The sequence below is a fragment of the Corylus avellana genome, chromosome 6 (assembly GCF_965113065.1).
Source record: "Corylus avellana chromosome 6, dhCorAvel1.hap1.2, whole genome shotgun sequence".
In the NCBI taxonomy this organism is placed as follows: Eukaryota; Viridiplantae; Streptophyta; class Magnoliopsida; order Fagales; family Betulaceae; genus Corylus; species Corylus avellana.
The window spans coordinates 9,239,859-9,311,490 of NC_142495.1; the positions used below are offsets into that span (position 1 = coordinate 9,239,859).

Here is a 71,632-nt window from a genome sequence, read left to right on the forward strand (position 1 = left end):
GAAACATAAGAAAAAAAATAAAAACGTTAAAACCGAAAGTTATTAACCCTAACGTTTATTCTTTCCACTTTGATGTTCTCCCTTTTTTAATTCAACTATAAAAATCAAACCCAAACAAAATAGAATGGTAAGAAAAAGAGTTAATTATTAAATAATGACACTGAAAAGATACTTCTTGTTATGAATGCATTCATGCATTTGGTGGATGACCATTCAGTTCTATCTCTTGAAATTCTATACATTGATGTCATCTTTTAGAATTCCTATAACATTCATATAATACATTGATATAGGATTTTGATTCATGTACTACCCTTTCATATTTCTTAACCTCCCATTATGATTCCATGTCTATAAAAATGAATATTGAGTAGTATGTAAAATATATAATAATAGATAAGAATCATACATAGTTCCTAAAGAATTAGTTTCACATATTACAATCTATTTATCTTGTTTTGTTATTTTCTTTAATTTTACAACACGTCATCAGCACGAAACTCTAGTCAATTGTTGTATTATTTTGATCTTCAACATCAGAAGTTATCTGTGAGGTATTCTCAATTTATTGTAAGTTTCTTTAACATTTAGTAATCTTATTATCTATTTTGTTAATTAATATTCTAACATATGCATATTATGATCCATGTGAGATTTATATGAACTAGAATGTTATCATATTAATGCTATAAATATTATGTCTTATAATTTTGGGAAAAATGCAGTTGACCCCCCTGAAGTTTCAGAAGTTTTTCAATTTTAACCCCAAAGTTCAAAAATTGGCAATCTACCCCCCTGAAGTTTAAAAAATTGGCAATTTAAACCATCCGTTTAATTTTTCCGTCTAAATGGATAGAAATCTGTGAAATTACATCACTACCCTCAGTCTTTTTTTAAAAAATTTCCGTCCAATTTAACGGAAAAATTAAACGGAAGGTTTAAATTGCCAATTTTTGAAACTTCAGGGGGGAAGATTGCCAATTTTTGAACTTTGGGGTTAAAATTGAAAAACCCCTGAAACTTCAGGGGGGTAAACTGCATTTTCCCCTATAATTTTATATGCTTAAAGTATATAAAAACTGAGTACCTTACGGTAAAGGATCTCTTGACCTTGTAGAATAATTTAAGGGAGAGATACGAGCACCAGAAGACAGTTATCCTCCCAAAAGCTCGTTATGATTGGATGCACCTGAGGTTGCAAGATTTTAAGAGTGTCAGTGACTTTAACTCTGAACTCTTTAAAATCAGCTTAGAATTAAAATTGTGTGGAGAAAAAGTCATTGACATGGATATGTTAAAAAAAACATATACCACATTTCATGCCTCGAATGTGCTCCTGTAGCAGTAATATCGAGAGTGTAATTTCACAAGATATTCTAAACTAATATTTTGTCTTCTAGTGGCTGAGCAAAACAACAAGCTATTAATGAAAAATCATCAATCTCGTCCAACGGGTTCTACACCATTTTCTACAATGAAACCTCATTTCATGGTAATAAAGGAAACCGTGGTCGTGGACGTAGATGTGGTAAAAAATAAAAAATAAAATAAAATTATAGAGGTCAAGGGAAATGTACTCATAATTCTTACAAAAGAAATGCTCCATACCACCAGAAGTGAAACCACACTGAGGCGAAACAAAATGAAAACCAAGGTTTACAGAATAAACCTACAAAGAACTATGAAGATAAATGTTACAAGTGTGGTATGAAAAGACATTGGTCTCGAACCTATCGTACGCCTAAACATTTGGTAGACCTATATCAAGCCTTAATAAAAGAAAAGTGGATTGAAATGAATTTTGTTAATCACAATAATCTTGAAGATTCTTCAATTTTTCTTGATGTTCTAAATGGAGAGAGTAACATTCATCTTGTTATTTCTGATTTCTTTGTAGACTCTAACACAAAAATTGATCTTTTGATTGGTGATGAATATATCTACAACAATTGATATGTTTTCATTATGTCTTAATAACAATATGTTTACATTGTCAAATTTAATTGTATATTGTTATTTTCTTTTTGATTAATGAAATTTGTTATATATTTTGTTTATATATATGGAGGCATGGATCATATTGTTGGAATGATTAATTTCAAGATGATTGGTGAAGATTTGTGTCTAGCAGACAGTTGTACAACGCACACAATTCTTAAAGATAAGAAATATTTTCAATACTTGATATTAAACAAAGCTAGTGTCAATACAATATCAAGTTCATAAAACCTAATCGAAGGCTTTGGAAGAGTGAATATCATATTGCCAAAAGGAACGGCAATGACGAATATCTTTATATTACTTCAATAATTTTAGGCTAAAAGCTCATATTGGAAAAATGCCTGCATTTTCTTCCAAGTTGTATTATACAACAATATGAACAATTAAATCACATGCTGTGATGCACCAGAAGTTTTCTAATCTAAAGATATTTATGCTTTGGCATAATTGTCTTGGACATCCGGGAACAATTATGATGCGTCGAATAATTGAGAACTCCCATAGGCATCTCTTAAAGAACCAGAAGATTCTTTTACCAAGTGATTATCCTTGTGCTGCATGTTCTCAAGATAAATTTGTTATCAAATCATCCCCTTCTAAGGAAATTGTTGAATCTCCATCATTTTTATAAAGAATTCAAGGGGATATATGTGAGCCGATTCATCCTCCATGTGGGCCATTTAGATATTTTATGGTTTTAATAGATGCATTATCTGGATGGTCACATGTTTGCTTGCTTTATACTTGTAATGTTGCATTTGCTAGACTTTTTGTTCAAATAATTAGATTACGAGCACAATTTCCTAATTATCCAATTCAATCTACTGGGATGGATAATGCGGATGAATTTACATCTCAAGCATTTTATGACTATTGCATGTCAATTGAAATTAATGTTGAACATCCCGTTGCTCATACTCATACTCGAAATGGCTTAACTTAATCGTTTATTAAACGATTTCAGTTAATTGCTCAACCTTTACTTATGAAAATAAAATTACATGTTTCTGCTTGGGGACATGCAATATTACATGATGTATCATTAGTTCGGATTAGACCAACAACTTACCAAAAATATTCCTCTTTGTAACTTGCATTTGGTCAACCACTAAATATTTTTCATTTTCGTATTTTTTGTTGTGCTGTATATGTTCCAATAGAATCACCTCAACGCACCAAGATGGAACCTCAACGTAGACTTGGAATTTATGTTGGTTTTGATTCTCCTTCTATTATTAGATACATTGAGCCTTTAACTAGTGATACTTTTAAAGCACATTTTGAAAATTGTCATTTTGATGAAAACAAATTCTCATCACTAGGGAAAGAAAGTCATTGCCAGAAGCATGGCAAGAAATCACTTGGAATAATTCAACGTTATCTCATTTTGATCCTCGTACAAATCAATGTGAACTAGAAGTTCAGATGATCATTCATTTGCAGAGTATTGCAAATCAATTGCCGGATGCATTTACTGACAACAATAAAATAATTATATTCTAGAGAAGATAGAAGTCCATGTAGGACAATCAATTAATACAGTAGTAAATGAGTTTAAGGCACACCTGAAGCGTGAAAAACCTATTTGTGCAAAGAATAAGATTTCCTGGAAGAGAAAAGCACAAAGAAATAAAATCAGCGCTCCTGAAGAGGCCTTACCCATAAAACAGGCAATGAAAATTGATCCATCCAAACTTTTTGTACAAAATTCTCCTGGAAAGGAATCCCCTGAAGAGGAACAGGTACCTGAAAATAATGAAATTTCAATAAATTATATAAGTACAAGAGAAATATTGGATAGAAACAAAATTGTTGTCGACAACATATTTTCATTTAAAGTTGCATTTGACATTACCAGAAGTATTAATGATATTGAACCACAAATCGTCGAAGAATGTTGACGTAGAAATGATTGGCCAATGTGGAAGGAAGCAATTCAAGTAGAATTAAACTCACTAGCAAAATGTGAAGTATTTGGACCTGTAGACCAAACACTTGAAGGTGTATCGCTTGTTGGATACAAGTGGGTATTTGTGCGAAAACGTAATGAGAAAAATGAAATTGTGAGATACGAAGCAAGACTTATTGCACAAGGTTTCCTGCAGAAACTTGGTATTAATTATGAAGAAACATATTCCCCTGTAGTGGATGCAATTACATATAGATTTTTTATTAGCTTGGTAGTTACAAAAAGTTTAGATATGCGTTTAATGGATGTGGTTACAACATATTTATATGGATTACTTAATAATGATATATATATATATGAAAATCCTTGAAGGATACAAAATGCCTGAAGCATATACTTCCAAATTACGAAGTATTTATTCTATTAAGCTACAAAGATCTTTATATGGGTTTAAGCAATCTGGACACATGTGGTATAATCGACTTAGTGAATATCTATAGAAGGAAGGATTTGAGAATAATCAAATTTGTCCATGCGTTTTCATTAAGAAATCATAATCTGGATTTGTTATCATTGCAATTTATGTAAATGATTTAAATCTTGTTGGGACTTCAGAATAGCTCATAAAAACTGCCACTTATTTAAAAAAAAATGAATTTGAGATGAAAGATTTTGGAAATACAAAAGTTTGCCTTGGCTTACAGATTGAACATTTTCTAAATGGAATTCTTGTTCATCAGTCAACATACACATAAAAAGTCATGAAGCACTTTTACAAGGATAAAGCTCATCATTTGAGTATTCCAATGGTTGTTCGATCATTAGAAGTAAAAAAAGACCATTTTCGCCATCGAAAAGATAATGAAGAAATTCTTGGTCCTGAAGTATCATATCTTAGTGCAATTGGTGCTTTGATGTATTTTGCAAATTGCACACGACCTGATATAGCATTTTCAGTTAATCTACTATCAATATACAGTTCTGCACCAACTCGAAGGCATTGGAATGGGGTCAAACATGTTCTATGTTATCTTCGTGGAACAACTGACATGTGATTATTTTATTCAAAATGTTTAAATTCACAATTAGTTTGATATGCAGATGTGGGTTTTCTTTCTGATCCACATAAAGGTATATCTTAAACAGGATATCTATTTACATGTGGAAGTACTGTTATTTCATGTAGATCTGTCAAGCAAACACTTGTTGCTACTTCTTCAAATCACTCGAAAATTATTGCAATTCATGAAGCAAGTCGGGAATGCATATGGCTAAGATTAGTAATTCAACACGTTTGAGAAAAGTGTGGCTTATCCACAATCAAAGATAGCCTGACAATATTATATGAAGATAATGTTGCTTGTATCACACAGATCAGATGATGATATATTAAAGGTGGTAGAACCAAATATATTTCACCGAAGTTCTTTTATACACATGAGCTCCAGAAGAGTGGTGATATTGATGTTAAGCAGATACGATCAAGCGACAATTTGTCAGATTTATTTACCAAAACATTACTAACTGCAACATTTAAGAAGTTGGTGAGTAACATTGGAATGCTCCGACTTAAGGATCTTTCATCATAAACAATTGAAGTTCTTCATGCTAATAAGAGGGGTAAAATGATTATGCTGATTGTACTATTTTTCTTTTGCTAAGGTTTTTTTCACTGGGCTTTCTTTTGCAAGGTTTTAACGCGGCAGTCCTAAAGCATACGAATGCACACAAGAATATTGTACTCTTTTTCCTTCGTCACAGGTTTTTTTCCCATTTGGTTTTCCTTGGCAAGGTTTTAATGAGGCATATTCTTAGCGTATGGTCATCCAAGGGGTGGTGTTATGAATGCATTCATGCATTTGGTGGACGACCATTTAGTTCCATCTCTTGGAATTCTACACATTGATGTCATCTTTTAAAATTCCTATAACATTCATGTAATACATTGATATCGCATTTTGATTCATGTACTACCCTTTTATATTCCTTAACCTCCTATTATGATTTCATGTCTATAAAAAAGAGTATTGAATAGTATGTAAAAGATATAATAATAGAGAATAATCATATATAGTTCCTGAAGAACTAGTTTCACATATTACAATCTATTTATCTTGTCTAGTTATTTTCTTTGATTTTACAACACTTTTCATTAATAATTCAACAATTTTCCTTGTAGATTTTTGGGCACCAACCAGAAATTACAATTGGTACTGGCTACAAAGACTGAAATACTAATCATCTTCAGCACCACCCGTGAAAATTGAGATTACATTTGACACATTCAAAAGTAAAATTATAGCAAAAATTACCACATTTATTACATTGAGGCAGGACGCCTTTGAACTCGTCAACAAAAGTAAGGGAATGTTCGTGTGTGCCAAACTTATAAGTCCTCCCAAATTTCATATATGGATTTTTTTCCAAGAATGCAATCCGGATGAGCAAGAAAATCGAGATCTGCATAATAGTAGAACCAATGTTTTGGATATCGTGGTTCTTTACAAATATCATAATAATACTCATCATCATATTCATCTTCAACTTTATAACAAAGTGCAAACGATTGTTTGTACAGTCCGTATTTTATGGTACGTGGCATTGTAGCGCATTTGAAATTCAGAGTAAATTCACAATGAGCACAACTAAAGATTATTCTATCATAATCACAAGAAGTGCACTTTACAGAATTTGATGTGTTGTAGAGAATAAGTCGGTGCTCATGACCTTCATGGTTAAAGACGTCAGACATCAAACTACACTAGGCATCAAGGTTGAAGTTGCATTTATCACAATGGTAGACGAAGCCATTACAATTGCGGTAACAAGCATTTCAAATAAATTACTTATCAACATAAGGTAGCCCTGGTAGGAGAATGAGGGGGTATCGATGAAGTGTGTATAACTTTTTTCGAGGTAATTCAACACAAGATTTGTGAAGAAATAATTTGTATGAAATACAAGTATAAAACGAATGATGATAGATAGGCCACATACACTCGTCACATTTTTCTTCATTCTCAAGTTCCTCATCAATAAACTTTAAGTCAATTTCATGACTAAAATGTTTGATTTTCATGGCTATTTCAACTTTGTCCTCTCCTAATTTGGATTTCTTGACAACATATAGATCTTCCCATTTTAGCGTACTTGTTGATTCAATGGACTCTATATTTTTAGATTCCGGCACAAATGTTTCATCCCACACACTACAAAAAAATAAGGATTTTGTAATGTTTAAATAGTATGGTTTTTTTTTCTAAACGTCACCTTAGGAGTGACGTGCGAAGAAAAAAAATGTCACCCCTTCTAAGTAGTGGCGAAGCCACATGTTGGCCAGAGGTGGCCGTGGCCCCTCCAAGAAGTTTTTTTTTGAAAAAAAAAATTAAATAGGATCCATCAAATTATTGAGATTTTTTTTTTGGGAAATTATATATAAAATCCTTAGGTAAACGCGCTTTTTTAAAAAACTCCCTGGGTATTTTTTTTTTTTTAAATTTAGTCCCTGGGTAACTCAAAACTACTAGAAAACTCCCTACCGTCAATTTTTGTTAACTTCCGTTAGTCTACTCAAAACTCACCGTTTTATCTGATTAAAATATTATTTTTTTATTAATTTAATTTAAAAAATTCAATCTTTAAAAAAAAAAAAAAAAAAATTTTGAAGGGTGCTAGGGGTGGCGGTGCCACCCCTGGCCATCCCCCCCAACCCCTATGGGGTGGCCGCAAGCCACCCCAGGGGTGGGCGAACCACCCCTTGGGTGGCTTGGGGTGGCTCGCGGCCACCCCATGGGTGGAGCGTGGCTTGCGGGCCACCCCTCCACCCATGGGGTGGCCGCGAGCCACCCCAAGCCACCCAAGGGGTGGCTCGAGCCACCCCAAGCCACCTGGGGTGGCTTGCGGCCACCCCATTAGGGGGGGGGGGGGGGTGGCCAGGGGTGGCGCCGCCACCCCTGGCCACCCTTCAATTTTATTTTTTTTTAAAAAAAATTAAATTAATAAAAAATAATATTTTAATCAGATAAAACGGTGAGTTTTGAGTAGACTAACGGAAGTTAACAAAAATTGACGGTAGGGAGTTTTCTAGTAGTTTCGAGTTACCCAGGGACTAAATTTTCAAAAAAAAAATACCCAGGGAGTTTTTTAAAAAAGCGCGTTTACCTAAGGATTTTAAATATAATTTCCCTTTTTTTTTCTTTCTAAATAGGGCCCCTCCATTCTCCCAAAAGTTTATTTGTTTTTTTCTAAATATAAATAGGGCCCCTCCATTCTCCCAAAAAAAAAAAAAAATTATATGAAGAATGCGCTGCAGTTGGCCCCTCAGTATTAAAAAAAAAAAGTTTATGTTTCTTTTGGCGACTGGTCTGATATTATTTATTAAAAAAAAATTGTTTTCCCCCATTTCTCAGAATCTCAATTTCACGCATCTTCCGAGTCTTCTCCCTCTCTCCCCCTCAGTCCCTCTCATTTCTCAAGTCTGCAGACTGTCTCAATCGCTCTCTCTCTCTCTCTCTCTCTCTCTCTCTCACTCTCAGTCTCTCACAGGCAGTAGACGCTTTGGAGATCAGGTGAGTTTTGCATTTTTTGTTCCTTGAAATTTATTTATGGTTAATTTTATACATTTAACCTTGATTTTTTTCCCCCTTAAGGCTTAATGGGTGTCATGTATTTTCAGGGCAGAAAATAGGTGGTCACTGGTCAGATTCACAAATTGGATTGGGTCCATTGGGAGCTTGGATTTTTACTAGAAACATTGAGATAGGTATCCCAAGAATCTGCTTAATTGTTTTTATTCTGATTCCTGAAAGTGTTATATTGCTGCTATGTTATGATATTATTTAGCCTCTTTGGTTCTTTAGGCTTTGATCAAATTAAGAGAAAAAAATTGAATAATACATGTTAGTGGTACCCATTAATCATTATAAATAAACATCAATTTGATGTAGAACAATTAAACAATGCGGCAAAAATTGTAGCATAACTGAAAGTCTGAAAGCTTGAAACTGAGCAAAAATTGTTGTTATGTTACTGTTTAGCCTCTTTAGGCTTTGATCAAATTAAGAGAATAAAACAAGTTAGTGGTACTACCCATCATAAATAGTTGCATTTGTTTTAATGTATATTGGTAATTCGATCGTCTATCTTACGGGGTTGTGATTTAACTTGAAAATTTTAGGTTCATGCATCATGTCAAAGTTTAAAACTATTGATTCGTTCTTTAAAATGAAAGAAGCCGACATTTTGAAAAGTAATACACCGTTGGATCTTAATGCCGGAACTTCAAATCCCGATGAGCATCATCTTAAATCTTCAAGAGTTGAAGATGAAGAACATCCTTGCGAAGAAGCTCTAATTGCGGAGACACAAGAGGTTCATTTTAAATTATCCACACTTAATGTTGATGAAGTTGATGTTTCTTCTATAGAACGAAATCCAGGATTACATCCTCCGATGTGGGACTATCCAGTCAATCAACGGGATGAAATAAGACGGGCTTATTTGAAACATGGTCCATATCAACTTATTCTTTGAAATGAACAATATCCTCTTTCTAGACTTAAAAATCACCCTCGTCGCTTTCAAGCTTCTTGGTTCACACAATTTTCAACTTGGCTTGAGTATTCTCGTTCTACAGATGCTGCATATTGTCTACCATGTTATCTTTTTTCTATGAAAGCACTTGGACGTCCTAGATGGGATGTATTTACTATAAAGGGATTTAGAAGTTGGAAAAAGGTTCATAATGGAAAAAATTGTGCCTTTTTGACTCATATTGGGGAGGATTCTTGTTCACCTCATAATAATGCTGTGAAATATTATGAGGATTTACGAAATCAAGCACAACATATTGATAAAGTATTGAATGCACAAAGTACCGAACAAATTCTAAATAATCAACTTCGTGTGAAAACTTCTATTGATGTTGCTCGGTGGCTTGCATTTCAAGGATGTGCTTTTAAAGGTCATGATGAGACTCTTGATTCAATAAATTGAAGTAATTTTCTTGAGATGATTCAAATTTTGGTATCATATAATGAGAAAGTTACAAGTGTTGTTTTGGAAAATGCTCCACAATCTGCAAAGAATACTTCACATACAATTCAAAAGGAGATTTTGCATGTCATTACAAGTAAAGTGCGAGATAAAATTCGTGAAGATATTGGAAACTCTAAATTTTACATTATTGTTGATGAAGCACGAGATGAGTATAAGAGAGAGCAAATGACTATTGTTTTGAGATTTGTTGACAAAGATGGTTTTATACAAGAACGTTTATTTGATATAATTCATGTTAAAGACACATCGGCATAGACTCTAAAGAATGGAATATCTGATGTTCTCTCTTGTTATCGCCTTGATATTCAAAATATCCGTGGACAAGGATATGATGATGCTAGTAACATGCATGGTGAATAGAAAGGATTGCAAGCATTATTTCTTAATGATTGTCCTTGTGCATACTAAATTCATTGTTTTGCTCATCGATTACAATTAGCATTAGTTGTTGCATCTAGAGATGTGGATTATGTTCATGTGTTCTTCACAAATTTGAATTTTATTATCAATGTGGCCAGTGCTTTATGTAAACGTCATGATCTACTACAAGCTATTCATGCAACACAAATTGCACATATGCAAGCTATTGGTGAGCTTGAAACTGGAAAAGGGGCTAACCAAATTGGCACTTTGAAAGGAGCTGGTGATTCTCGTTGGGGTTCTCATTTTAATTCTATTTGTAGCATAATAAGGATGTTTGATGCTACTTGTATAGTGCTTGAAGATGTTCAAAGAGAAGGAGGTACTTACTCTCAACGAGGAGATGCTAAGGCTGCTTATAAAATGCTTATATCCTTCGAGTTCATATTTATTTTACATTTAATGAATGAACTCATGGGCATTACTGATGTTCTTTGTCAAGTTTTGCAGCAAAAATCTCTAGACATTTTGAATGCTATTCATTCAGTTTCTATTGCGAAAAAATTTATCCAAGAGTTGAGAGATGATGGTTGGAATAATTTGCTTGAGAACATTGTCTCTTTCTGCAAGAAATCTGAAATTAACATTCCGGATTTAAGTGTTCGTTATATTGAAGGTCGATGTCGTAATCAAAAGAATCACATTACAGTGGAGCATCATTATCATTTTGACATATTCAATACTACTATCGACTTTCAATTGCAAGAGCTTGATAGTAGGTTTGGTGAAAAGATGATGGAACTTTTGATATTTAGCTTTGCTTTGGATACAAAAGATGCTTATAAATCCTTCAAAATTGACGATATATGTATCCTTGTGGATAAGTATTATCCTCTTGATTTTTCTGAACAAGAGAAAATTAATTTGAGATATTAATTGAGGTATTTTGAATTTGATGTCCTTACCAATCCGACATTACAAAATTTGTCTTCCATTGTAAAATTATGCCAAGGATTGGCAAAGACAGAAAAATCAAAGACATACTATCTTATTGATAAATTAATTCGTCTTATTTTGACTCTTCTAGTGTCTACAGCAACTACCGAACGAGTATTTGCAGCAATGAAAATTGTTAAAACATGACTACACAACAAAATGGATGATGATTTTCTTGCAAATAGTTTAGTTCTTTATATTGAAAGGAAAATTGCTGAGAGCTTCGATTTAGATTCGATACTTGATGATTTTGTACTTCTAAAAGACCGTAAAATGCAGTTCTAGACACTTTTTAGTATTTCTATCTTTTTGATATAGTGCCGACATATTATATTTCTAATATATTAATTTGAGCACATATTTATGAACTTTTATAGATATTTTTTTGTAATGCCATATATTATGTGAATTACCAAATTTTCAATGTAAAAAAAATTTTTAGGACATGAAATTTTTTTTTTATGGTCCCTACATTCTAAAACGCCTGGCTCCGCCACTGCTTCTAAGGGTGACGTTTTACACGTGACACGTCGTCCTAGGGGTGACATGTGGAAAGTGGGTCACACGTCACCCCTAGGACAACGTGTGGCCTACTTTCCACGTCACCCCTAGAGGGCGACGTGCGGAAAATGGGTCACACGTCCCCCCTAGGGGCGACGTGTGCCATGGATCACACGTCACCTCCAGGGGTGATGTGTGAACACATCGTCCACACCTAGGGGGCGACGCGTGTTTACACATCACCCTTGGAGGTGACGTGTGAACCATGCCACACATCACATCCCCCGTGCACGCATGGGCATGCGCTCCCCCCACCATCTGCAAACCTGCTTCTTCTCTCCTTTCTTTTGTTCTTTCTCCTTCTTCGATCTTCTCTTCTTCTTTTCTTCCTCTCATCTCCGTCACTCCTCTCTCCGGCTAGCAAACTACTCGTCCCTCGGCCGACGTACAACTACACATACCTAGGTAAGAATTTAATTTTAATATTGTATTTTATTTATTTGCATATATTTGTCCATATATATTAATTAATTTCTTTGTTTTTTTTTAAATTAATTCAAAATCTAAGAATAATAATTTCTTAGATTTTAGAGTTCATGAACATGGAATGCTAGCAATATATATTATTAGATTTTTTTTTTTTTGCATGCATATATATTATTGTTTTTTTAAAATTCATGTTTAAATTGGTAATTTTTAATATATAGTTGTTAGATTGATTTTTTCATTTTGGTGTTTAGATTTTAGATTAATTGTTGGTTGTGTTTGTAAATATTTAGAATACGTTCTGTCATATAGAGGATTCTAAAGTTTTAGCCTCTGCTACATTTCGGCCAGCAAGTTCTAGTTGGCCGAATTTTTTTATTTTTCTTGGCCTTTTTATTTTTATTTATTTTTTTTTTTTTCTTTCTCTTTGCTTGCTGGCTTATTAAATTTAATGGTCAATTCACAGTCAAGTTTGAATTTCATGGACAGATTTGGCAATTAAAAGATAATACTTTTTTATTTTTTTTATTTTTTTAAAACGAAGAAATTATATGTTATGTTAGATCCCCTAATTAATTATGGTACAATTTTAGATCCCCTAATTGTGTTATAGAAAACGGGAAACAAGCCACTTCATTATACAAAATGTGTAGGTTTAAATTTAGATGCAATTTCTATATATGTTTAACTTTAGTGAAAATGTCTAGGTTTAAATGTAGACGAAATGAGTACGTAGGTGGAAAATTGCTTTATATGAATGTATGCATGCATATTGAGTTTTTAATTGTGTTTAATTTGTACTTGATTCTGTAATTATAAAAACACTCTTAAATATACTTAAGAATGTTATAATGTCATGAGATTGCTGGTTAATCATATATATATATATATATATATATATATATAAAAGCCGAGTTTTGACGTAGAGAGTGCTTAGAATTGCGACACGTGTTCATATCAGAATTGCGACACGAGTCCATATTTATTAAAAATCTTAAATTTTATTTTCTATGATTAATTTATTAAAAGATTTGTCGTGTCCATATTTTTTAACTGCTGTTTTATTTTGTATCATTAATTTATTAAAAGATTTGCGACATTAATTTATTAAAAGATTTGCAGGTTCAAAATTTTATTTATTTTGTTTTGTATCATTAATTTATTAAAGGATTTGCAGCCGAGTTTTCACGTAGAGAGTGCTTAGAATTGCGACACATGTCCATATCAGAATTGCGACACGTGTCCATATTTATTAAAAATCTTAAATTTTATTTTGTATGATTAATTTATTAAAAGATTTGCCGTGTCCATATTTTTTAATTGCTGTTTTATTTTGTATCATTAATTTATTAAAAGATTTGCGACATTAATTTATTAAAAGATTTGCAGGTTCAAAATTTTATTTATTTTATTTTGTATCATTAATTTATTAAAAGATTTGCAGGTTCAAAATTTTGTTTTTTTTGTTCAGTATGTATGAACCGGAAATTTATTAAAAGATTTGCAGGTTCAAAATTGTATTTATTTTATTTTGTATCATTAATTTATTAAAAGATTTGCGGATTCAAAATTTTGTTTTTTTTTTGTTCAGTATGTATGAACCGGAACCGGTTAAAAAAATTGAACCGGTTCAGTTTGACGTTTTTTCTTCCTTCTCTCTAACGACGGAAACAACGTTCTCTCTAAGGCATGCTCTCTGTTTTTCTCTTCTTCCAATGAGATTGAAAGTTTATTTGATCAGTTTTATGAAAATATATGTGACTCTGAACTATGATTTAAGGTATGAGATATAAGATATTTAAGATGAATGTATATTTGTGCTTTTATGTATAAATTTTTAGCAATTGTGAATTGATGATCTTTAGTTTGTTTATTGAGAATTTTTTTTGTAACAAACACCGTTTTAAATTAGAGATTAGGTAGAATATGTTTCCATTTTGTTTTGTGAATTTTTTTTTTTTTTTTTAATTTATTTTTTTATGGGGATTCAACTATTCTTCATTTGAATGTTTTATAGGGTTTTGTTTTTTTTTTTTTTCATTTGCTTTTTTGAATGTTCAGAATTATGAGTTTTATTTGTATTAAAATATAATAGGTATTACACCAAAAATATTAAAATTTTATGCTAATTTTATATTAATACTTTGATAATCAAAATTCATGGTTTCTTGCCCCCCCCCCCCCCCCCCCCCCTTTTTTTTTAATGCTTTTCATTTTAAACTACACATATGGGGACGAATTTAGGTTGTTTTAATTTATTTTTTAGATTAAGGGAAGATTGAAATGATTTATTTGATTGAATTAAATATTGAGTGAAAGATTTTGTTATTTTTGTATCCATAAAAAAAAAAAAAAAGATTTGTTATTTTGCTTTGAATTATTTTTTAAATGTCCAGAATTTTATGAGTTTTATTTGTTTTGAAATATAATATGTATTACACAAAAACCTATTGGGTTTAGGGTTACTCTCAGTTTTGCTACTATTCTCAATATATTGTTATAGGGTTTAGGGTTACTCTTTCCTTATTTTTTGTTCTAATTTATATATTATTTTTCATTCAAATTTCTTATTGTTCTTTTGTAAATTTAATTAACTTTGTTGTTCATCATGTTTTTTTGTGTTTCAATATTCCTTCTACGATTTTTTATCTCTTTCTTTGATGAAATAAATAAAACTACTCCTATGAGAATAAATATTTTAATATGTTTTATGGGTCTTATGATTTAAGGGTCTTACGTTTTAACCCATTCAAACTAGTTTTAAATTACACATATGGAAATTTTTTAATATGTTTTAATTTATATGGATTAAAACTAAAATTATATATGGTTCTTATGATAGTATATTTTTATGTGATTTATATATTTATGCAAACTTCTGTGTAATTGTGTCACTATGTTCAACAATATGCTGTTGAATAACCTTTTGTATTTTTTATTTTTTTTTATATTGAAATAGGCATGATAGATTTGACCTATAATAAAAAATACAATGGAGATGTGTTTTAAGTTTTAAAATCGAATTATTCTTTTTATATTCATTTACTTATCAAAAAGTTTTAAAATCAAATTATAATGAATAATCCCGCGCATAGCGCGGGTTCTAAACTAGTTTATATAATGTTTGGGTTGGATGAATTGATTATCATTTATGATATGGGATATAATAAACATCTTCGACATTTGTAATATAGTCATGCTATGAGCAAGAGTTGGATGACAAAGTTTAGGACTTCGAAGGAATACATGAATGACGCTAAGTCGTTCGTAAACTTCGCAGTTAGGAACACCATAAACCCTAAGTTAATTTAGTGCCCATGTAAAAAATGTCGCTTAAACAAGAAATTGTCGCCACGTCACCCCTGGAGGTGACGTGTGACCCATGCCACACGTCGCCCCTAGGGGTGACGTGTGACCCATTTTCAACACGTTGCCCTCTAGGGGAGACGTGGAAAGCAGGTCACACGTCGCCCCTAGAGGCAACGTGTGACACTATGCAGACGTCACCCAAAGGGGTGACGTGAAAAATGGGTCATATGTACAGGGTGACGTGTGAAAAGTGGGTCGCACGTTACCCCTAAGACGACGTGTCATTTGTAAAACATCACGCTTAGAAGGGGTGACTTTTTTTTCATCGCACGTCACTCATAGGGTGACGTTTGAAAAAAAACCTTACTATTTAAACGTCACAAAATTCTTTTGTAGTGAGAGGAGAAAATAGTCTATAGAAATAAAAAACCAAAACCATTTTACGCTAATTAAAAGATTTTTTTTTTATGATCAATTAAAAATAATTTCGATTTACTCAAAAAAAAAAAAAAAATTATCATACCAAACACCAATACGTTAATATTCAAAACCGCTATCCTGTATAAGTTATAAGCATATATAATCCTTTGAGGAATCTACCTGAACCAGGCACCGACAGAAGTTGGTATATCCGTATATGTAAAATCTGATGAACATTTGGGACATGAAATAAATGCTTTGAAATTTTGACTTAAAAGCAATACAAGTAAATAGTATTCAACACTCAGCAGTTGAGCTACCACCTTGGCGGTGCTGCATACGCCATAACCGTTGCATTACCAATCCCACCAACATCACCTATAATTTCTACTAAATCATCTTTATTTATTTATTTATTAATTAATTATTATTTGTAAGATTTATATTTTGTCAACCATTTTGAGGGAAAATAAAAAATAAAAAATTATAAGAGTGCCTCCCAACTCCTCTTTGTTTAAGAACTTGACAGCCATGCATTATCGGTTGTTGATTGGATCTGATAAGTGTAAAATATGTACGGGGAATCCATTAATAAACTAATTAATTTCAACAAATCCCCATTTTTCTTCTTAAGAGATCATGGCAATTGGTAAATAGTACTCAATTTTGTCCCTTAATAAATTATGTTCTTTACTTTTTCGGTAAAGTCCACTTAACCTCGTCAAACTACTACCTTAATGACAATCTACCCTCCAAACTATCAATTACGATAATTACCCACAAAACTACCAAAACAATGACAATGTACTCCCATTTTTAACAAAATAACAAAATTACCCGTGCTAAAATAAAAACAAAATACTATTTTTTTTTTTTTTCAAAATTTTAAGGGTATTTTTATCTTATTGAAAATTTATTGGGGAGTACATCATCATTGTTTTGGTAGTTTGGTTAATAAATTGTCGTATTTGATAGTTTGATGGTAGATTGTCATTAAATTAATAGTTTGAAGGGAATAAGTGAACTTTATCTTTACTTTTTCTACCATCCAAAAGTACATAAAAAGTTATAAAAGTAAAAAATATTTTTCCCTTTTAATTCCTTATATCATTTTATTTATATTTTGAAATAACCAATGATTTTAACATTGATAGCATAATTTAATTTTTATTTAAGTTAAATATTTTACATGTTGAGTTTTACCGAACAAGAGTTTAAGCTTATACATTTTATGAGGGTGATCGTTACAATTTTGATTATTTTTTTTTAAAAAAAAATGCACATTTTAGTTCATGTGATTTACTTGATTTGCAATTAACTCTATATGATATCAAAATGAACGCACATGTCCATGAAGTATGCCAAAAAGATAATGTAATCCTTATAATCAAATTCCGTTCACTAAAGTAATAGATTATGATAACGTGTTATAATTGTCATATTTAAGTCAGTGTCACACTAAATAAATCTGTTAAATTAATAGACAAAAATTGACTGTAGAAACTAAATTATTTTTTTTGACATACCTCAAGACCTTTGAGTTTAATTTGATGCCACATAGAGCTAATTGTAAATAAGATAAACCATAAATAAGGATTAATTTTGTATTTTTTCTTAATTTTTTTTTTGTTATTTCCTATTAGTTTAAAATTTTAGATTAAACAATAATTTTGAAACTAATGAGAAAAACGACAAGATCCGTTAGCAATCTTCAAAACACAGCTCATGACACGACAGCCGACAGGATCTGTTAAAAGGAAAAAACCTGTTTGAAAATTGTTAAAAGTAACGCTAATCACGTCTAAAGTTGTACTAGAGAATTTGGCTGGATCCTTCTAAATATATTTAATCATTTTTTTTTTTTTTAATTTGTTTAGTGAAATTCTTCTATATGGGTTTAAAATTAGTCATAATTCGTCTCTGGAAAATTGATTCAATCCTTAAATTGGATTTTTTTTTTTTTTTTACAAAAAAAAAACCTTTTATAATGACCATCTTGATAAACGCCTATTTTACAACCTCCAATCAATAATTGAAACACAAGCAAAAATATAAAAAATACACAAAAATAAGTTAGACCAAAATACATTAGATTTTAGGGTGATAAAATCCTTAAAGTGTAGAGGTGTCAAAAATAACGGGAAAACCGGAACCGGGACCGGAAAACTGGGAAACCAGAAACTGGGAAACCGGGGACAGGTTTCGGTTCCGGTTGCCAAAAAAAAAAAAAACCGGGACCCCGGTTCCGGTCCTGGTTTTTGGCACCCGGTAAAAACCGGGAAAACCGGAACCGGGTCTTATTTTATTAAATAATATATATATATACATATATATATATATATATATATATATATATATATATATTTTAATTCTTTTAGTCTTTTACGCAGCTTTTAGGACCTTAGGCAATTAGGTTTTTCACTTTTCCGGTTTTGAAGGTTTTAAAATGATTTTTAGGGTATTTTTAAAAATTTGAATTTTTATTTCTAAGGCTCATATAGGCAAAAACATTGATTTTTTAGGATTTTTAGGCTTTTTTATGTTTATTTTTTAATTATTTGGAACAATCACAATAAAGCCTCTTTAATTTAGACAAAAAGATTAATAGCTTTTTCTTAAATGAGCTAACTTATGAAAAAAATAATAATTGGCTTATATTAGGCCAAATACCTAAAATAAGCCTTAAACACTAATTTTTTTTCAAAAACCGGTTACCGGACTGGGTAAAACCGGAACCGGCCTGGAACCGGGACCCCGGTTTCCGGTTCCGGTTTCCCAAAACCGAGAACCGGGGTACTCCGGTTCCGGTTCCGGTTTTGGCCAAAAATCGGGAAACCGGACCGGGTTGATACTCCTATTAAAGTGTTAACTTTCTATCTCTAAGTTTTAGTTTTGAATCTAAAAATAAGTTTTGAGGCATTAAAAAGGGGTTTTGGGGTATTAAAAACGAGTTTTGAGGCATTAAAAATGGGTTTTGAGGTGGGTCACGGCCGGCAGAGTTTGAGGTGTTCACTGCTGGCGAGACCCACGCCGGGTACGGGTTTTTTTTCTTCTCTGATTTAGTGTGATTGTTCTCGTTTTTATTTTTTGTATTTTTCTTAAATTAATAATGTGTTACATAGTAATTGGAGGCTACAAAAAAGGTGTTATCCGGATGAAGGAGCCTTTTTTTTTTTTTTTGGGGCACACTAATTCTAATGTCATTTTAATAATAATAATAATAAGATAAAGTATCAATTGATTTGTTATTTAATGAGCTGTCTGAGTATGGGATCTATAGGATTTAAGGTGGTTGTTCAACCACTAGTAAAAAAATTAAATAAAAAATGAATTTTCATAAATAGATTCGTTTACATTATTTATCCACAATAAACTAGTTTTTACAAATGCAATAGTATAGAGATTCTTTATTCAATTGCTAACTAAACAAGTTGACTTGAATTTACTTGTGGAGATTTGACTTAGAGTTTATTTGAGATTGCGTTTGAGAGACTTAAAAATGCTTTTAACACTCAAAAAGTGCTTTTAATACTCAAAAAGTTTGTTTGAAGAAAAAAATATTCGTTTGGTAAAAAAAATTAAAAGTGCTTTTAAGGGTTCAAAAAGCCTAAAAATGACCAAAAAAAACATTTTTGGCAAAAACTTAAAAATGAAGTTTTTTTTTCTAAAGCTCTTTTTGACTTAAAAGCTCTATTTCTCAAATGCAATCTCAAACAAGTTCTAAAAAAAAAAAAAAATTAAAAGAGATTTAAAAATAAAAGATTAATTAACAGTTTTAGATTTAATTTTATACTCTTTCTTTCTCATTGAAAACTTAAAATTAAATTTAAACCGTTAAAAATCTACAAAAAGTCTTCACCTAAGCCAAATCCTATGATACATCCATAATATACCGATGTATTATATCAACGGTCCCTACATAAAAGAGTAATATTACATATACTTTTTTTTTTTTAACTAATTTAAGTGATTTTTAAAATTATTATTGAATTTAAAATAGATTACTCTGCATAACAATGCAACTAATCAATCAATAATTTAAGCCTTTAGTCTCTAAAGGTAGATCAATCAGTTGGGAATCATGCCTCATAAAACAGATGTTACTAGTTTGAATCTTCCTCTCCGTGTGGACATGTAAAATAATAATAATAATAATAATTTAAGCCTTTAAAAGTAATAAAAAGAAAAAAAATTGACGATAGTTTTCACATATGTCACCTCCCCATTAATAATATCGATTCGCTTCCCACCTAAAATTTGACCTAATCACACTTTTCCTACAATTTTTTTAATCTACCTTACCAATCTCACAAACTAGTCACACTTTTCCTACAATTTTTTTAATCTACCTTACCAATCTCACAAACTAATCACACTTTTCCTACAATTTTTTTAATCTACATTATCAATTATAATAATCTAGCTTAAAAAGAAAGAATATGTGGGTATGATCCTTTAACATTGTACTCCACTCCATTTTTTATTTCTCTAATTGAAGACGAAAAATAATAATAAGGAGGATATGTGCACACCACACAATTGATAACCAAATGTTGCTCCTAAGGGCTTTGGGTGTATAGGCGGCTGCTCCACCTTAAGCCGTTAGCAATTTTAAAATAACCTCCAGTTAGCGGTTATTGAAACTCATAACCGCACCACATAACCGCTTTCTAGAAATAAGCATTTTGGGCCAATTTTGGTGTTTTGGGACTTCCTTGAACCTCTTTTTAGGGTAAAGTTCAATAATAATAATATTTTTTTTTTTAATGAATAAAACTCAAAAACAAAAACCTATATCAAATGCACCAAAACGACTTTTTTTTTTTTTTTTTGTATATTATTATTCATTTTGTTTTTATATATAATATGTATAATATATATAAAGGTATACAGTTAGTGGTTATTAACCGCCTACCCCTAGAGCTGCTAATCGCATCACCCTTAGTGGTTAGCAATTTTTGATAACCACATACAAAAGTAATTATGCAGTTGGTGATTGTAAGTGGTTATTAGGCGTTATAACCGTCTTATTTGTACGCCATAGACTTTGTTGCAAACTCTCATTAAATAATATAGTTTTTTTTTTTTTTTCCTTTTCAGTCTTTTCTTTTTTTGGTTAAGTTTAATCAATTCTTAGTAACAACCATTATAAATTTTTCTAACAACTATACATTATGAAAAGTCACACTTTCTGCTGTGATTTCAAAATGTGTGATTTAAAAATAAAAATTTCAAAATGTCAAATTTGAAATATGATTTTAAAAAAATAATTTAAATCTAAAAATAGAAAAAAATTTATATTTACAAATCACAAATTTTTAAAAATGTTACTGAGGAATTAAAAGGTATGCTCAACAACCAGCAACAAATGCGACTGTGTTCAACACTGTTCCTTCTTCCTCATGTCTTAATGATGGCCACTGACATTTACCACAAGAAGTAATCTCTCTCTCACAAACACAAACACACAAAATGACGCCGTTTGAACCGGTCCATTCAGTCTATCCTTTTCATTCTCAGCGCTTTATTGCCCTCCTTTTCTTCCTCTATGTCCCCCCCCTCTCTCTCTCTCTCTCTCTCTTTCTCTCTAGGGTTTTGATATTGATTCTTCTAGACCCAGAAATCACGATTCACGAACACTCTTTCTCTCATTTTCCCTCAAATCACACACACGCGCTTTAGTCTATGATATGACTTCCACTTCCGTGAAGAACAACTTATTGCCTCCGGGCCTGGTTTCCAATCTTCAGGAAATCCTTAGCAAGAAGAACAATGAGGCTGACAAAGAAGGCGACCAATCCAAAGACAGCGCTGAATCCACCGAACCCTCGTCTTCCACCTCCGTTTCTGATGCTGCCGAGGCTGTAGACAGTTCCAAGCCCACTCTGCTCGTGACTAATGGCGACGGGATTGAGTCCCCTGGCCTTGTGTACCTTGTGGAAGCCCTGGTTCGTGAAGGGTTGTACAATGTCCATGTCTGCGCTCCGCAATCGTGGGTTCTCTCTTTGTCAACTTTTGGGTTTTTCTTGTGTTTCTTTGCTTCATTCCTGTTGGTGGTGTGCGGGTTATCTTTGATTAGAGCTTACGTTTTTCATTTTATTGCTTGTTTCCCCAATTTTTATCATCTGGGTGTGTAGCTTTTTCATTGCTTTTGATTGCTTATTCGTATGTTTTTGTGTTTTTTCGATTAGTTTTAATATGCGGCTATGTGGGCTTCTTTCATTTCAAGTATTATTATTTGAGTTTCTTTCGCATGTTTCTTTTAATTGACTCTTATGGGTATGAGGGTTTTTAAGTTATTTTTGGTTTCTTATTTGTATATTTTTCTATAGGTCTGTGGCTTCTTTCATTTGGAGTATTGTTTTTGAAGCTGGAATTGTATTTTGATCTCTTAGTTTATGATTCGGTTGCTTCAGGGACAAATCAGTGTCGGGTCATTCTGTGACTCTACAAGAAACGGTTGCTGTGAGTTCCGCTGAGATTAATGGTGCCACAGCTTTTGAAGTTTCAGGTATGACTGCAAGTCTTTGTTCCTACACTCTTATTTGCCCCAAGTTTTTTTCTTCAATGTATTGGGATCTGTAACTATTTTGTATTTGATGAATTTATCATTTCCTGTGTGTTGGTTTTCTTTTATGCGTTTAGAATTGGTTAAATATGATGTGGCTTTTATGATGGTCAATTTTCACTTTGAGGCAGATTCATCATATATATATGGAAAAGTTCAGTGATTTTTAGTTATTAATTGTAAATTTTTTTTTCCCTTGATTTTGGCATCAATGCACACCTGCAAATTTGATCTGGGTTTTGCGGTTTCATTGTGGTTACTGATAGTAATAGGCTTGGTCATGGTTCTTTTACTCAGGGACTCCTGTGGATTGTGTCTCATTATCATTATCCGGGGCATTGTTTTCTTGGTCAAAGCCTCTTCTGGTTAGCATTTATATGATGCCATCAATATGACTAAATATATATAGATTTTGCTATCCAGAAGATTCATGAATGATCTTATTTTCAGGTGATTAGTGGAATTAATCGGGGATCAAGCTGTGGCCATCACATGTAAGTTGCTAGTTTTATGCTTGTTTCTTATTCCATATTTATCGTGTTTTACTCAAGCAGGGTAAACTTTGGAGTTACCCATTTTATAAAGTTTATGTTTGTATATGTTTACTGTAGTTTTATCAGTTAAGTCTGTTTTTAATTTTTTCCCAGCGACTTTTAGCCCTTATTTGAAGACCTCTTCAAAGATATTTAATAACTGAAATGTCAATCAGGTTTTACTCAGGTGTTGTTGCTGGAGCTAGAGAGGCGCTAATATGTGGTGTACCGTCATTGTCAATATCACTGAACTGGTGACTTGACGACTCTTTGTCATAGGAATTCAATTTTTGTCTTCTGATTAATGTTGATAAGTAATTCTTTGGTGATATAATGTATTGTAGGAAGAAGGACGAAAGTCAAGAAACTGATTTTAAGGATGCAGTTGCTATTTGTTTACCTTTAATAAATGCAGCTATCAGGGATATTGAAAAAGGACTTTTCCCAAAAAGCTGCTCGCTGAATATAGAGATTCCTACTTCTCCTTTGACAAACAAGGTTTGCACCTTTAAAATATGCTAACTGAAAGTCTCTGGTACTGCACACTGAACTTTGAGCTGGTATTTAACAAAATATGGTATTGGACATAGATATTATTCTCATTTACCATTGTGTTGTTGTTTGTATTCAACACATATATTTAGGGTGTCTTTTGAACTCTTTTGAGGAAAGTTTCTTTTCTTCTGGGATTGGTGTTGAAGGTTATTAGGAGTCAGAACCTTGTCCTGGTGAAAGGGTGTGAATAAAGCTTCAAAGTTATTATTAACAGATGCTGTCTTTAATACGTACCCAGTCTGCAGGGAGAGTAAATAAAATTAGGGTGCATTTGGTTTTCCATTCTCAAATTCTGTATGAATTGAAAACCCACCTTTTTTAAATCTTTTCAAAATTTTCTGGCATATTAGTGTACTAATGAAGTGTTCTTGGTCATATTAGATGAGTTGGTGACTGAAGATGACATAAGCAGTGTCATTTTTGAAGTATTTATGTTAAAATGGCCTAATCTAATTCTTGGAGAAAAAGGAGGTAGCAGTAAATGGCCAGTGTAAAATAACAGTGATCAACAGGCACTCTGGAAATTTGCATCTTCTGTCAAGCATGTAGAAGTAGCCAAGATAGTTTTCACTTTTCAGTGGGAATGTAATAGTCTTATTCATAGAACCATTGCAACTCTTGGTGCATGTGAGGCATGTGGATCTAAGATTATTTTCTTTTGTTGTGTTTTACCTCTTAGCTGCATACCATAAAATATTGCTTGGTGTCTTTGCTCCTCAAATTTTTTTCCTGCTAACTTTATAGGATACCTCAACGAAGTGTGATAACAGTGATCACATTCTTGTCACTGTTGTGCTGGAGTTCTACAGTTATTGTGCTTTAGTATATAGGCCCTATTTGGCTCCATTGGGTCAAAAGTTTGAAAGAAATTTTAATTTAGTGGAGTCTAAGTATTACATGCTTAATTCTGTGCAAATGTGCGGCAAGCTGGCTGGTGGAAACATTTTTTCCTCCTTTCAATTTAAGCAACAAAATTGTTAGATGTTAGTGCTAAACCATCTTCAAGTTTGACCCTGGTCCCTGGCACAAGCCCCTGATTGACTTTATCAGCTGAGCTGTATAGTTGGTGTTTTCTACCCTTCTATTCATTTAGATCCTCTTATAGGAAGCTGGTCTGTGTTATCTGCCACATGCTGAGTTATTGACTTTATTCATTCACTTGTTTTTGTAAATCACTGTGGCTTTTGATTTAAACTCTTGCTTTCAGGATATTAAATTTTCTTGGGAATCATTCTTTATACTTCTCTCTTATACATGTGTGAAATCTTTTACTCGACAGGGTTTCAAATTGACCAAGCAAAGTATGTGGAGATCCACTTCTAACTGGCAAGCTGTTTCAACTAGCCGGTATCCTGCTGGACATTTCATGTCCAATCAACAAAGCCTTGGCATTCAGCTTGCACAGCTTGGCCGAGATGCCTCTGCTGCGGTCAGTAGCACTTACTGTCTTGGCATTTATATGTATATATTTTTTATAATTTCTAAATTGGAACTTTTAAAGGAAAAGTTTCTTATTAAAAATAGAAAAGAAAAAAAGAGTTAATTGGGGGTTTATACTTCATTTTTTCGATGTTCATTCTCGAATTTCTCTTCTTTCGTGTTTTCAGGGTGCAGCTCGCCGTTTGAACACACAAAGGAAGAATGTGGAGGTTGTTGAATCAATTGGAGCCGCTGGGAAAGCTGATTCCAACAGGGTGAAGAAGTATTTCCGGCTAGAGGTATTATATATATGTATAGCAAGTGGGGTTGCTTTTACAAGCGACATTATAAGTGATTTCTGATTGCTGTGAGAATACTTTTGATGGATTGCTATGGTTGAGAAATGGCAAAGGTGTTTAAACTTCTTTAAGAGAGCAGCTGCACTTGCTTCATTTACACTCCCTTCATCAATGAAGTTGCTTGAAATTGTTATATTGTTTGAAGATCTATGACATTTTGTAGTTCTATGGAAATGGTTGATATTGAAGTATGAGTCACTTTTCGTTTAAGTTGCTTCTAACAAATCTCTAAAAGTGTTACATACAGGGTGGACCTTAGCTTTAGTTCTGCAAATTGCAATTCTTCATTGGGTTGATGCTGATTGCCTTGCTGTTCTTGCCTTATATTTGCAGTTTCTGGATAAAGAGCAGGAAGAGACAGATGAGGATCTGGATTTCAGAGCACTTGAAAGTGGATTCGTAAGTAGTGTCTATGAAATTTTAAGATTCTTTTCTCATTATTGTGTCATTTGACCATATAAAAGTGGAACGACTAAATCTGGATTTTCAAGAGTATGTATCATTTGGGTGGGGTTAGCTTGGTTTTTCTCCTTTTTACTCTTCCCAATTTAAGGAATCGTAATAGATTACAGATAGGTCCCATATTAAAGAGTGGGTTCTGCTTGCCTGTATGATTGGTGACTATTGGAAAGGAATGAAAGAAAAAAGAAAAAGAAAAAGTTGGGCTCGTTTTCTGACGCCTTTTAGAGCAGTTTTTTGCTTTTTCGTAAAAAAGTCAAAAATATTAGCAAATAACTCAGCACATAAAACACTCAACCACTTTTATCTTTACCTCAAATCACAATTCTCCTGAGAGAGTTATGTTTCATGGAGCATGCGACATAGCACGTATGCATGCCATCATCTTTGAATGAATGGTACCGTTTTCATATTTGATTTTCTGGAAGATTTTTGGGTCCCAGTGTCATAATGAATTTCTGCAAGATTTATGAGTAAAAACGACGTATCAAGTTGACATGGTTGGACATCAAGCATGCCTTGTAGCATTTGCTTTTCTACGTAAATGAGATTCTTTTCTGCATGTCGTTTTCAATATTATTATTAGTTTACATGATTGCTGATCCCTGTGCCCCCCTGGAGCGACAGGTCGCAGTTACTCCTCTCTCTCTTTATCCACATGTTGAGATGGACATTCAAACAGCTGCTTCAGATTGGATCTCTGCTGCCCTTTCTGGAGAGCAATAAAAGCTTCTCCCCGTCCAGCCTCTGATTTAGTGTACATTTGGAATTTCTGATATATATATATAATTTTTATGGGTCTCCTGTTCTCGATAGTCTAATCTTTTTTCTCCATTGTTTCAGTTCTTTAGTCTCTTATTTGTGCTGTGGAGCAAATGCTTCTTGTAATCTTTTTGGCATGTTTTAAAAATGCCAGTTTGTTGTCTTGTTTTCTCTCTCTTTTTTTTTTTTTTTGGTTGGATTTTTTTTTTTCTTCAAAGAATTGTGGAGCAGTTTGTAATTGACGGGTACTTCTTTCATCTAATTTAAATTTAATATATAGGTTGACTGGGGATTTTGCCAGAACTTGTGTGTGTTCTATGACATTTAAACTTGATAATGCTTCTAAAAATTGGTTCAGATTTAATTGTAAATTGTAATAGAAAAAGATAATTTGATCCAAAATTCCCATTAAGCACCTATGGCAATCAGTTAAGCACAAATCTGAACCTTCATAGCTTTTGAATGTTGTTTTTTTAAAATAAATAATAAATCCCAAAGAAAGATAAAAAGGAAAATTCAAACTAACTAATTATACGCAGTTTTTGGTTGGTTCTTAACCAATGCACTAAAAGCCTCTCCATTCGATTAGCCATCAAAATGCCAAATGGGCATGAATCCATTCATTCTATTTTGGCCCTCTGAACTTCTAAATTTTTCATTTTGGACCACTGAACCTTCAATTACTCTCAATTAGAACTCTTTCGTTAATTTTAGCCGTTAAAAATACAAAAAAAAGTTCGTCGCTTTCAAATATATATAAATTTTGTCCCTCATGGAAAAAGATAAGGACGTGAATGTTTCAGTCTAAGATTGGATGAGCTTTGAAATATATAAGCTTCTATTAAGAAAGGGAAGCCATGCAGCAACCTTGTGTGGGATATAATGTGCAGGGGACTTTTAACTGTTGGAATGAATTTATGCCGTTTACTAAGGTTTGAATTGCTGTGATATTTCAATATTTGAATTGCTGTCAATGATGAGATTATAGATTGTATTTCTTTGACGTAAATCTTGTTAAAATACACAATGGGATTGTCGAGATTTCGGTAAGTGGAATTTAAGGAATTTGCAATGATAGTGAAGGATGGAGATATGATGTTGAAGCTACAAGCGCACTGTAGAGGCAAGTTGCGATCGATACGACTGGACTGGAAAGAAGCGGAATGGCTAATGAAGATTTTTGATGAGCTGATGGCCGTGGAAGACACAAGGGTCTTTAGGGATGAGTCCATTCGGAGTTTTCCACGTGTGTTAGTCCAGAAATGCTTCAATAGACACGGGAGTTTCCTGGTTTTAGAGGAGTATGATGGCAGAGTTAGACGAGGGAGAGTCTTCGTGCCTGAAGGAAGGAATAGGAAGGGCTGGGACCGGTTCCAGTCAGAGATTTGAATCACTGTTGATTATGTCCAGCCTTTCATTGGGGATGCAAAGAAGGTAACGACTGGGAAACAAAGACGAAGCTTTTCAGAGGTTTTGATGTCTACGTTGAAACAGGGAGAGGAACCGTTTGGGTCTTTCGCAGAACTGATTGCGAGAGTTCCCAAATGACTATTGGGTGGCTCTATTGAGAATGGTAAAACGTTGGGGCTGAGTTTCTCTGTAGATTTCCATGTCAAGGAAGTTGAACTTGGTCCAGAGGTTCAGAAGTCTGTTTTGACGATAGGTCCGGTGGAGAGGACTGCTCTGAACAGTGGTGTCAGGTTCGAGGCAGTGTTGAAGAAATTTTCAAGTTCTGAGGAGAAAGTTTCTGAAGCAGATATTTCTGGAGCGTGCTATCCCTGTTGCGTGTCTGCGGAAGGGAAGGAAAAGCTGAAGAAATCTCTGTTGAAGTTACAGGAGGAGATCAGGATCTGCCTCGAAAGGATCGATTCAATCTCTCGCCCCCCTTGTAGCTGTGGGGCTAGATCATTTGGGTCTACAAGAAACAGTGTCTTGGAGAACTCTAATGTGGGCCAATCCAAGAATTTGATTGTTAATCAGCCTAAGACCTAGCCCAAGGCCCATCCCAAGTTTTCGGTAGGCCAGAAGGATAAGGCTCCAGTTGTGGGTATTGGGCCCAGCAAGGTGTTGAAAATTTATAGCAGGAAGGCAGTGAAGTCAAACACTCCTGGGCCATCGGGCGCTTCATCTTCTTATACAGAGTCTTGCCCTCACTCGAGCTTGTCGAATCAAGCTTTGCTAGCCTCTTTTGCGCTGCCGGCAGAGGCATCGGTGAAGGAAGCGTCGATAGTGAAGGAGCCGAGGAAGGTGGTGTTGGCAAGGGAAGGCCATCGGAAAGTTGATGGGTCTCCTCCAGCGAGCGGTTCTGTGGCACCAGACGTGGATGAGCGACCCAGCATTGGGCATTTTGGGTAAGGCGCCGCAGTCCTCTCGGCATGTGATAGTAGGGAGGTCTCGACCAGTTTTGCTCTGCTGGCTCTCTCGGGGTCATCTGCCGGTGATCGTGCGAAGTTGAAGAAGCCGGCGTGTGGGAGGGGGATGGAAAAAGGGGAGGGAGGAGGTTCAAGCAAGCTAGTTTCTGTTAAGCCGGGGCTGCCGGTGCAGTTGCCTGGAAATGAGTTCGATATTCAGGGAGAGCTTTCTCCGGGGCTTGAGAAATGGGATTCACCAGGAACTAGACAAGAGATGATGGGGAAGGAACTGGGGGAGGGAAAAGCTTCCGGGCAGAAGCCGCTCGAGATGCAGGGGGAAATTCCACCGGGTCTTGAGAAGTGGGAGATGCCAGGCTCGGTCCACACTTTGAGGTGAATGGGGTTGTGGCTAGTGTCTGTGAGGAGAGTCCTTTGTCAGTATCAGACTCTTTAGCTTTGGTACCTTTTGCAGATTAGGAGCCGATTACGGTGGAGTTTGTAACTGAATTCAGCAAGCTTGTGGGCGTTTCTTGTGATTGAGAAGCTAGGAAGTTGTCGGAGGTCTTTGGGCTTATCATGGCTGATTCTGAGGACAATGGCAAGGAAGTGGGAGAGGCGGTGGAAGAGGGAGTGGCCTTGGAAGCACATACGGGTAAGAAAGGTAAGCGAGAGCTCAACAATCTTAATTTTTCCATTAATTATGAGGGGCACAGTGGAAGTTCTTTGAGGGGTAGAAATAAGGGGAGGGGTCATCAAGTTGTTCAATGAAGCCTAAGATTCTTTTCTGGAATGTGAGAGGCTTGAAGGAAAGGGGCAAAAGATAGGAAAATGTGGATTTTATCTCTAACAACTTTGTGAGGAGTGGGGATGCCCTTATGTTGAGTGGTGTTATGTCCCGTCTAGAGGGGCTTGGGGTGGAATTCTGGTTATGTGGGATAGAAGGGTAGTCATGAAGGTTGAGGTTGCTTTGGGCAACTTTGTGGCGGCATGCTCCTTTAAAAACGTAGATAACGGTTTTGTTTGAGCTTTTTTTGGGGGGGGGGGGGGGGTGTATGGTCCCAACAGAGACAACATTATGCGTTATCTTTGGGAGGAACTGGTGGGCCTTAGGAGTTGGTGGGATGTACCTTGGTGTATTGGTGGGGACTTCAGTGCCTCTCTTTTTACTAGTGAAAGGTCGAGGGGAGCTTATTCCTGGTCCGCAATGAGGGAATTTGCAGATTTTATTTCAAAGCAGGGTCTTATGGATCTCCCATTAGTTGGGGGGGGGGGGGGTCTCTACTTGGTCAAACAACCACTCTTGGTCACAGCTAGATCGATTCTTAGTTTCCCTAGATTGGGAAGTTCATGCTCCTATTGTTCTTGATTGTAACTGCTTTTTGGGAGGTAAGAGACTTTTCAAGTTTGAAAACATGTGGCTTAAAGCAGAGGGTTTTGCGGACAAAGTTAGGAGCTGTTGGGATTCATATCATTTTCTTGGCACTCCAAGTTTTATTTTGGCAAAAAAGATGCGAGCTCTCAAGGAGGACATTAAGAGATGGAATAGCCAGGAATTTGGCAATGTGGGAGGGCACATTAAGGCTCGAATGGATGATTTAAAGGCTCTTGATAGGGTGGAGGAAGAGAGAGGGTTATCCCTTGAAGATATTGAGAGGAAAAAGTCGCTAACCAGAGAGTTGGAGACTCTTCTCTTACAAGAGGAAATTAGCTGGAGGCAAAAATCTAGAATCCGTTGGTTGAAAAAGGGAGATAAATATACAAAATATTTCCATCGGATTGCTAATGCAAATAGAAGACATAATACTATCGAGACGTTGATTGTGGATGGCTCTACGACTTCAGACCAAAAGGTCATTAGTAATCATGTTACTCATTTTTACGAGTCTCTTTTCATAGAGAGTCTCAATTGGAGACCGAGGCTAGACGACCTTGATTTTGATATGTTGAATGTTGGTGAGGCCTCTAGGTTGGAAGCTCCTTTTGAGGAAAGAGAGGTATGAGAGGTGGTGAAAGGTATGGATAGGGACAAGGCTCCAGGTCCGGATGGCTTTTCTATGGCTTTTTTCCAGGATTGCTGGAATGTGATCAAGGGGGACATTATGGCGGTCTTTGCGGAGTTCCATGATCGAGGTAAATTTGAAAAAAGTCTTAATGCCACGTTTATCTCTCTTATTCCAAAGTCTCATGGAGCTACTGATATAAAGGATTTTCGTCCGATTAGCCTTGTGGGAGGGACATATAAGATTATTGCCAAGGTTTTAGCCAATAGAATGAAGAGAGTGATGAACAGGGTTATCTCTAAACCCCAGAATGCTTTTGTTAAAGGCAAGCAAATCTTGGACTCAGTTCTCATCGTCAATGAATGTTTGGACAGTCGAATCAGATCAAGGGAACCCGGTTTATTGTGCAAACTGGATATGGAAAAGGCCTATGATCATATGAATAGGAAGTCTCTTCTGTACTTACTGAGAATGTGCGGTTTTGGAGAGAAATGGTGTTCTTGGATTGAGCATTGCATCTCGTCTGTGAGATTCTCGGTTTTGATCAATGGATCTTCTTCCGGTTTCTTTGATAGTTCACGTGGAGTGAGGCAAGGAGACCCTCTCCCTCCCTTCCTGTTTGTCTTGGTCATGGAGGCTTTTAGTAGGTTGATCGATGCCTCGATAAATAGGGGACTCATCTCTGGTTTCACAGTGGGAGCTAGAGAGACGGATCAGGTTATCGTCTCTCACCTTCTCTTTGCTGACGATACTTTGGTCTTTTGTGGGGCAGATCCTACTCAAGTAAGAAATATTGGTACTTTACTTGTTTGCTTTGAAGTTGTTTTTGGGTTAAAGGTGAACTTGGCTAAATCCGTCTTGGTCCCTGTTGGTAGTATAGACACTGCGGGCATGCTGGCTGGCATTTTGGGTTGTGGAATAGCTTCTATGCCGTTGAAGTATTTGGGTCTCCCGTTGGGGGCCTCGTTCAAGGTCAAGGCTATTTGGGAGGACATGTTGGAGAAATATGCTAGAAGACAGGCTTCTTGGAAACGTTTGTATTTGTCCAATGAGGGGAGGATCACTCTCATAAAGAGCACCTTATCCAATCTCCTTACCTACTTTTTGCCTCTGTTTCCTATTCCGGCATCAGTGGCGAGGCGCATTGAGAAAATTCAACGTGATTTCTTATGGGGTGAGATTGATGAAGAGTTCAAATTCTATCTGGTCAGCTGGAATAAGGTCTGTTCTCCGATCTCTGAGGGAGGCTTAGGCATTCGAAATTTGCGTTTAATGAATCAAGCTTTGTTGGGAAAATGGCTGTGGAGATTTGCTCATGAGATGGCTTGGTGGAGAAAGATTCTGGTGGCAAAGTATGGTGTGGTACGGGGTGGTTGGTGCTCTAGGGTACCAAGAGGATCGCATGAGGTGGGGTTATGGAAGCACATATGCAGGGGGTGGAGGTTGTTCTGGTGCCACATTAGATTTGCCCTGGTCTTGGGTCCAATATCAGGTTTTGAGAGGATATCTAGTGTGGTGACATGTCTCTCAAGGAGGCTTTTCCTGGACTTTTCAATATTGCCACCAATAAGGATGCGTCTATTGTAGACAACATGGAATGCTTAAATGGCTCGGTTCAGTGGAATGTTTCTTTCATTCGCAGGGTACATGATTGGGAAGTGGAGGTTTTGGCCTCTTTTTACATGCTTTTGTATTCGCATCCGATAGGCGGGGAAGGGGAGGATAGAATAAGGTGGATCTATTCACGTAAAGGAAAATTCGAGGTAAGATCTTTTTATAGGATCCTTGCATCTAAAGGCCCCATTCCTTTCCCTTGGAAAAGTATTTGGCGCACTAAGGCTCCTTCGAGAGTGACTTTTTTTGTTTGGATGGCTGCGCTTGGAAAGACTTTAACCTTGGACAATGTTAGGAAGAGAGGTTTTGTGGTGATAAATCGTTGTTGCATGTGTGAATCAGATGGGGAGTTTGTTGATCATCTTTTTCTTCATTGAGGGGTGGCGCGTATCTTGTGGAATGCCGTTTTCATTCGGTTTGGCTTGTGTTGGGTTATGCCGGGTAACGTAAAGGAGTTGTTTGCTTCTTGGTGGGTGGGTGGCAAAACTCGAAGCGCGGTTGTGTGAAAGATGGTTCCTCTTTGCCTCATGTGGTGCATTTGGATTGAGAGAAATGCTAGATGTTTTGAGGACTCGACTAGGAATATTGAGGAACTCATTCATTTTTTCTTGTACACGCTTTTCACTTGGACTGCTGGTTGGCTAGTGCCTCTAGTGATCAGTTTTCAAGATTTTCTTTTTATGTTCTCTTCTTTTTTTTCTTCTTTTTAGTCGCTCTCTTGTATACTCCCGGTGTACTAGGGTTGCGCCCCTTCTGCGCTTTTGATTTATATATATCTTTACTTAACAAAAAAAAAAAAAAAAAAAAAGATCAAAATGTCATTGATTTTCATTTTTAAAAAAATAAAAAAAACGTTTTGGGAATTGAAATTTTATACAAAAGTCAGGCGTATAAACGTCATGTAACGTTTAAAATCTGACAGAGGGGTCCACATTAAGAGTAATTGAAAGTCCAGAGATCTAAAATGAGAGATTTGAAAGTTCAAGAGAAGTTTGTAAAATCGAGTAAAAGTTCATGAAGTCAAAGTGAAGTTTACCTTTTTGTTTTTTTTTTAAACAATCTCCTTCGTTTTTCATTTTTTTCTTCTTTTTCTCCAACGGAGCTTCACCATAGCTTGGAGCGGTTTTTTTTTTTTTTTTCATGGCTGACTTTCCTTTTTCTCTTTCTCTCTTTCGTGGCCCTTAAGGAGTGAGGTTTGGGTAGGAAGGTCCTCCTTTGTGTAATTGTGTGTACAACATTTACATGAAGCTGAGCTTCTTAAGTCAAAAGATTGGACTAAAACTGGTTGTTTTGGATGACAAATGGCGGAGACTATCCAGTTGAAGCTTTAGATTTGTAAAGAGTGTTTGGGGTTTCTTTCTTTCTAGGTGGAAATGGGTTTTGCATTTCTTGTTTGCAAAAGTGAGTTTTGATTATGCATTTCTTGTTTTTGGTGGAAATGGGATTTAAATTAAAATGAATAATAATAAAAAATCTAAAAAATGATTATTTTAAAAAAATACATAAAACGCATGTTTTGAAAAATGATTAGTTAAACTAAATAAAGAAAGTTTTGATTAACCATTTTGCACAAGAATACGAGTAATCCATTATCTTTTTAGGATTTCTCAGCAAAATATTATGAGTGCTCTCCATTATCTTTTTAGTTTTGTTGTTCAAAAAGAAATGCAAAACACTAAATACGAGATACGAGACAAAGCCCTAAACTCACAATCTTAAACTACTTCCTCTCTCGGATTGAAACTACTTTCTTCTCATACTTTGATTTCACCATCTGAAATTCTTACACAACCAAACACGGCCTTAATTTCTTCATGAAGCCCACCACACACGGCCCAATATGACGCCTAGTCAAAATTCCACATATACCCCCGCCCCTTTCTCTTTCTCTCTCTAGGGTTTAGCAGAAGCAATCACCATTTCTCGAAACCAAAAATGGCTTCCAAAACCCTGGTCCGAACCGGAGGTTCTCTTATGAACCGGTTCTTGTCCAACTCGTTTCTTCACCAGAAACCGAATCCGAATCACCAAATCGTGTCTCATGGCCTCGATATCACTCCAATGCTATTCCCGTCGCTCTCCAAGTTTCAGACGTCCCTCCATTTTCCGCAGCAAAACGACGCCGAATTGCTGAGAAAAGTAGACGTTGAAGGGTTCGTTTACCCCTGTGGCCTCCCTTCTCTCAGGTTCTTCTTACCGGACGGTACTCTCTCTCTCTCGCTCCCTCTACATATATTTATGTGCCAATGGACTAGGATTTTGTTAATGGAAATGGATAATAAATTAAAAATGCATTTTTAGATCCTAATGAGCGAAAAACTGACTAGCATGCGAATTTGTACATTTGACAAGCTTGTCAATGACATTTATTTGGGTTCTGTTTGGTTGCCGATAAAATTTAGGTAAAAGAGAATAATGTACCACTTGAATATTGTTATGCACTTCTATGTAATGGAAATGGTAGAAGATGGGGTATGAAAATTAAACTGAATTTGAATGAAAGAATTACAATATGCTATTCAAGGTGCCTGGGCCTCCACGTATACTGAATACAATCTGAATACTTTCTTCAATGCCTCACAATATGGTAATTGGACTTATTTTTAATAGCCCAAATCCCATGTTTACAGCTCAGCCTATTTAGTTACTAAATAACTCATCTAGCTAAACTACCCAACAGAAAAGTCTAACCCAAATCCCCTTACAAATATATAATCCTGTAGAATTTAGATTGGAGAAGCCCAAGCCTCCCCTTGATTGAGCTTGTTTTGGTTACTTAATTGGTTTGATATTCCTTCTTTTGTTTCTTTGTTTTATGTTTTGGTTTTTAGTCACTGAATGCGGCAATCCAATTTGTATAGAAGTTTAGTGGTATTCAAATTTATTGGATAGAAATGAAAAACAAAGTAACTTAGTTGCTTTAGCAGCAACTGCCATAATTCTGACCTTGGGACTTGCATTTGGTAACTTTGACAATCTGATTCCTTGTTAGTCACTTGAACGTGCTCTTACAGTAATTTGTGCTTTGTCTTAATGGGGAGGTGTTTTACCCAAAGAGTTTCATTGTAGTAAGTATTTCTAGAAACCCATGTTGTGTTTTATGCCTTTTCTTGCTATTAACTAGTTATGATTGATAACCACTGGTTACAAATGATGATACCTCAATTCCTCATTGGCCTCTAAGCTTATAAATCTCCTAACTTTTATTAACCATAGCATATCAACAAAGTAATCTTCTCTTGTGTGCATATCATTGGGGACTTATGGGGGGTGATAATATTTGTTTCTAATAGACTTGTGATTAATTTAGAAAAAAATTACATTTAATTCAAAACATTCTTTTCTTTGGTGCCTCGAAGTAAAGGAGAACCTTAAACTTTTTTCTGTTTCCCTCTCTCTCCAAGAGCGTTGTCATTATAGAGGCTTTAGCTTGCTCATATGTCTAGTAACTCAACTTTTGTAATGAAGAAGACAGAAGTATTAAGTAAGTTAAGAGAGATCCACTCTCATGGAGGAGGTGAGTTGTAGGGAGAAATCTAGGGCTTTGTAGTTAATGGAGGTGACAAACACGAATTTTTTTTAGAAAGTGGCCAACTCCAATAGGAAGAAGAACTCCATTGACTCTTTGTTGATTGATGGCACACTCTACTAACTGGCTGGAGATCATCCAGCACATTGTCAGGTTTTATAAAAAGTTGTATACCGTGCAATTCAGTTGGTGGCCTTTGTTGGATGGCGTCTCCGATTCTATTGGTGAGGCTGAGGCTATATAGTTGGAGGGAGAGTTTGAGGAAAGAGAGGTCTTAGTGGTAGTCAAAGCAATGAATGGTGATAAGGCACTGTGCCTTGACGGTTACTCTATGGTGTTCTTCCAAGCTTGCGGGGATGTGATAAAAGAAGACATAGTGAGGTCTTTCGTGACATGCTAGAGGTAAGTTTGAAAAGAGCCTTAATGCTACATTTATTGCCCTCATTCTGTAGATTTCAAGGGTTGTTGATCCCAAAGACTTTCGCCCAATCAACCTTGTGAGTGGCATTTGCAAAATTATTGCTAAGATTTTAGCAAACAGGCTAAAGATAGTGTTGGAGAAGATTATTTCAAAATCGCAAAATGCTTGCATCTGGGGTAGGCAGATCCTAGATCTCGTTCATATTGCTAATAAATGCCTTGATAGTAGAATAATGCATGATCATGTTGGACTTAGAAAAAGCCTATGATCATGTTGATTGGGATTTTCTATTGTCCATGTTCAGGAGGTGTGGTTTTGGGGTGAAATGGTGCTCTTGGATAGCTTATTGTATTTCCATAGTGCGGTTCTCAGTTTTGGTGAATGGCACTACCACCAATGTTTTTAGTAGCTCTTGTGGCTTGAGACAAGGGACCTTTTACCCCTTTTGTTGTTTGTCATTGTGATGGAGGCTTTGGGTAGGGTGATTTTTGCTGTAGTGAGTAGGAGACTGTTATCTGGCTTCTTTGTGGGAACAGAGATTGATATCTCTAATCTTTTGTTTGCGGATGATGCTTCAATTTTCAATGGGGTTGACCCAGATCATCTAGGTCATTTGCGGTGCTTGTTTTTATGTTTTATAGCTATCGCGGGCTTGAAGGTTAGTTTGGCCAAGTCAGAATTGGTTTCTGTGGTTGATGTTGCTGATGAGGAAGTTGGCAGGTATTATAGGCTATGGGGTTTTTGCCTTGCCTTTGAAGTATCTTGGTCTTTTGTTGTGCACCCCCGGGGTTAGTCGGAGCGAAGCTCCAGATACTCGGTGCCAAATAATAATAAAAAAAGGCCAAATCTATTTGGAACGACGTTATTGAAAAGACAGAGTGTCGATTGGCTAGTTGAAAAAGAATGTATTTTTCTAAGAGTGGTAGGATTACATTTATTAATAGTACACTTTCCAATTTACCTATGTACTTAATGTCCCTTTTTTCTCTCCCTATGGGTGTTGCAAACTGTATTGACAAGCTTTAATGTGATTTCTTATGGGGTGGACTAGGTAAAGAGTTCAAATATCATCTAGTAAGATGATCCAAAGTTTGTTCTCTGATCTTTGAAGGAGGGTTGGGGTGGGTTGAAAAACTTGCTAATGTTCAATCGAGCTTTCTTAGGAAAATGACTATGGTGCTATGTACATGAGAAATAGGCTTGGTCAAGAATTGTGGTGGACTCTAAATTTGGCAGTTAGTGGTGTTCTAATAAGCCTCTTTAGACATATGGGTGGGTTTATGGAAGAATATTAGGAGGGGTTGGGGGAAGTTCTGTAGCCATACCAGATATGAGGTGGGAGATGACTTCAAGGCTAGTTTTTGGCATGATTTGTAGTGTGGGGATATGGGTACTTAAGGAAGCCTTTCTAGATTTATTTGACATTGATTGTGTGACAGATGCTTCTGTTGTGAATCACTTGGACCTCTCGGGTGGCTCCACTTAATGGAATGTTAGCTTTGCTAGAGCGGTTCATGATTGGGAGGTGCATGTCTTTGCCTCGTTTTTTCATGGGGTTGTATTTAGTTAAAGTGAGATGGGAAGGTGAGGACAAGCTTTGGTGGGTTCCCTCCAAAAGAGTTTTTTTTGTTGCTAGATCTACAATGTCTTGGTTTGCAATGATGGCTTTCGTTTCCTTGGGAAGAGTGTTTGACATACTAAGGTTTATTTGAGGGTGGCCTTTTTTACTTGGTCAGGGCCGTAGGAAAGATCCTTACCATGACCAATATGAAGAAACGACATGTCATTGTGGTTGATAAGTGCTGTATGTATAAAAGAAATGAGGAGAGCCCGTGGAACATTTTCTTCTCCATTGTGAGGTTGCCGGTGCCTTATGGGATTGTTTCTTTAGTTGATTTAGGCTGTGCTGGATTATGCCTAAACGAGTAAACAACTTATATTGCTGGTAATACTTAGAGTGCTGCTGTGTAGAAGATGATACTTTCATACCTTTTGTGGTGTCTATGAAGGGAAAAGAATGACAAAAGTTTTGAGGATCACGAGAGGACTTTGAAGGAGATTAAGGCTTTATTTTTCTATACTATGTATCTTTGGACAATTGCTGTTGTTTCTTTTTTGGTGATTAGTTATCATGATTTTCTTGTTATTTTTTATCCTTCTAGTTAGTTGTTTTCTCATGTATATTTCCTGTATACTTGGGGGTGCCTTACACATTTAATGATATATCGATTGTTTATATAAAAAAAGATTTGTCATCAGAAATATAGTGTCAATTACAGATTGCATCCTTGAAACTGTGGGAAATTTCGGCCAAATGCTCTATAAAACAATACTTATCAAGCATGCCATTTAGGTTGTGCTAATGGAGTGAAGAGTTGGTCAGGGGTGGGGGATAGAATGTGCATAATATCTACAGGCAAGAGAAAAAGGCGAGGATGCAGACAGCTGTTGGTCTCTTTTTACTTGTTGCGTGGCTTTGTGCTAGTAGACAGGAGTTATTTATTATACACTGGAATAAGTTAATATTCCTTTAACCTCAACACTCAAGAAGGTGGGCCAAAAAAAAAAAAAATGTTCTTATAGGGGGATCTCATGCTTTGAAGTTCCTGCTATAGAAGTAGGTATTACCTTGTTTTAGGTAACTCAGTCATGTGCTTCTGGTACTTCTCATGAATTTAAGTTGTTTAACATGATAAACGCCATAAGATCTCTTCTGTGGCTTAATGATATATGGGCATGCTGATGGTATATCCAGATAGCTAATAATTATGCTTGTTGATGAGAGATAACTTACGTAGCAGGCTTCAGAATTTAGGTGGTATTGCCATGCTGGTTTTATACATGTTGAGGTGATATCTTTCGATGTCAAGGTGCAGTAGAGGGGAGCTGATATTTTGACTTAATTGCTCACTTTGATTGATATGCAGAGGTTATGAGACATACGTCTGGATATAATATCTCTAGAATGATAAGCCCTGCCCTTGCTGGTGGAGGTTCTCCTATCTCTTGATATTGAAGGAATATATTGGCTAATAAGGGGACACATTTGCCTTGATATGAATCTTTAGTATAAAATTATACTCAAAAGTTCTGCCACAAACAATTGCTTCCATTACTAGTCAACGCAGATGCAGTTTTTCTTTGAATAAGCCCTCAAAAGGGGCCTGCATTACTAGAACATGGTGGTAACTGTTGCAATAAAAAATGGAAGCTTTTAATTTAAAAGGAATATCCGAAATATACTTTGGCTAGACTTTTCAGGGGTTGGTTCAACAGTTAAGTCATCAATACCATTTGCATCCCTTCCTTTTGGTTTAAGCATAACTGGTAATTGTTCTATTCTACAGGAGATGATTCTTCTTCAAACGAGCCAATGATTTTATTTCCCAAAAGGACTTTCCAACCTAGCCTCATCCGGCGGAAGAGGAACCATGGATTCTTTGCTCGGTACATCTCTCTTTCTCTCTCTCTCTCTCTCTCCCCCCAAAAAAAATCACAATAGAGAACTTATATAAGAAATAATTTGGATAATATGATGAAATCAGATGATCCACACAGGATAATCCATTAGCTTTTAACAGCATAGGTCTGTGGATCAAGTGTACTTCATGTTGGTCATAATTGGACTGCTTGGGACACCATTGAGCTTTTGTTACAGAATTAGTTCTATTGTTAGATCAGCTGATTCGAATGCTCATTTATGGTCGTTCTGTAAGTAAAGGCAGATATTGTTTGGAATTTATCCCACTTCACGGTCAACTAGAGCTGGCTTCTGACCTGTGTTAAGTGGCTTCTTAATTACTTAAAGAACTGTGAACAAAACCATGTAGGATTTGCATGTTGGCTAATGCACATTTTCACATGAACAGCAAGGCAACCAAAGGTGGGAGGAGAGTCATTGCTCGAAGAATAGCAAAGGGCCGTGCAAGAATTACTGCTTAGCATCTTTGCCTCTTGCTTTGACTGAAATCAAGTCTAAAGCTTTCCTTATTTCTTGGTAGGACTGCAAATTGGGAAGAATCTTTACCTTAAAGGTCTAGAAGGCCTTTGAATACGATTTGGATGACCACTTTTCTTTTATGGAACTTTGATATGTAAAATTCCAGAATCGTTTATTCTATAGATATGCTTCCCTGTTTTTCTTTTGTTACTCGAGTAAAATTTATAGTTTGTTTGCCTGTAAATTTCAGTTTCTTTACTTGCGATTCTGGTTTGATGTCTAGCTGTTGCTGCGTTGCAAAAGCATCAAGTGATGCATCTCTATCTGATTGTTTGAAGTAGGGGGCTGTAAATGAGGATGGAGATGTGTTAATTGGCAATATTCGCGTAATGCGATTATTACTTTTAGGTAACCGTATCCGTATCATCCTATTACTAATTGCTATTGGTGTGGATATTTTGGTAGTTGAATGCTGGTTATTCACTATATGCATATCAAGTAATAGGCCTTTGGAGCCTATTTTAGTCTGTTGGAGTTTTTTTTGGGTTTCTATTAAGGCCTATTTTAAACAATTTTGAAAATAGTTTGAGCCTGTTTTAATGTTTTAGATAAAATCTATGTTGTTGTGAGAGGAAGACGGTAGTTGCTTAGTGAGAGTGCAACGTCATGGCGTGAGTGAGTCAACAAGATATGAGATGAGAGACCAGGAAAAAAAAAAAAAATAAAAAAAATTAAACATAATCCCTATATATATATATATATATATATATATATATATAGGAATTATGTTTTGTAAGGGCCTATTCATTGGGAATGGTTATTCCGAAAGAATTACTAATTTTTTACACACAAAAATAGCTATTTCTCTTAAAAATGAGAGGAATAGCTATTTCTGAAAGAATTGACTACATTTTCTAAAATAATACAATTTTTTTTTTTTTTTTCAAACTTACAAAAGAAATAATTAAAAAAAAAAACTGAAAAATAAAGTGGGTGGCCAACCACCCATTGGGGTGGGTAGCCAACCACCTATATACTCTTTTATATATAGTATAAAAGAGTATATGTATAGTATGCAAATGCATATAGTCATTATAGTGGTTAGTTGTAGTTATATTTGCCTGCATGTACAACCTTATTTGGAAGGAGCTCAGGATGTCTGGTAACATCTGTTTGACGCACATGAAAAAGAAAAAGAAGAAACAAAGTCCAATTAATCTTTTTCTATCGAGAAATGCTATTTTTTTCATTTCTCATCCATTTCGATTCATATATATATATTTTTAAAAGAAATGATTAACGTCAATATTTTTTTTCATCTCATCCTACAAATTTAATAAATCAATCATTAAACTTGTTAATCTTTACTCAAATTTCATAATGAAAATAGTTGAAAAATGAATGATGTTTATCATTTCTAGCATTACTTGTCATGATCGAGAAAATGTTCATGTTCTGTTTAACTAGTTACCTTATATGAAATAAAAGAATTATATGCAGTTATCATAAATTATGATTATTTTTCCTGATGAAACCCTCAAACAGATTCAAAAATAAACACACTTAAACAATTTTTTTTTTTTTTTTTTTTTTTTTTTTTTTTTAAAAGGAGGTATTTTAGAATACCTCTTCAAGCTTTTCTCTTCCTAGCAATCTCTCTACCATCCTTAGAACCCTTGACCTGGTCAAGGTAACAAATGCCACCGACCAACGAGGTACAAGGAAGGTTGGTAACAAAAGTGTTGTCAATTTTTTACTTGTTTCTAAACAAAGGTAGGCAAATTAATTCACAACTTCAGATAAGCCGATCACGGACGCTGTAAACATGAAATTGAATATCTTGTTGTAATCCAAAATTGATAGAAATTGATAATTATAGGTTGAATGAATTGGGACTTGAAAAGCCTTCACAAAATCTTCCCAACTAGTGAAAGTTCTTCTTAGATGATCTGCATCCTGCTGGAACCACTCTAAGGCCTCTCCTTCCATTAAAAAAATGGATGCCATGAACAGTACCCTTTGATTGATTCATGAACACCCTTAATTAGCTGCTCTGTAACTTGGATGTGTGAGTTATGAAAATCTAGCTTTGATACCAAATGCATGTTACACGCTTGATTTTTCGTGCGTGTAATGGAAGATAATTCGATCTCCGAGTACATGCCTTTTATTAACATTATTGAGAGTCTTTAAATAGACTACAATGAGATATCACTCAAACTTATAAGAACTCTAATCTTAAAATATAATGAAAAAAAAAAATAGCAAAAAATTCTATTTCGTATTCCCTTATCCTTTCTCTTATCAGTCTCTGTTAACTAATTAAATAATGTAGCACGTCATCCTATTCCACCGGTAAAAGTATGATGTTCTTACAGGATTTGTTGACTTGAATATATAATTGATTTGAATTGCAATTTCTTTGGCCAATTACGTACGTCAATTAAGAGAATGCTTCAATTTTGGCGGCTAACATGCTACAAATCACTTGTCAAAACATCCAGAAAAACAATAATGTAGTTAAGTTGCGATTCTTGACTCTACACATCCAAAATTCTCAAGATTTTATTAAGGGATTGAAGGGATTTTTGTTAGAATGTATTTTCACACACACATATATATATATATATATATATATATACACACACACGATTGATTTATATTTCTACTTATATTTTTTAATATAGGTAGATTTAAGTTTACTTATATAGGTCGACTTATTCAATTATAAATAGGGACTTATATACTATAAGCAATAAGTCGATAAATATAATATAATTTTAGAGACCATTCAGAGTGGATGTAGCTAGGTGTTTAACACAACACCAAACCCCTACCCCTAATTCTGTCTTTTTATTTTCTTTATTTTTCTCTTGCTTTTGCTTTTATTATCAATACTTTATATTTTCTCAAAAAACTTTAACATAGTATTTCAACCCTTTCGTTAAGATTTGTATGAAAAAAAAAAACAAAAAACAAAAACAAAACAAAAGAAACAACGAAAATTCGATTGAGGTTAATTTGAAACAACGAAAGTGAACTACTTTCATTACTGTCATTTTACGTGAATACAGCTCAGCATCATATCATATGCCTCAAAATTCAAAGAAAGAGGCACGAGGCTGGATTGAAAATAAGGAATTATTATTATTATTATTATTATTATTATTATTATGTCTTTCTTAACTTTCCTCCTTAATCACATGATTATTATTCTGTACATGCTTTGAGTATTAATGATTACTAGTTTCGTACTACGTTAGCCGCCCGCAAGTATGGACTTCACGTGACTCTACCTATCACTTTATGTCCTAAAATTCCTACAAGTTGACTATTAATTTGTCCTTCGTCTTAATTTTTTTTTATTTATCTGGGAAAATTATACAAACAAAAAATTATTGGAAAATAATAATTAATTAATGAAAGCAGGAGCTATATAAATAAAGTACATGACGAGAGAAACAAGTGCATCATGATATACAAAAGCAACTCATATGACAAATATATATATTTCATAAAAAAAACCAACACATATAATATATATGTGTGAAACTTTCCACTTGTCTCTGGGTGGAAATGTGAAGAAATGAAGGCATTATAATATTTTAATTATAGCTCCATATATATTTATATATGTCTAAGGCTTCCACCTTGAAGGAAGATTAGGGTTTGTGACAAATTGACCGGTTGACAATGATGATGCTGATGAAGAAGACGATGATGTCAGGGATGACATGATGGCGTCAATGTACTCCATTTGATTGTTGGGCACGTGCAGTTCATGTGCATGGTTGGAACCAGATGGAAAACATGGGAGTCTAGAAAGAGGGTCAAAAGTTTCTTGTGAAGAAAATGAATATGGCATGCTGTATTCACAAAGTTTTGGCATAGGAGGAGGCAGTGTAAATAATGCAGGATCCTGAGATGGTGTGATGTTTGGATCAATAAGTTTATTATTATCTCCATTAATATAATGTATAGTTGCTCCTATGCTGAAATTTTGGTGCTCTAATGACCAGAGGGGGTCACAAGAGGAAGAAATTGGTATTGATGGAGGCATAAGAGGTGGAAAATGAAGCAAATTGTTGGTTTGTAAGGGTGAGGTTGAAGAAGGAAGCTGGTATAGCTGGTCTTGTAGTTGAGAGCTCAGGAGAAAATTAGGGTTTGCATTTAGAGAGAAGAAAGCTTCTTGTTCAGAATTATTACAATGGTAGCTGTGTGTATGATGATGATGATCAGCAGGAACTACAACCTCTTGGGAGATTATGAGCTTCTTCTTTATGCTTGAATTCCAAAAGTTTTTCACCTCATTATCTGTTCGTCCCGGTAGGTGCTTCGCTATCTGAGCCCATCTGCTCCCCCCCACCAAAAAAAAAATGTTTAAAAATTAATGAAAAAATTCATGCCCATGATGATGATGGAAATAATAAAGATTATATATATACCTGTTTCCTAGAATGCTATGGAGTTCAATTATGAGGGCTGCTTCTTCGGGGGAGAAGCTCCCACGTTTTAAGTCAGGTCTCAGGTAATTTATCCACCTTAGTCTGCAGCTCTTTCCACATCTCTGCAGGCCTGCACAACCAAATTAAACAACAAGATGGAGAAATTAAATAATAACAACAATTAATCAAAACTCGAGAAACAAATAGTGTATATATATATAGTAGAACATACATATGAGAGAGAGAAGATAAAGTTACCAGCAAGTTTAGGGACAGAGCTCCAGCAACCATGGCCATAGGTTGAAATGTAATTGATGAGTTTTTCATCTTCTTCAGGCGACCAAAGCCCCCTCTTCACCTTCTGCTTGTTGCAGCAAGAGTGATGTCCCATCCTTCTCTCTCTCTCTCTCTCACACACACAAAGGAAGTAGTGGAGTCAATGGCAGATCGAGGCAAGTATACTGGGGGAATGAGTTTGATATATAAAAAAAGATGAAATAGAGAGAGAGAAAGAGAGAGAGAGAGAGAGAGAGAGAAAGGCAACTCTAGGTAGCTCTTGCCCTAGGAGAGGTCAGAGAGAGAGAGAGAGAGAAAGAAGGTGAAAGGAAGAGAGAATAGAGGAAAGAGTGATATGGAAATCCGTAGAGTGAAGCGATGAATTTAATGGAAGAGCTGTACCATGGTGGCCCAGTTAGGGTTTGTAGAGGAAAAGGCTAAAACTTGCAGGATCCTCTGTGAGAGCTGTTTTGCTTATAATGGATCGATGGATGATATCCCTTCTTTCTTTCCTCTCAGATGGATTGCCCCTGCCTCTGCCTGCCTTGCTCTCGTGTCTTTCATGCAGGGCTAGCTGGAGGGTGTGGGGGGTCCACCTGTGTTGACATGCCCCCACTTTGGACCTATCTAGGATTCTTCATCAAGCAAACCTTTTCTTTTTTAATTTATTTTTTTTTTAATTTTTATAAATTTTTTGGTTTCAAATTGTGATCGTGGACCCTTCACCATCTAGATTGGACTTTTTTGAAGCTGGCAATAATTATAGATATGTTAGGGCAAGGTCAGCCGATCATCATCGGTTGTGATTAATGCATGCAATTGGTGGGTTTATTCCAGATCTTGATTGGATGTTTATAAACAAAGTAAATATTGCCAAACCTTTTTGTCGTTTGGTGAAAACCGGGCTTCAACCTCTCTTCTAATTGCCTCAAGCCTCAAGGCTAGGTAGCACCAAATTAGGTAAATCTCTCCTAACAAAGTATAAAAAGAAAAAGAAATTATAAGGATATATGGTTAAGTTTTTGGAATAATAGTGTCTCAATGTACATGTTATATTATGGATAGTTCACTAAAAGACTTTCCAAGATACGAGTATGGATAGAGATCCATGGAGTAATATTTAGCAAAGGTTCATAACACGTGCATAAACGAGACTCCTGAGAATTGGAGCAAAGGTCCATGCATATGCGCCAACAAACCCATATATATAACCCACAAGTGATCTTGGAGATGATCCTTAATATTGATAAAAAAATACTTCTATATTAAGGGGAATGTAACAAGGTGATAATGGATTCACATGTGAAGAGGATAGATTGTAATTGAATATACACTAATGAGTGTGAAAATATTTAAGTCCCACATTAGAAATATATAGTATAGTTGGACAAAAATTTATAGGTTTAAGCTTTTAGATTAAGTGATGTCTAGAAATGTTATATTATGGGCTCACTAAAAGACTCTAAATATATCAATTTCCAAACTTTTTTTTTTTTTTTTTGAAATTTTTATTTGGGTAAACTTCATTTTAGCCCTCTGAATTTCCACTCGATTTTACAAACCTCTCCTGAATTTTCAAATCTCTCATTTTAGACCCCTGAACTTTCAATTACTCTTAATGTGCACTCCTCCATCAGATTTTAAATGTTACATGACGTTTATATCCCTGACTTTTGTATAAAATTTCAACTTCCAAAACGTTTGTTTTATTTTAAAAAAAAAATGAAAATTAAGGACATTTTGGTCTTTTTTATATTTTTAATGGCTAAAATAGAAAGGTTCTAATTTAGAGTAATTGAAAGTTCAGGAATCCAAAATGAGAGATTTGAAAGTTCAGAGAGGGTTTGTTTATTTATTTATTTATTTTGAAGTAGAGGGTTTATAAAATTGAGTGAAAATTGAGGGGCCAAAATAAAGTTCTCCCTTTTAATTTATATCAACATATTCTCAACTCGATGCTTAAAAGCTTTTTTTTTAAGAAACCACAAGCAAAGGCAGTCAAAATCAGTGATATTTTGCTCCCCTGTTTTACACGTGTTCTCCTTTGGGGATCGGAGGAAGAATTGGGTGTAGCGCTACCCCTGTAAAGGCTGTGCCCTTCTTTCTTTGACAAGAAACTATTACTGCATAATATTAATGTATCTTGGCCGCGTCAATTAATTTGACAGTTTTAAAGGTTTAATGGTTAAAGTATTAATTAAATAATTTAATTGGTCATTAGTTAGTTTAATTTTTTGAAATAATTGATAATTTAATACGATATTAAAATTGGAGTTTTTTGAGTTCATATCTTAACTTCATTATTTACTCATAATTTTTAATTAAAATATGTCACGTGCGCGTTGTATAGTTCCACCCGCAAAAAAGAATGTTCAAGTATTAATTAAACAATTGTCAAAAAATAAATAAAAATTAAGCAATTAAATTTATAATTTTTTACCAACTTAACATGCTTAGTGATTTAATATTAATATGGATAATAGCTTCAACAATGCGCAAAAGTCAAGTACCTTTCGTAAAAAAAATAGTTATGAGTATGTACTTTTAATTTCCCTTTTCCCCTGCTCCCATATTGAATAGAAAAAAAAAAAAAGCGAATCTCTTTGAGGGGATACTAAATTAATCTCAATTCTATTCTTATCTTCTTAAGAGCATTTACAATAGTTTCTCTATATTTCTATCTAAATCAGCTAGTTAATTATTATTATTTTTTTATAGTTTAGTTAATGACGTTTTAAATATATTTCTTTCTCTATATCATTTAAATAGTCTTTATATATATATATATATATATATATATATATATATATATATATATATATACACTTGCTCTTTAATGAGAGAGAGAGAGAGAGATGAATAAAGAAGAGAATTTGAGAGAGCTAGAAAAGCATGAGTAAATTGCAATTTCGATCCATCCTTGTTATTGGGTTGAGGATGACAATCATGCTTCAATATTGTTTCTGGCAAAAACAGAATGAATTTTTATGTTGGTGATCATGGAAACCCACCTCCCATTCCAATGATTCCATAATGTTGCATTAATTTGAAGAAGAAAAAAAATCCATTTAATTTCCTTTTCTGCTAGAATTTTCATAGTATGAAGTTAGATATACAAGTTTTCATAATATTAATGTTGGCGTATTGTTAGAAGTTAAAGATAATTTGGCAAAGTATGTATGCATGTTATGATTAATTTATAGTGAGATTAATGAAGAACTCATTCATTAATCATGTAAATTTATGACATAATTAATATGGTGCTGTAAGTGTGACTTCTAAGTTTTCTCGTACTAATAATAATTAAAGTCTTCACAAGGATGGCGGTGAAGTGGACAAAGAAAAAGGATTGATAATGATGATTGATTATCAGCATCACATAAATGCATATGAGACAAGCTTTTAAATGGGAGCAACGTAGTATATCAATTACCATGCATTTAAGGGTTCTTGTTTTGAATTGAGAAACAATGTTAGTACCTTTTTAATCATGACAAACATTGCATAATAGTGATGAAAGTGACGGTGAGATAGAACAACATTGGTGGGTTGTTATTAAGCTCTAAATTGATTAGTCATTTTAGGATGACCGCATATGTGGCTAGCGTTTTTTCATGGGTTGTTACAAATGGTATTAAGGTCATGACCTAGTAGCGTAACGTCAGGCTTAAGAATGGGAGTTAGTAACACTCCAGTCCATAATTGGGAAGTTGAAGAGTAGCTCATATAGGGTTGGTGGCCGGTTTATAAAGACAGTCATAACTGTTAAATCCCACATTGTGAGCTAGTTACTAGGTGAAATTGAACTTAATTTATAAGAAATTATATAAAAGCTTCATATTGACTATTGCTTTTTCCTGATTATTACTATGTGATGCGTAGTTTCCCCCAAGATAAGTATTTTCTTACAAGCTAGACACTAGGAATGCAACATAGTGAATAAAGTAATTATAGTAGAGTTAGATAATTAAGCTTTCCAAGGTGGCACCAATCAAAAATAAGTAATCTTTTGATTAGATGTAAGTAATCACTTAAAGAGAAGCCATCCAAAGATTAGACAAAAGCAGCTATATATTATTCCTAGTAAAACACATTTACAAGGAACCTTTCAACAGAATGTAAAGGCATTTACTCTTTTTTTTTTTTTTTTTTTAATTTGGGGATTGCTTTTCATCGTTTCAAATTATATGGAGGCCCATACAAAGAAAGGTTGTGATTCTATTCTCCCCCTTGACCCCATTACTACCTTTAGTGAAGTGCTTTTGTCCGTGAAACATGTTTATAATTGTATGTGTCATCATTATTTATTTAAATAATGGTATTAATTACTTAACTATGCTTTGACACTGATTAAAAGCCTGTTTTCACCAATTTTTTTCAAATCCAAAAGAACCAAAAAGGAAAAACAAAAAACAAAAAAACCCAAAAAGGGGATCCGTCTGAATTAGTGCAACACTTAATAGTATCAACATATCCACATCATTAATTAGTTCTCATCGGTAAATGCAAGACTATACTCTAGGTTTAAATTGTGTAACTAAATGGACATGCTAGGAGATTTTCGGGTGGTTTGGCGGTAGAGCCATATTATGTTCACTATTGGGAATTTTCGTAAGGGTTACATTTTGCTCGATCTTATTGACTTGAATGTGTTTACAATACAAATAACCTTATTTATAGGGAAAAGGGGTAGGTGGAGTGAATTTTTATGGTAAATATTTTAATAATGAAAATCCCTCAAACTTAATATGGAAATATTCTAACGTCCCCCCTCAAACTCAATGTGGGCACTTGGAAAAAAAAAAACTATTTGACCTTTTTCTTAAAGACACATGGCTAGGCTAGCAAATCTTCGAGCATTGCTTGTGAGCGCGTGCGACTTTCGTTTGGGCTGATTTTGGTGGTGTTATGTAGATCGGTTTCCGAACTTTCGATTGATGTGCTCACATACTTGATGGAAGCATTACCAATAAGAATGGCTGAAAAAATGCGAAAGATGAAATTTACAAGAGATTAAATGGTTCTAATACCATGTAGAAATTTATAATAAAATATAAAATGGAAGAAAATAGCGGAAGTAAAAGAGAAAAATGAGACGAGATTTTGGGTTGATTCAGTATTAAAGGCCTACAACCACCATTGGAAATTGCCCTAAAAGCTAATTTTCCTGAATATATTTACAATACTTTAATTATAGGAGAAATGGGTAATCAAATCCCCTAGAACTTGATTGGTAAATATTTTAATAAAATAAATAAATCTCTCAAACCTAATATGAAAGCCCTACGTTCTAACAAAATGTTGTAGACTCATATATTACCGTTTTTTCATGTGGCTGCGAATGCATGTAGCTGTCGATGACGGGAAAGAAAAGTTTTCCCCCTTTTTTTTTTTTTTTTTTTTTTCGTTTTTTTGATTGAATAAACAGAAAGGAGTTTAGTTAGCTAATTAACTTCTCACTCAGCTCCATTTTGATGCCAAACAGAAAAAGGAAATAATACTACATGCAATTGCAAGGCTTTCTAGATTGCTAAAACTAACACTAAGTATACTAAAAAACCGGTCATTATAATCGTTTTTATTAGCGGCCTTTACAGAAAACTACGCTAATTCTTCATTTGACATCGTTTTTTTTTTTTCTAAAAAAAATGCCGTAAAACTATCGTCGTTTATCTGAATGTATGAATTATCTTTATTTTTACTAAACGACAATAAATATGTACTATTTAATATATTGTAATACCACTGTCATATAATTTGATGATGTGACAATGACTCAGTCCTTGGATCAACGTACATCTGTAACAAAAAAATTTAATGGGTTTAATTTTCATTGATACTCATCACAATTTTATGACAGCTATATATATATATATATATATATATATATATAAAAGATGGTTGTTAAAGGAGAGGGTAGTTGTTTTCTAAGAACTACTGGACCGACCTATAAAACTTTTTGCAGAGGGGCTTGTTACGTCTACTACTTCTCATTCTCATTCTCATTAAGGTATGACTTTGAAAAATCTTCATAACAAGAGGAAATTCAAGACAAAATATTATCTATTTTTGTTATATTGGTGAAGTGTCCAATATTCAAAGCCCTTATATATAGGTGGACTTTAGTGATTTCACCACTTAATTAGTTACGTGAGACAAAAAAAAAAAGAGGATATAGGGATTTCATATGAAGAATTTTACAGTACGATTAAAGAGATAATATAATTAAGATAAAGAAAAAACATACATCATGATGAAGAAAGTGAAGAATCCTCATAGCCTTATAGCAAAGTACGAAAAAATAATCACCGTTTCAACATTTACGTACGTCACATCAAAATAATATTGTAAGAAAAAAAAATACACTTCTAAATACTTTTTTATTTCATTGGATCAACGGTTTGAGTTGGCCTTGAATCTCAAAACAAATGCCAAATGAAGTTTCTAATGTAACATATTAAAGTAATTTTCAAGTGGTTGGGCAAGTGCTAGGGTGAGGTTCGACCCTTGCAATACGAATCTCCAAACTTGATTAGTATTAGTCGTCTTGGACTCACTGATGTCTTGATAAGACTGAGTCAATTTATGGCTCAATCAGATTTGAAGGAGCGCCTACCGCTTGTAATTTTCACCGTCTAAGTCCCTTTTGATCGTCACTTTTTGCTTTTTTAGAAACTGTTAAATTACCAATTATCCAAAAAGCTTAAGTTTATAGGAATAGGTAAACTTAATTACTTAATCATTACTTTAACACTCCTTCACGTATAGGCTCTAACTCCATTTTAATAGGTGGGACCCAACATGAGAAATATTTAATTTAAATGGAGTGATTTGAATGAGTTAAGATTTGATCACATGACATTTGGCTCTGATACCATGTTAAATTACCAATTATCCCAAAAGCTTATACTTTTATGACAAGTGGGGAGCTTCTATAGAATTCTTATAAAGCCAAATTTCACCTAGTAATCAGACAATGTGAGACTTAACACTCATGACTATCTTTATAAACCACTCACTCTATGTGAGCTATTCTTCATCTTTTCAATATAAAACCGATGTGTTATAGGTACATTGCAAAAATTGAAATATTACAAAGATGTTACAAATTACATACGGATAGTTCGAGAGGGGTAAGTGTAGTGTTTTCGTTATCTTCTTTTAAAGATTTCGTAGGCGTGTAGCATGTGTGTGGAAAATAGCACAATAAAATATATACATATGATCAGCAAACATGTAGCCCCCATATAGTGTCATATGAATGTAAAAACGTTTAACATATATTCTTTCTTACAGATTTGACAACAACTTGAAACCCAAACAAAGCACAGTAATTATAAAAACGAAAGAACATAAAAAAGCAATGCTTTCTTGTGGTGAAACAGGCTGCCAAGCACCTATGACTTCACATTATTTGTTGCTTCTGAAAGAAAAAGTAGGAGTTTGGAATGCTTATGATGGAAGAAATAGAACCCCAAAAAAAAAAAAAAGAAAAGAAAAGATTCTTGATTTATTGTTGCACATGCTACAATTAATAGCACCAGACTCTTTTGCTTTATTTGTTGAGCCATCATGGGACACTGGATGTAAGTGATGTTTGTTTTTTCCCAACTCATTGAGGGATCAAAAGAAGTACATGAAAGAATGGCCGGGCTATTTTCTTTGTCTTTTCTTGAACAAGATTGATTTTGGTATGGGTCCTTTTCATGTTCATTTTTTAAATTAATTTAGGGTTTTTTCTTTCTTTATTTTTCCCCTCTACTTCTGTTTCTTCTCCCCCCACCCCCCCTCAAAAAAAAAAAATCTAGCATCTTGCTTAAACCTAATTCCCTCAATCGTGACCGGTTGCATAATAATTGAAGAAATATTAAAATTCACGAGTTAAATAAAGATAAGTTTTAAGGGTACTAAATCTTTTATTAAATGATGTAGAGTTTATTCATCGTAGATTATCAAAATAATTAGTCAAAAGAAAATGCTACAAATACCAATAAACTAGCTAGCTCAACATCATTTTAGTATCTATCTTTATGGTAAAAAAATTAGCACTCATAGCCTGGTATATTATTTTCTTAATTACAACATGAACTAACTCAATATTGCACTAAAAAACAAGTTATTTCTTCTAAGGCTTGGTGTTTAATTTGCAACCTAATCTTTTTTTTTTTAAAAAAAAAGGAAAAAAAAAAAAGTTTCAAAAGAAAAGCCAAAGATCAGAACGGCTTACAAATGTTCTCTTTTTGCACTCCAAATGTGTGATTGAATTGAAAAGTTGATTTTTTCTTTTTCTTTTTTTTTTTTAATAAAAAAAAAGTGGATTCTAAAAGTTGATTTATTTGGTTAAGCAGCGAGTTTTTAGGGTCGGAATTACAGCATACATGGGTCTCTTCACTTCTAATAAATAGAAGTTCATGCTCCTTTTGTGTATGCACAAGCACATACACATGGAATCAGCTAGATTCTAGCTTCCTCACAAACCCTAATTTAATTAATTAATTATCTCAATGTCATTCAAATTAGAAAAAAAAGATCGACTATGACATGCCTTTTCATCAATTCACGTTGACTATTTAAAAAAAGAAAAGAAAAGCCCTTTAAATGACAGCAATAAAGGTGAAATAAACAAATTGAGTACTTCTTCATAAATCAATCATATAATTGTAAGCCACCAATAATATGAGAACATATTGACGCAATTCAAATGATGGGATGCAAAGAAAAACATGAAACTTACAATCCCTATAAAGTAATGTAAATAACCCTACAATATGTGCCATGCATTGAGACAAATTAAAGGAACATACAATGAAAAATAGCCACCCCCCTATGTGGCTATACCCTATAAGACCCCACCTCCCCCCCTACTCAGCCTTCCTTCTCTTCATGGCAACCCCACCATGAAAGAAACTTAACATATTTGCTCCAAATTGAAGAAAGCATCTCATTCCTTTTCTTTCCCATCAATTGACATCCAATTTTTTTTGAGCTTTTGGTGTCATCTTAATTTCTTGCCTTTGTTAGCTCATTTTCCCATGTGTAAACCCTATCATAATGAATTATTTAATTCATATTCTAATACTCTTCGATCTTTACGTGTAAGTTAGAGAGAAGTCAAACTTCGAACGGATCCATCGTGCTGTCCAAATTAACCACCTCAAAACATGTTCTAGCTCAGATTTGAAATTGACCCATGATCAACCGGTTCATGTTGTTGTCTATTTGGAGCTGCATAATTGCTAGCTTGATCTTCTCTTATAATGTCTTAGCTAGAGATGTCAATGAGATAAGGGTGATGGTGATGCATGTGGTCCTTTAAGCAAGCATGATGCCGGGACCCTAACAGATGCTACCCATAACCGCAACCACATCACTCATAAGCATACTAGAATGTTACTGCATGCATGCTACTCAATTATGTCGCTTAAGTGGGACTAAGATTAATGTCTACCCCACAGGTCAATCGTTGCTCCTTAATTGCATGATTGAAGAAAAGGGTTTAATTATTATGGGGTTTATAATTTTGAGATTAAAGTACTGGCCCCCCAGATGACTTAATATATATATTATAGCTTAATTAACCATATCTGTATCTGGGTTTTGGAGAGGATTCTAGAGCAAGATGATGAAAACTGATTAATTTTCATATTTATATATTTATGTTAAGATGCTTTTTGCTAATTTTGATTAAATCAAAATCTTTTCTGGGATAGTGATGGTGTATCTCTTTTGTGTGGGGGCACTGGGGATACGGTACGCACCTGTGGTCCTTGCCAAAGATCATAAATATATATTTCGCTACAGTTCGACCACTCAGCTAGCAAATAAGAGAGCTGCAGCCTTCAGTGTGGACATTATTGAGAAATCTTAATAATTATTATATTTTTATCTTACGTCTATCAATGTTAGTGCGTTAGTTTCGACAAATTTTTAAATAATCCTTACTAAAAAAAATCAATAATTGATTGAAAATTCAGAATAACATGATATTACAAAATAAGGCAAGAAAATGAAAAATATATTATAATTCTGTTTGCTGTCAAATAAAAGCAGCACATGTCTCAGTCATCTTGTACGTGTCGATCTTGTGAATACTTGATCCTTGACTAGATTATGTTTTTGTTGAAACAAAGAAAGCATATATAAGCATTGGATTTGGATGCAACAAATTCTTACTTAAAGGAAGAAGCCAATGTCTCTTGTCATAATCAATTTGAGCCAAAGAAGCCCACTCAAGCATTGTACTAATTAATAGTAGTACATATATTGCTTGAATGGGCAAAAGCCCATTCCAAGCTAGCATCTATCTCTGAACAAAATTCAGAATAACCGGAAGAAATCTTTTACATTCAAGTGTGATACCCAGGATAAATATAAAGACATTAAGAAAAATTTAGAGAACCCTAACTTCCCTAAAGAAAAATAAATTTTTTTGGGAAAATTTCACTTTGCCCCCCTGAACTTCCACTCGATTTTACAAACCCCCCCCCCCCCCCCCCTGAACTTCCAAATCTCTCATTTTGGATCCTTAAACTTTCAATTACTCTCAATGTGGACCATTCCGTTAGATTTTAAACATTACATGACATTTATACCCCTGAATTTTGTATAAAATTCCAACTTCCAAAACGTTTTTTTTTTTTATTTAAAAAAAAAAAATGAAAATCAATGACATTTTGGTTTTTTTTTGTATTTTTAACGGCAAAAATTAACAAAAGGATTCTAATTGAAAGTAATTAAAAGTTCAGGGGTCCAAAATGAGAGATTTAGAAGTTCAGGGGGGGTTTGTAAAATCGGGTCGAAGTTGAGGGGGCCAAAGTGAAGTTTCCCCAATTTTTTTAGAAATATATAGCAAGAAATAATTTACAGGTTTGCAAAGATAAAATGATGGATTTTGGGCTCGAGAACAACACCACAACGTGCACACTGAATAGAGCTTTTTGAATTGGGGTCATATGTGTAATTCACATACTCATAGCATAAATTACATCTAATTTAGTATCATGTGCAAAATAGTGCCACGTGTTAGCCTCATATTGTGCCATGTGTCATGCCCAGACTATGCCACTTGTCGACCCCAAATTGGGACACATGTCAATCCTAGTTTGCGTCACGTGTCAACCACATATCGTGTCATGTGTCTACTAGTAACTATGGTCCACATCGTGCACTGAATTAGCATATGTGCATGCCACGTCGGAGCAATCTGTCGGATCGTTCATGCCACATGTCAAGTAAGCATTATGCCAAGTGTTAGGTTAGCCTGGCGTCACATGCCAGGTTAGCATGACGCCACATGTTGGTAAAGGATAGCCCATCATCAACACATATCAACTTCTAGTGAGTGGAATGACATATCATCGACACGTGTCAGCTCATAGTGAATCAAATGTCGCATTATCATGCAACGTCTCAACTCTTGGTGAGTGGAATACCACATCATCGACACATGCAGAATGGGTGAAATTAGGGTCTTTGTGACCTTAAGCTACTTTGTTATTCGATAGGACCTTGTGTGTTTAGGATATATGCACCTTAGTACTTCACATAACGATAATCTATGGTTTGTTATTGAAGGGTTCTGAAATGTCAGGGTAATCAAGTGAGCGCGCGTGGTAAGTAAATACTTACGACTGCTTTCCTTAAAAAGATGTGATATGTCAGCTGACTGAGGATACTTATATTATGAGCATAATTACTTTTACGCAACTTGGTAATTGTCTTAATAATTGATTAATAGATATGCTTTGTATGATATGGTAGACCGGTACGTGCAGTATAATGGTCATGAGCTTACTATATATATATTTGATTCTATAGTCAAATGTGTGTGTTATATGGGCCTTAGATCCAATGGTTGTTTCGTGATCGGCGCAACCATGTTTGATTATAAGGTCACTGTAGGACATACATCATTAGTAGCGTGGGCCACTTGAGGTCGAACTCGATTAGGCTGCTAATGTTATGGACAAGCCGGGGCATCAATATTGTATTACAAGTTTATCGGGACAGCCTGCAGAGAAAGTGTAATATCTCGGATAAACGATACATGATAATTATGACCTATTAAGCATTAGCTTTCTACATTAAAATTTATAGGCGATTGTCGCTGGGATTATACCTACACATGTTTGAAACCAAAATTATATAACTGAGGCAACACCTTAATTACTTATGGAAATAAATACATGTCTATTACTACTTATAAATCGGAGCTCATTTCATACTCAACTGTGTAATTTACTTACTAAGTTGTTCAACATGTCAAATTATCTATTTTAAGTGAGCTTTTAAAGGAAAGAAGCATTGGGACTTTAGCCGGTTTGATTAGAATAACTGTATTTTGATTAGTAGTTTTTAGTCTGTGATTGATGATAGTACATGCTTGCCTTGTGATTATTTAGATATCTCAAATCTGTCATTTTCACTTTCCGCTAGATTTACTCTGAATATGCTTGATGGATGATTCCTTCAATTAGTTATTAGTTAACTGAACTAGAGACATTGCCAGTAATCCTATTAAAATGGCCAATGCCGCCAGTTTTGAGAGCGTTACACCGAATACTTCAACTACAGGACATTACTACAAGACAAGTAAGTAAATACTTATACCATCTGGAATGTTTTTTACATGTATTAAATCCTCTTACTTAGAGAAATATTAAATGTATTTTTACGTGCATAGTAAGTAAATATCTTTGCCAGCAGTGATACTTTTTGCATGCATTTATGTTTTCAAAAGAAATTTATGAAAAGTATATATGGTACAATTTTTAAAGGTTATTTTCAAGAAAAGTTTTATGAATAAAGAACAATATAAAGTTCATACTATGAAAGTTTACCCAAGGCAAAAAAAAAAAAAAAAAAAAAAAAAAAAACACAATTCAGGCAAAAACTTAATTCATTCGGGAATTATACGTTTGAAACCCGATGTTGCGGGGGTAGTATGCTCAACGTGACCAAATTGAATTGGATTAATCATTTGTTGTCTAGACTTTAGAAGGGTGGTACGCTCACAAATCTAATTTGTATGTGATTAATCTGCTAATCCTTAGTTGAACAGGTTCGCATGCTTGATTGACCCTTTAGGTTGAATGGGGAATGACATTCAACACCCTCTTGTCGAACAAGATAGGGAGTTCAACATAGGCTATGGGAAAGACTAGTTCAGTAACAATATCTATGTTTATATGTTTCATATTCAAAGGATTTTCTCGCTTTAACAAAAAGTTGTGCCTTTATATGAAGCATGAGAAAGGATTTATCAGGTTTGGGTTGTGATAGTATCTTTTGAATGTGTATATAGTTTTAGAAAGTGAAAAACGCTATGCCGACTCCAAAAACTTGTTTATCACAATTTATGCGGAATTAATATTATGAAGCAATAAACAATTCAATCACCCAAAATATATAAAGCAATAAAGAGGCAGACACAGATATTTTGGTGACGAAGAGGAAACCTTTTAGAAAACGTTCTAAAAGTAAAACCTCTCCGGGGCAGCCAAACCCAGGAAATCACTATCAAAAGATTATCTAGAGATTACAGACACTAGGAACACTTACAACCCTTTGCAAGACCTTGACTCTGTAAGATCGACAAGCCTCCAACTTGTCTCCACGCTCACAATCTTCTTCAACGTGATTCTCCTTTATCGAACCCTTCCGATAGACTTCAATTAAGCACACAATCAATACTAACAAAAATCCTCTAAGAGGAATCAATTTGGCTCACAAGAAAATAATCACTCAAGCACAGCCTCACACGAACTCTCTGGGGGTGAAAATTCGTACTTCTATCTTCTATAATGATGTATATATACCCCCGACAAAACCCTAGACTTAAACCACTTAAAATCACGTTTTTGGGCCTCAAACTTACGGGGTGTCCGGACATGTTAATGGGCTGTCCGGACACAGCTTTGCGGAGCAAAATTTGAGTTTCTGGAAATGAGGTCCGGACCCGGGGAAGGCATGTCCGGACATGGGTGAAACAGCATTCTGGAAATGCTGTCCAGTCTTGATCAACAGCCCCGATCGATGGGCGTTTGTGGTCCGATTGAGCTGAAATTTTGCAGGGACGTTCATAACACATGAATCTACATTATGAACGGTGGAGATTGGATTCTGAGCATTCTATATCAGTGTTTGAGCTCGTGAACAGTAACCTCTGCATTTTGAAACTGAATTAAGCCAACACAAGAACTAACAGAAAGTATGAACATAACTGTACAATAAGGTGAATAATATAAATGGGGGTTTTAGTTATACTATGATATTATTCTTACAATTATAGTTCAATTAAATTTTGCTACTATTTTTAAAGTTAAGTCATAAGAGTAGCTCTTCAAAGATTTTACAAATATTAATTAAAAAAAAAAGGGTATAAAGTTAGGGCATTCCATTAAGCACAAGACTGCACTTTTTAATATTCATTAAACCACCCAATACAAACTATATTCTAAACATGCATATTCAAAAACCTATCTTGGCTAGCTCTTCTTCTAGGGCTTGTTTATGTTCTCTAAGCATCATTCTTATACATGAAACCACAGTTACATATGACAACAAACAATATATATATAGTAATGCAATTTAGTAGACTGTCATATAACTAGGATGACTTGATTGTTAAAATTAGACATTAGTTTTTTTGTTTTACAAGTACCGATTTAATGTCTGATTTTCATTGCTACATCATCAAATTGTATGACAATTGTGTATATAGTCTACCATGCATATATATTTGGGTGATCAAAATAAACAATACTTAGAGCATGTTTGTGATTGTGTTTGAGAAATATAGCTTTTAAGTCAAAAAGTACTTTTTGGCAAAAGCTTCAATTTAAACTTTTGTCAAAAGTGCGTTTTGACTATTTTTTGGATTTTTAGACCATTAATAGCGCTTTCAATTATTTTTATCAAACGAGTACTTTTTTCTTCAAACGAACTTTTTGAATGTTAAACACACTTTTAAGCCTCTTAAACACACACCCAAACATGCCCTTAGATTCCGAGACAAGGCCATAATCCTTACTAAGCACCCTCATTTAAATATGGAAGTGGGCATAATTGAATTCTTTGAACACATCCACTCCTATATTCTTACTTTAAGTAGTACAACCAATTCTCCAGAAGAAAACATCTAAAGCATCATTCTGTACATGCCACACAATTACATACAACAACAAACAAACAGACCTTGTCTATGAAGAACTAAACACAAGATAATGCCATTCAATCTCCCTTGAACAACCACATTCTGTGTTTTCAACCAGTGTTTTCCTTTAATATGTTGGGTATTTCTCTTTAATCCTTTGATGTGAGCCTCTATTTACTCTTAGCAGCTTCAAAATCGCAAGGGGCAACAATTTGTTGAACTTATGGAACTTGGACATTTAATCTCCCTTAGTGTTGTCGATATATTACCCGGTTGTGTCTAACCAATGCAGCTGGTGGGTACAAATCTTTGTTCAAATCAACTGAAGGATTAGAACAAGCAATGCTCCTCGAATCTGCATTAGAAAATACCATTGGCTTTTTATGGCACACAAAATCCTCCATAAAAGGCCTCTGCAAACCATGAGGGAAGAACCCGCAAGCTCTTTGCTTAGCCCTAGTTGACTCTGTGAGATTCAAGTAGCTGGGAGTACGGAGATTGCTTTCTCCTATTGTTGGAGATGTGGATGTAGATGAAGTTGATGCACAACTCTCATCATATAGAGATTCAGAACTTGGGGCAGAAGATGAGCAACTGATTTGACCAACTGAAAGTGGTCTAGCTGAGATCCTGGATTTCACATAATCTAAAGAATGTGAAGGAAAATTGACAACATTTTCATCGCTTTTCCTAGACAATGGAGTAAGTTCTGAGGGGTCAGTCATCAATCTGCTTTCCCATGGCTTGACTGCCATCCAACGGTCTAACCAGCTCCATTCAGAGATGTTCTTATCTTGCCTATGATGCTTGGGAGAAGTCACTGGCTTGCTGGTTCTTGACCTGGGACTAGCAGACAATCTTGGTTGCTGAAAACAAGAAATTCAGCATCCTCGAACAACATTTATTGTACATATTCAACATAATCTATATGAATCATTTTCCAGACAGCTTTAACTAGGCGACATATTCAATTTCATTACCTGTTGAAAGCGGGAGTAGGCAATTGCTCTCTCCCTCTTGAGAGCTCCTTCTTGCCTCATTTGTAGCTTTGCTCTGACTTCATCTATGGTTCCTGGACTATCACACCATCCGTGCTGAGAATTTTCAAGATTGATAATATTGTTAACATTGTATATAGAACTGGCATCCTCATAATAAGAATACATAAAAGTAAAAGTAGGGCTGTAATGGAGCCGAGTCGAGCTTTAAAATTTTAAGATGGGCTCGTTTATGAAGATGCTTCTTCGAGCTGAGCTATGAAATGTGTGTTGAAGCTCGGCTCGTTTAAAATTCGGGTGAGCTCGAGCTAATGCTCGAGTTCGTTGAGAATGCTATTCGAGCCAAGTTGGGCCCAACTCGAGCTCGAGCTAAATTATTAAAATCTTTAATGTATGATCCGAGTAGAGTGTAAGCTCGAATTTTAAAACAACCTCTAAATATTTATCTATAGTATAAATATAAATATTAAGTAATTTATATTACATATATTACTTAATTACTAATATACATACTTAAATTTATATAACTAACTTTTTGTATTATATATATATAGAAGATATATGAATGAGTTAACGAGTTGGGCAAATGAACCGGTCGAACTTTAAACGAGCTGAGCTCACGAGCCCCTATTGAGTTCGAGTCAAGTTAAACTGAGCTGTGGAACATACTGGTTTATTTACAGCCCCACATAAAAGTATTGAAAAAACAAGAGCTTATGATATCGAACCTCAGCCTGCTTCATGGGATCAATAAGGTGTTCATCCAATAGCCCTTCTGAGGATGTCCTCACAGAATTTGCCCTTACTCGAGCCTGAACCCGAACAAGAGCCTGCATGCACCTCAGTGTAACAGCAGCTTGCTTCCGAACCTGCCTGCCTCGAAATATAGCTTGAAGCCTCACCACTGCTCTCAAAGCCCTCAAAGCCTGTCTTGCCTGCAATCATGTCATTAAGGCCACTGAGAAGAAGTGCATAAATAGTACTTCAAAAGCATATAAGAGGAATTAAGGAGCACATAGATGAGAAGATTATGGGCATTATTTTTCTACAATATAATTCAAACAAAAAGAAAACTTGAATGAAACATCAACCAAACATGTTGTCTAGCTCTGTTTGGTTAACTTACAAGAGGCAGAGTAGTTGTTCTTATTTACTTACATTGAACAACAAAGAAGGAAAAAGGAAAATACTTGAGCTGCTACTCTTTACATAAAACATGGGTTTTTGTCGGTGCAAGTCATGGGAGGAAAGGGCTGCTAAATATTATATTTTAGCCACAGTTTTTTGTTTCAATTTGTTTCGGTCCGATTAAGCCAAAGAAGAGAGATTAATTTACCAAGAAGCCTCGAAACACGGATTGGATCCGAATGGCAGCCCATTCTTGCTTGATCACCATGAAATCTTTAGGTTGTGCTCTCATTACAGTAGCAATGGCGGAATTGAAAGCATCAGAGGAAGAATCGGACGCCTTAGATGCAAAAATGTGGCCCCTATTCATGCCCTCTGATGAGCTCCTCCATAGCCTCCATTTCTTCTTGGTGTTATCCCCAACCTTTTCCTGAACAACAAGAACAGAAATAAGATAAACAATGAAAACATGAAAACCAGAGACAAAAACAGGGGAAGAAAAGCAAAGAGTTTGGTTAGAAATGTTTTGGCTTACCTGGTTGGTTGCGTGGGGCTTCTTTAGAGTGAATAGTGATTTTAGCCATTTTCCTGAGGCACCCATTTGAGTAATTAAAGTAGCTTGTTTCAGAAAGCAGAGCGGAGAGAGCAGGGTGTTTTCAGAAAAGAAAAGAAAAAATGTTTCTGGTGAACAAGAATTTCACACTAGAAGCTATAGCGAGAGCGAGCTAGAGAGACAAAGAAGGTGAAAAGAAGAGAGAATAGAGTGATATGGAAATGGAAGTCCGTAGAGTGAAGCAATGAAAGAGAGGACTGAGGAGAACGGGGGGTTTGGAGTGGAATTTGGAAGAAGAGAGCTCTGGCTTAAGAGTTAAGAGTTAATGCGAGAGAATTTGAATTTTGAAATTCGAAATGAAAAGTCAGAAATACGTAACGGATAGTGTAAGCACTTTTTTAGTGTATGCCGCTCCATGCAATCTTCTTAATTAAGCCAACGTTAAAATATTACAACTTTATTATTATTTTGGTTTTTCGTTTGAATTATTAAATTATTATAGATTTCTAATTGGGATGGTTTGCTTGGGTCCACTGGATGGGCTTAATTTTATATGATTATATCAAATAAATAGGTGTACCCTGTCAAATATAAAAACCATATATTTGGTTCATAATGTTTTCTTTTTCGCCGGAAGAAATTAGGAACGTAAAGAAAAGAAAATTTCACTTTTACCCATCCCAATAACAATATATATATATAAGTTATATAACTCCTTGCAAATTCATGACAAATTTGCCGAGAGAGAAGCATAACTTAAATAAATAATTCCCCCTCCCCTCCCCTCTAGAGCCCAGTGAAACCCTAAGCCCCCCCTCCAGAGCGCCGCCGCCGCCGCCTCAAGTGAGGAGAGATGCAGGCAACGGCATCCCTCCTCCCCTCAACCTCTCCACTTCGGGTGCTCGTATTTTACTTGATGTCCCTAGTCCCGGTACCCCCTCTCTTCCCCCTCATCCCACCTTTTGCAAGGGTTCCGTCGATCCGGCTGGGTTTGTTTTCGTTTCTCCCTGATTGTGCTTCTTTGCTTTCGTTCTTTGATTTTGCTTTTTTGCTTCCTGGTTTTCGTTTTTAGGCTCGTTTCTGTCTTTGGTGTTTTCTATTCTGTTATGCTTGTATTCTCTCTCGGTGGGTACTGTTTTTGGGGGTTTTCACTCAAACTCTCCACCTCCCTGTTTGTTTGTGTGTGCCACTAATCTTCTCTGCGCCCGCTTCGCCGCTCACCGCTCGCTGTCGGGTCTTTTCACGCACCCCTCCTGCGCCAAGCTTTTTGTGCCACCTTCCGCGGCGGTTTCCAGCCAGCTCGCGATCGGCTTCCTCTGGCTGCCGTGACCCGCTTTGTGTGTTTTTCGCGTTTATTTCCCTGTATTGTTGTTTTTTTCTGTAATTTCTTTTCCTGCATTTGTTTTACTGTTCCTTTTATTTCCCTGTATGGTTTTTTCTTTTTGCTTGTAATAAGGCTCTTTCCTCCTACTTTGTTGCGCCCGGTTGCTGTCCGTTATTACTAGTCCAAATCCTTGGGTTGTGGATGTGAACTTTATCCTGGCCTTCGGGTCGAGGAGGATGAGTATCGGCTTGGGGGTTTTGCTCTCAAGGTAGAGGAATAAGTATCGGCTTAGGAGTTTTGCTCTCAAGGCCGAGGAATAAGCGTTACCTATGCATTAGATTGTGTCTGTTTGATGCAGATCTGATTTTTAAACCTGATGATTAGTCATAGGTTAGTGGATGCTGTGTTATGGTTGATTTGGTCTGTTGTTGATGACTGTATCTTTAGCTTCGGCTATGATTTACTTCAGAACTTTTTGTTTTGTTTGTAAGAGCTTTAGGCTCGCAATTTTTATCAATGAATGAGTATGATACGTTTTAAAAAAAAAAAAAAAAAAAAACTTAAATAAATAATTAACGTAATTATTTTACAAGTAGCAATTAAAATCTAGAGAGAAAAAGCCTGTTCCCCCTCCCACCCTACTCCCATCTTCTTTCCAATCAGTTTTTTTTTTTTTTTTTGGTCTTCCGACCAATTCAATTGTTCCGGCCATCCCTTTGCTTATGCTATGTTGCCTCCGTTCGCCCTCTCGCCTTCCCAGAATCGGTTGAACTTTAGATTTTATTTTTCAATTCTAGATTTAGTCTTCTCAATTGGTTTCGTTCAGTCACATGCTGGCTTACTGTGCTCCCTGCCTCCTCAACTACTCATCAACGCAAAACGGCTCTATCTCATCCACCATGCGCCGGCCAGTGCGCTTTGCTTCCCGCACTGGCCAATGCGCAAAATTACACTTTGCCCACTTCAAACTAACACATAATTTGCATGTACAACCTATTAATTACCACTAATAAACTCCGGGGTCGTCTTACAACATAGAGAGAGAGAGAGAGAGAGAGAGAGAGAGAGAGAGAATGAGAATGTGGAAAATTTTATTCAAGTATTTTTCAATGATGGATACAAGAACAAATCTTATATGGAGGAAAGTCATCCAACCACAAAGAACAATGTTAAAAAGAAAAAAAGAACAATGTTAAAAGGAAAAAAAAAAAAAGAATTATATGGAGTTAAATAATCTTGCACCCAATGTCAACCAATTTGGGTAATTAGTCCCTTCCCATCACTTATTACTACTTTTTTCTGACCCTAATAGAGCTAGCTATAAATGCCACTAGCTAGCCATGTCCCTCATGACACATCCAAAAGAAGCCAAAAAAGATTCATCATTTTGTGTTGAATCTAATCAATTAGCAGTAGAAAGGTGCACTCTTGGGCTTGGAAGTCCCATACATGCAAGCCTTGGTGAGAGGTGGATTTTGGGACTAGGCCTTGGCGAAGGGATGGGAGCATTAATGCCTTGAAAGTGTCCTGGCTTTGTCCTAGGCGACAGATTCACTTGTTCAAGTGCCTGAAATTGGAGCTTTGCTGGGTAGTCTCTCACACACACTATACGAGCACCAGCTCCACTACTCCATTTACATGAAAAACGCTTGGCAAATTGGAATTCCTTTGCTTCCACATTGTTTCCAATTCCGTTCACACCATCATCATCATGACCAATTGACTCTGCCTTTTCTTCCTTACGTGTAACTTTCAATGGTGGGATATCGTCATCTACAGGATATTTCTGCAATACACCCATTAAGAAATTAACACCATTAATTAGTTGGTATATAAAGTAATCATTGAATTTGGGCCAACCATGTGAGAGAGGACTGAAGAAATTAATTACCTTAACGTCGGTCAAGCTTACATGGTGGTCTTCTAGGAAACTGATGAACTCCAGGAAGTTCTCTTCTGTCGGCTGATAATGACCACTATAGGGCCATATAGCCTGACAAATGTGAAAGGAAATGATAAATTATACTGATACCAAAAATGGTAAATTTAATCATTTTAATTAATATTATAAGAACATATTTGAAATCATGTTAGAAAATAGAGATTTTAAAACTAAAGAGTTTTTCAAAAAATTCTTCTTTTAAGCATTTTGTAAAAATATATTCTAACCATTTTTAAAGTAAAGAAGCCAAACAAGTACCGAGTATTTTTACCAAACAAACAAGCTTTTTGTTTGCCACGTATTTTTAGGTACTAAAAGCGCATTTTAAGCTTTATAACATAAATCCAAACAGGCTCTAACACTCCTCGTATGAGTTCAAACTCTAAATGAAAAATGAATGACAAAGATAAAGGTTAAGCTTATAATTTTTATGCTCTAATATCATGTTAAATCTTCGCATAAAAAACCTAGTATAAATTTAAGGAATGTATGCATGTGAAGTCCATGTTTGTATCCATATATGCATGCATCTCAGTATATATTTGTATATAAAAGATACCTCAAGAACCCCATTATGGGCCACCAATCTTCCAGCAGCGGTGGTGGCACCACCAGCTAGAAAACTAGAGTGCTGAAACTGGCCTTTCTTCTTCTCCCCAACATACAAGTTCCTCGTTGTGCTGAGAACAAATATCCACTTTGTGCCATCATCAGTGTTCACAGGAGCTCCACTTTGTCTGTAAACAAGCCTCCCACTCTCTACAATCACTTCATATGCTTCTCTCTCTTTCTGCCATGAGCAACTTAAATGTTATTAATCACAATTAATATGCCTACATTTTGGTGAATCCTAAAGCCCTTTTCTGCAATAAAAAATTAACTCATCTACTTACTGGTCGAAGGTATATGATGCATTGACGTTGCAGATTGGTCCTCGGGCACTTCTCAACATTTACCTCTTTGCCATCTCCGACATCCAACCTTCAATTTCAACGAACAAGGATTTAGAAAGAACAAGTCTATATATATATAATATATAAGCATGTCTAGCTTTCAGGTTGTTGCAGGTTTATTTACCAATAGAAGAAGGGTTGGGAGCTGCCGCTGTCAAACCAAACATTGTAGTACAAGTGCAGATTGTGCCCATATCTATGCCTTGGATCAATCTGTGCAAATGCAAAGCAAAGAGAAAAGTTAACATGCCTTTTATCTCTTCTTTTGTCATGCAACGTCATTTTAACTGTGTAACAGTCATATACTGAGGCGCGGCAGATATAAAAGAGGCAAGCGGGGCACCCGCCCAATCCAAAAATTTTTGAAATTTTTTTTCTTTCTAAAGGTAATTTTTTTTTGTCTTAGGTTTTTTTGACTCAAACCCTTACTCCTCTTTCTTCTGCCCCTCCAAAATTTTTTTAAAATTTATTATTTTAGTTCCGCCCCTCCTAATTCGAATTCTTAGATCCACCATTGGTCGTATATCAGTCTAATAAATAGCGTTACTTTTTCTTAAGTGATCTTTTATTTATGTTAATGATCAAGTTGAGTCAAAGTTGAGTCAACTGCCAAAAGACTATTCCAACAACCTATGTAAAATATGTGGAATGTACATAGAATGTGGACTTACAGCTTCAAGCCAGTGTCTTAGAGCCAATTTCTGAGCTTTCTCGTTTTTTGATAGACCTTTACCAACCTACAATCAACCACACAGCATTATACAAAGGAATTCTTGCAAGATGTTTGAATTTGTCACCAATCCCATCACAGTCAAACACTTTAATAGACAGAGAAAACCAATGTTGGAAATTTTCAAGGTAATGAATTTTGTTTGAACCACGGCCAAAAACTTTTTGAATTTAATTAATGAAGAAAGAAAGAAAGAAAGAAACCTTTGCAGCCCTAGTCCTTGCCCGTGCCCATCTGGAAACAGCAGTTTCTGATCTATCAGGCTCAAAAAATGATATGGAACACCGCTTTAGAGCTGCAAAATCTAATGCCTTCCACCTACAACAATTATATATATATATACATATATAAGAAGCAAAACTTCACAATTTGTGGCAAAGGAAATATATAGATTTGGCTAATATAACCCACCAGAGCTCCTCAACAACTACAGCACAATCTGCAAGGTTCCGTCTAGTCCTGTAACTCTTGTACACTTTCTGCAGCTTGATTGCAGCTGCATTAAGCTCATTGGTGGTCTTTGGAGAAAACTGAATTTGGGGTTTCTCCAAAGAGGCTGTGGGATATAATTCATTGAAAGAAGCAGCTGTGTGAAGCTTCAGCTCTCCCACTTTCCTCTTCTTGGAGCTTTTAGCTATCCCACTTTCCTTTTCTTCAATGTTAATCATTTTCTCTAACCCCTCCTCATATTGATCAATTATGTAGTCCGAACCACCTTTCTTGAAGCTTACTGTTCTCATCAATGTCGTCTTCCTTTCTTTGGACTCATTGGTGAATCTTCCCATAACCATTTCTAACTTTTCCCTCAAGCTACCTAGCGAAGAACATGATCAGAGCAAAGAAAATGTGAATTTTGATGGATCAACCTAATCAGAAAGAAGAATTATATATAATCTCAAAATATTCACAGCAAGCAATAAGACGTATCACTGTCTATACCGTTAGATGCAACAACATTAAATGTACAGCGAGTAACGAGACTACCTTAAAATCAAAAAAAAAAAAAAAACAACCATAAAGAAATGAACAAGTACTGGTGATAGATGATCATGAGACATTCTCACCTGAAGATCACACAAAATCAGTTTCTTCACAATTCCCTTTGTCTGTGGGTGTGTTTCTGTAGAGTATTCAATTGACTATTTCTATTCTTTATATATGTAATCGTTGAAGATGCAAAGGAAATGATGTTTAATTACTGACCGTTTCCCTTCTTTATATAGTAGCAGTAAGTAAGCCATGAAAGTGCAAAGAAAGTGGAGTGAAGTTTACTTAATTGCACCTTCAAATACGTATTGGACAAAGATTGCAGAAAACAGAGCAAATGTTTGAATTTTTCTTTTTTTCTTTATTCTTTTTTTCCCTTCAAAACGGGTTGTTAGAACTTGGAATGGACAAAGAAAATTGGCTTGACTTGAAAATACATTGAACTCGGGGAGTTGAAGGGTTCAAAGTTTCACATAAATCATATTTAATTCATTTTGGAAACGAAAAGGGAACGTTTGGAAGATTTGTTCTTCAACTCCGAGACAGTTGCATAGGACCAAAGTCTGTTACCCATCAGAAACAAAAGTCCTAATTTTGCTTTCTTTTACCCTCTATTAATTTCAGACAAGAATGGGAAAGAAGGTTAAGGTTGTCACGGACTCACGTGTTTTGACAAGATTTCGTGAAAGATCAGCAGACAAGGCTTTGAGAAACAGAAAGTGACGGCCGCGAAAATAACTACCTAGCTAATGCGGCTATACCAAGCAAGACTTGGACGAAATTAAAAAAAAAAGGAACCTAATTTGAGCTTGCATCTTAACCGTCCACACAATGTTTCGGCCCATCAGATTCCGCGTCCCGACATAAACCCTTAATAAGGCACCATTTCGTTTGCGAAATAAATCATTTGAATTGGTAAGAATATATTCATAGGAATAATTATTCTTGTTGGAATAATTAATCTCTTAGAGCATCTCTAGCAATATTATTAGGTATTTTACCTAGTGAAAAAGTACAATTATTTACTTCAGCTATTGTTTTTTCACTATACACTCCAACAGATTCTCTATTTCATTTTCTACTTGCTTTAAAATATTATTTTTCATTATTTTTTTATTATATTATTGCCAACACTTAATTAAAGGGAAAAACAAACACATATGTATAAATCATTCATAAAAAAAATAAATAATAAACACATATGAGAAATATTCATCTCACATGCAGGCACTAATTCTTAAAATTAATAACATAAATAAATTTTTTCATCCAACTGCAATTGATTTGTTTCCATCTGTGTGTTTCCATGCATTAAATTTTTTTATCCAACTGCAATTGATTTTTTTTCATCCGTGTTTCCATGAAATAAATTTTTTTTGCATTCAATTTTTTCATCCAACTGTGTGAAAAACTATTGTGAGTGAGAGAGATAAATTTTGTGTTTGAGAGAAAGACGTAGCCGGTGTGAAGAGATATTCAAAAGAAATAAAAGATGTTAGGTGAAATAAAGAAATAATAAACAATATTTTATGCATCTAGTGTGCTACAGTGAATAGCTCCAAATTGCTATTCATTGTAGCAATGTAGGTATTCTAACTAATGGTAAGCTACTATCCCTAAGGGGTAGTTCAATTGGCTGCGGACCACGCCTCATGAAGCGGAAGTCACTAGTTCGAATCTCCCCTCTCCTTGTGTGGATATGTCAAAAAATAAAAAAAAAAAAAAATAATGGCAAGCTACTCTGTTGGAGCTAAAAAAAAAAGAACAATAATAACTAAATATAGCTAATATTAATCTTTTAACTAAACTGCTGAAGATGCTCTTACATAGAGAAATGAGAGGAATGGCTATTCGTGAGGGAATAGACTAGGTTTTCAAAAAAAAAAAAACCTTTTTTTTTAAAAAAAAAATTTCTCTCAAACTTAAAAAAGAAGAAAAACTCTTGTGGGTGGTCGACCACCCAATAACCATTTTTTTTCTTTTTAAATTGTCTCTCAAACTTGAAAATTAAAAAACAAAACAAAAATCTTGTTGGTGGTCGACCACCCACACCTTCATAACCATTTTTTTTTTTTAATTTGAGTTTAAAAAAATTAGAAATGATATGGATTTTTTAGTAATTTTGGTTTAATTTTAATTATGAAATATGTGTTGTTACCAAACTAAAGAATTGGAATAATTATTCTATTCTAGCATCCTCTATTCATAGTAATAACTATTCATTTTTTTAATAGAATACTCATTCTGCAAACCAAACGAGACTTTATATTTTAGAAGAAGCATGAATGGATTGGTTTGATTATACTAACTTTGTTGCTTTTAGTCATATGAATAAATAAGTTGGAATCATGAATCTGGGTTTGTGTTTGATCACAATGCATACCGACTTAGCTCCTTTATGCAATGTGTTATCCATGGATGGCAGCTGAGATTTACTTATATAACTAGTAACTAGAAGCTTGTCAGAAATTCTAAATCTACGGTATCTGATTTCTGATAGAGGGCTAATCCATTGTTGGTTAATGTCACATAATTCCCTTCATCTCATGTCTTCGGTCTCGATCTTATCATATGTCATAACCCACAATGACCT

The 71,632-nt window shown here is 34.9% G+C and overlaps 5 protein-coding genes and 2 pseudogenes across 5 annotated transcripts; 3 read left to right on the forward strand and 4 right to left on the reverse strand.

Annotated features, from left to right (window-relative positions):
* Positions 1–3,636: 3,636 nt before the first annotated feature.
* LOC148584840 (uncharacterized) lies at positions 3,637–8,491 on the reverse strand (annotated as a pseudogene).
* A 642-nt stretch (positions 8,492–9,133) lies between these two features.
* On the forward strand, positions 9,134–11,608 carry LOC132187844 (uncharacterized; annotated as a pseudogene).
* A 9,888-nt stretch (positions 11,609–21,496) lies between these two features.
* Positions 21,497–26,997, forward strand: LOC132188223 (Survival protein SurE-like phosphatase/nucleotidase). Its single transcript, XM_059602632.2, has 10 exons — positions 21,497–22,031; positions 22,456–22,550; positions 22,905–22,972; positions 23,058–23,101; positions 23,317–23,394; positions 23,485–23,638; positions 24,975–25,124; positions 25,303–25,413; positions 25,807–25,872; positions 26,560–26,997. Exons 1-10 carry the CDS (start codon positions 21,730–21,732, stop codon positions 26,656–26,658), a joined length of 1,167 nt encoding a protein of 388 aa, XP_059458615.2. The 5' UTR covers positions 21,497–21,729; the 3' UTR covers positions 26,659–26,997.
* Positions 26,998–34,429: 7,432 nt separating this feature from the next.
* Positions 34,430–40,754, forward strand: LOC132186045 (Ribosomal protein L34). The gene is made up of 3 exons (XM_059599825.2): positions 34,430–34,862; positions 39,957–40,056; positions 40,479–40,754. Exons 1-3 carry the CDS (start codon positions 34,595–34,597, stop codon positions 40,549–40,551), a joined length of 441 nt encoding a protein of 146 aa, XP_059455808.1. The 5' UTR covers positions 34,430–34,594; the 3' UTR covers positions 40,552–40,754.
* Positions 40,755–44,186: 3,432 nt separating this feature from the next.
* Positions 44,187–45,385, reverse strand: LOC132187845 (uncharacterized). The gene is made up of 3 exons (XM_059602278.2): positions 45,253–45,385; positions 44,995–45,124; positions 44,187–44,901 (listed from the first exon to the last, which is right to left on the reverse strand). The coding sequence occupies exons 1-3, from the start codon at positions 45,383–45,385 to the stop codon at positions 44,187–44,189; spliced, it is 978 nt and encodes a 325-aa protein (XP_059458261.2).
* A 14,916-nt stretch (positions 45,386–60,301) lies between these two features.
* On the reverse strand, positions 60,302–63,369 carry LOC132187322 (protein IQ-DOMAIN 8). Its single transcript, XM_059601602.2, has 5 exons — positions 63,086–63,369; positions 62,759–62,980; positions 62,151–62,357; positions 61,405–61,518; positions 60,302–61,290 (listed from the first exon to the last, which is right to left on the reverse strand). Exons 1-5 carry the CDS (start codon positions 63,149–63,151, stop codon positions 60,673–60,675), a joined length of 1,227 nt encoding a protein of 408 aa, XP_059457585.1. The 5' UTR covers positions 63,152–63,369; the 3' UTR covers positions 60,302–60,672.
* Positions 63,370–65,829: 2,460 nt separating this feature from the next.
* LOC132187846 (IQ domain-containing protein IQM1-like) lies at positions 65,830–68,843 on the reverse strand. Its single transcript, XM_088517522.1, has 8 exons — positions 68,464–68,843; positions 68,256–68,370; positions 67,994–68,059; positions 67,447–67,535; positions 67,263–67,350; positions 66,929–67,159; positions 66,319–66,420; positions 65,830–66,213 (listed from the first exon to the last, which is right to left on the reverse strand). Exons 1-8 carry the CDS (start codon positions 68,841–68,843, stop codon positions 65,830–65,832), a joined length of 1,455 nt encoding a protein of 484 aa, XP_088373648.1.
* Positions 68,844–71,632: the final 2,789 nt, after the last annotated feature.

Coding starts and splice junctions, on each gene's coding strand:
- LOC132188223 (XM_059602632.2), top strand. CDS start 21,730: ATGACTTCCACTTCCGTGAAGAACAACTTATTGCCTCCGGGCCTGGTT. Junction 23,102..23,316: donor TCAAGCTGTGGCCATCACAT/GTAAGTTGCTAG, acceptor AATGTCAATCAG/GTTTTACTCAGGTGTTGTTG. Junction 23,395..23,484: donor TTGTCAATATCACTGAACTG/GTGACTTGACGA, acceptor AATGTATTGTAG/GAAGAAGGACGAAAGTCAAG.
- LOC132187322 (XM_059601602.2), bottom strand. CDS start 63,151: ATGGGTGCCTCAGGAAAATGGCTAAAATCACTATTCACTCTAAAGAAG. Junction 62,358..62,758: donor CCGTGTTTCGAGGCTTCTTG/GTAAATTAATCT, acceptor ACATGATTGCAG/GCAAGACAGGCTTTGAGGGC. Junction 61,519..62,150: donor ATCCCATGAAGCAGGCTGAG/GTTCGATATCAT, acceptor GAAAATTCTCAG/CACGGATGGTGTGATAGTCC.
- LOC132187845 (XM_059602278.2), bottom strand. CDS start 45,385: ATGGGACATCACTCTTGCTGCAACAAGCAGAAGGTGAAGAGGGGGCTT. Junction 45,125..45,252: donor CTCTGTCCCTAAACTTGCTG/GTAACTTTATCT, acceptor TTGGTTGTGCAG/GCCTGCAGAGATGTGGAAAG. Junction 44,902..44,994: donor CATAGCATTCTAGGAAACAG/GTATATATATAA, acceptor GGGGGGGAGCAG/ATGGGCTCAGATAGCGAAGC.
- LOC132187846 (XM_088517522.1), bottom strand. CDS start 68,843: ATGGTTATGGGAAGATTCACCAATGAGTCCAAAGAAAGGAAGACGACA. Junction 67,351..67,446: donor TCCCAACCCTTCTTCTATTG/GTAAATAAACCT, acceptor TTGAAATTGAAG/GTTGGATGTCGGAGATGGCA. Junction 67,160..67,262: donor GCATCATATACCTTCGACCA/GTAAGTAGATGA, acceptor TGCTCATGGCAG/AAAGAGAGAGAAGCATATGA.
- LOC132186045 (XM_059599825.2), top strand. CDS start 34,595: ATGGCTTCCAAAACCCTGGTCCGAACCGGAGGTTCTCTTATGAACCGG. Junction 34,863..39,956: donor CAGGTTCTTCTTACCGGACG/GTACTCTCTCTC, acceptor TCTATTCTACAG/GAGATGATTCTTCTTCAAAC. Junction 40,057..40,478: donor AACCATGGATTCTTTGCTCG/GTACATCTCTCT, acceptor TCACATGAACAG/CAAGGCAACCAAAGGTGGGA.